General features: G+C 40.0%; 1 protein-coding gene across 4 annotated transcripts; it reads right to left on the bottom strand.

Annotated features, from left to right (window-relative positions):
* Positions 1–42,941: 42,941 nt before the first annotated feature.
* Positions 42,942–60,920, bottom strand: LOC149211807 (putative nucleolar protein 5-1). 4 transcript variants are annotated; one of them, XM_089391585.1, is made up of 11 exons: positions 60,732–60,920; positions 60,131–60,233; positions 59,781–59,975; positions 59,489–59,530; positions 46,668–46,847; positions 46,395–46,559; positions 45,812–46,012; positions 45,391–45,687; positions 44,758–44,958; positions 44,447–44,581; positions 42,942–43,926 (listed from the first exon to the last, which is right to left on the bottom strand). In XM_089391585.1, the coding sequence occupies exons 3-11, from the start codon at positions 59,856–59,858 to the stop codon at positions 43,309–43,311; spliced, it is 1,917 nt and encodes a 638-aa protein (XP_089247711.1). In that variant the 5' UTR covers positions 59,859–59,975; positions 60,131–60,233; positions 60,732–60,920; the 3' UTR covers positions 42,942–43,308. The 4 variants fall into 4 exon arrangements, with proteins under 4 accessions (XP_089247711.1, XP_089247712.1, XP_089247713.1 ...); XM_089391586.1 differs by having other exon boundaries at positions 60,166–60,233; XM_089391587.1 differs by having other exon boundaries at positions 60,183–60,233.
* Positions 60,921–72,089: the final 11,169 nt, after the last annotated feature.

The following is a 72,089-nucleotide window of genomic DNA, read 5'->3' as shown; positions in this document are numbered from 1 at the left end:
TAAGGAACTAATAGTGAGTTAACAGTCAGTTGATGCATTAATGCACTCAATTAGTGCTACTCTAGTTAACTGAAGATTCCATCATCAGAAACTCATGCATGTCTATTCTGAGAAAGACCTAATTGAGATTAATGTTCAAGGACGGTGTACTATCAGTTGCATGTGTTTTCTCATGGAGAAAACTCATGCATGCAGTCAAGGATTCATCCTTGAGGATTGCGCAGTTTTTGAAGGTTTGTTTTCCACTTGGTAATAGGCTAATCATCCACAAGGAACAACGCAAGGAAATATGAGCTTGGAGGGCAAAGAGGAAGGCTAGACAGAAGCCAAGATTTCCTGTCAGCATCTGTGAGGATTGTACTGAGAGCTGGCTAGCTATGAGAGCTAAGGCTTTGTATAATTCCTATGTATTTCCACCATGTATGATAATACAATAGTGTAGGGTTTTTAGCTTAGGCTTTCTCAAAAGTATTTTCATGTGTATTGTGTCATTGATTCTTCTTCTTCTGGTTATATTGTTCAACTCAATCTTTAAGCTTCCGCAAATTGATAGTAGAAGTAGGTTATAATATTCTGCTTTGATTTAGATTGCATTATCGGGTTAACCTATCACAGATTTTCCACATGGTATCAGAACTATGAACAATATACTGAGAAGAGAATTTGAAGTTTGAAGTTCGGGGTTGCAAGTGCAAATCGAATTCATATCATACTTCAAGGTTGGCCAATGGCGTTCTATGGCTTGAGACTCTAGTATGCCTTGGAAGGTAGCTCGAATTACATAGCATGGAAAGATAGAATGGAGGTTGTATTAGAAGACAATGTCTTGAAGGAATTCATTGATCAAGACATCCCAAAGCCAGCTTCAACTAATGCACAAGAGTTGGTTGAGTGGAAGAAGTGTGCAGCGAAGGCGAGACGGATCATCCTTGGGGGAGTTTGAAACCATATTTTCTCGAGTCTCCACGGAAAGAATACTCCATTTTCAATGTGGAAGACATTGAAGGACCTTTACCAGAACGGTAGCGACCACAGGAAATTGGCGCTCAAGGATAAGCTTCGAAGAATCAAGATGGAGAAGGGCGATACTATTTCCACATATCTGAACAAGCTCACCACCTGCAGAGATAAGTTTGGCAGTGTGGGAATAACTATTGGCGATGATGATATGGTGAGCCTCGCTCTCCTTGGCCTTCCAAAGAGTTGGAATAGCTACCAGGACTCTGTGAATGGAAGGGAGTGTTGGACACCTAACCCTCTGTGGGTTAGTGTGGAAGCCGAATAGACAAACGAAGTCCAAGAGACCTTGGGATGTGGAACCCAATGGTCAAACCATGTACTATAAATGTATATGATTTGTTAACAAAAAATGCACTCTCATGTTTTATCTTTCATACTCTTTCTGCCATGTGTGTGTTTAACATGGTATCAGAGCCATGATGTATGGTCTGTGTAGTTTTCTTCCTCACAGTTTATGCCTTAGGCAGAAAAAGAAAAAAATGGCTTGTTGTTATTCCCTGCGCAGCTGGTTTGAGCTGCCTTGAATAGTGTTGCCCTGGTCTTCATTACCTATAACTTTCCTAACTACCTAACGCGCCTGACAACTTGAAACGTCCCAAATTAGCGGTTGTGTTGGTAGGCAATGTATTCCTACCTGCGGCCTGTCAAAGTCTGCGTATATATTTGTACTCTGCATTTCTATTCAATGTTTCTCTACCTCTACATTGTGTTGAGTGCATTGGTTTCTGGATTTGTAACGCTCGTTCTCTATCTATGATTTACTATTCTTACATGAGCGTTTCATCTCTAAGTTGTTCATTTTCGCTTCGGTTAGCCTGAGATCTTCTGTCAAACATGCGCTCTGTGTAACTCCCACCAACACTGTAACTCAATTTGGAAAATGTAGTAAATGGAATCTGATCAAGCATGGTCCATTCAGGCTGAATATCTACAGAACTCTTGAGCACAGCAGCTTCCCTATGTTGCATATTGTTCCTGTTTTGATTGTAAAACTGATCCCGGCACTGACGCTCCTTCTCAGCCTCCCGCTTTTTGGTCTCCCACCTGGGGCCAAACCTGGGCTTTGGAGGGGGTTTCCCATCCACCAAACGAAATGATTCCTCATCTGCCTCGTCAAAAATAAAATTGAAGCCATTACTTTCTTGCCCACTTCTCACATTGGGCCGAACATTATAGTTTCGGGTCCAATATGCAGTTGATTTTCTAGCATAACATGGTCGTCCTGAGGTCCCCATCCATATGGATTGTCTACGACATTTGGGACTTTTAATTGGGGTTGCTTTGTTCCAACCATGTTTTCAGATATCTGTTTATGAGATGAGATAATTATAGGTAAACCAAAGAAGAGGAAGGTAGTGATGGTACTCAACTGACGGGTTGGCCTGCCTGAAGTTGATTCGGACATTGCCCACTCTATTCCTAGAGCGTCGTGTCGTGCTTGTTCTGGTTCATAAGGGAGGTTGAGGGAGGCCACACCGCCATTGTATTCAATCTCGCAACCTCGGGTCTCCATCCCAAGCACCACAAACACAACATTATTGATAATGTTATTGAATGAACGCTTAATTAGTGCACTACCACTGGTTCTTCCTATTTCTGGGAAAACTAGTATTTCTAAGAAATGTTATCCCTCTAGGTTTGGTAGCTAACCTAGAAACAACAGTCAAATCAATTCACTATCTTTCCTATGAGTGATAGATAAGAAAGAGATTATGAAAGACCAACCTGTAACTTTCGCTTGAATCCTCGCTTGATCACCCTCTCCTTTGGCCGATCACATAACTCCTCCCCATACTTAACACGCTTGGAGAGTACCTGCACAGCTAGAGAAACAAAGACCTGTCAAAGCATAATGATCCATTAGAGCATAAACATCATAGAATCAGAAATATGATAAACAAATGAATGCATTTACAGTTAACACAATCAATTGGGAAAAATCTTGAAGAACTTTATAGATAACAAGGAGAATTGCAACCCATAAAAAGTCTGATCCAGCGCCATCCTCCCAGCTCCAAGCCTTCTTCACCTCATGAATCGACAAGAGCACACCAACAATAACACAATGCTCTCACCTCAATACTAAAACTAGCAACACTTCCTTACAACTCAAAATAATTCAGCCTTCTGATCTCTTGGATGAGAGATCCTTTTATAGATGATTGCAGGAGGTTGAGTCATCAATGGGGATAATGAATGCCATTCTATTTTTAGGAATTAGTTCCATGAAAGAGGGGAATAGGAGGTGGTTTCCTAGTTCCCTTAGTCATCCTTGGGTGAATTCAGGAGGGCAAGTGGCATAGGAGAAGTTTCTAGAAGTTTCCATGAGCAACCAACTCTCAAACTCTCCCGAAATTTTGTCCTACCTCGCCCATCACACCTACTAGAGGGCCAAACTGTGATGCATAGCACTTTGACAGTGCAGTACCTGCTATGCATAGCACCCTAACACAGGGCTTTCAGCAATGATTCATTTTAGGCACTTTCTGGATGATTTTTGAGATGGAACTTTTGGGGAATGAGGCATTCAGATGACTTAGTTCCTTTAGGGCATAAAACAACTATTTTAGGGGTTGATGAACCCTAATACATCGACATGTGAGTTGGGGTTGATGTGCCCAAATATGTCTATAACAGTTTCCCCCTAAAGCATGAGGTCATAAATGTTCATGTCGGGTGAAATGCTTTATCATGAGGATCGGAAGTTTCGAACTGGAAGGTGACCTGCATCAATTACAATACAATACATCATGATAATATAATTTTTTCACGATTTTAGCTGAGGGAGGCATCCCTATGCTCAGCTATATAAACTTTCATTACATATATAGACTTGTAATCCATGATTGGATGACTATCTGTGTAAAGCCTTCGTACATTTGATGCTTTTATACTCCTGAATATATCGCAACCCGGATGGATGAAACTAGATCCAGGGTCTTCAAACTCGTTCAATCTTCACTCAATGTACAATTCAAACCATGCAAAAAGATGTTTTGAGGTCGAACATGGAGAGACATCATCTGATTACTAGCCAATGATGTAAGTTGTTAACAGAAGCGAGAGGGACCACCTATAATAAAGATGATCCTCAAGGTACAATAGTACATTTCACGTGGTGTGAATAGATGATTCAATGTCGAACACCACGCAAAATATTTCGGTCGAAGGCCATTGATGTCAACCTGTCGCCGGAAGAGAGAAACTTGCCATTGATGTATGCAAGCTTCAAAGCACTGAAAGGGTGTTTCTAAGTCAACTTCTTGGATAATGATCTAATGTCGACAAGAAGCGACTCATCGTAGGAGGGTCTTGATGTATCCCACATCTACGACACAAAATGAAGCAAATGATTTTGGAGATGAAAACGAACTGACGACACAAGGTTCAGGAATGGCGGTCATGAAAATGAAGGTTTATGGTATTGCAACGGATGAGACTTTAACTGGATGACTTCTTAACTGGATGACTTCTCTTGAACATATCGGCAACACTGAGATGAATTGGTAGCATTAACCCAAAAATATGGATGGTATGATAGACCAATGGTATGATGACCAGTAAACGGAATAACCCAACCCAACTCGATCACGGAGATGAAGTGAAAGTGTCATGTTCAAGAGCGACTTGCTACCATTAGTTTTTCAAGATTTTTCCCCTTTTTCCCCAGTCATTGCTGACCAGTACCTCTTTATTTTTTATCAAGCTTGAGGAGGATAACATATGCTTGTTCTATAATTCGCCCTTCAGGCAAACCCATCGCCATTTGATGTTTTAACAAGTCTAGCGACGGTGAAACTCGATCTCGTCTAGATGGACAAGTTTGTCGCTATTATTTTAACGAGTTTAACGACAAGGATAACTCGGTCCTTTTCATGTTTAGAGAGTTTGAAAAGAGACGAAAAGAAAACTCCAAAAGTTCTTTTTCGTAAAATAATCCCTCAGGTCCGAAAAAGGATAAAATAATACAAGAGGGATGTTGTTTCCAATACTTTAACGAGCTGGAAGAGACAAGCGCTTGACTATCTTTTCTTGTTTAAAGAGTCTGAAAAGAGTTTAAAGAGGACTCTATAGTTTTCTTTTCATTTTTTAAATCAAAGCTCGAAAAGAAAACGAAAAGTTTGCTTGGTGGTCAAAGATGCTCAATTCACCGTTAGCACATCAGATTCTGTTCTCAGTTGTTCAACCTGCTCAAAACTCCATCAAAATGATTAAAAATACATATTTATGGATGAAAAAATGAATAAAATCAATATTTACTTGATGTGCATGAAAAAGTAAACATAAAAACAAGTTTTAACATTTCATTTTCACCATTTCATTTCAAACATTGGATTTTGGAGCTCTGAAGCGGTTTTTTCCCCCAAATTTCACCAGTCGATTGTGAGAGATTTTGTGGATCATTTCATGCGCCGTCAAGACTAGGTAGGAGCTAACCTTATGCTCTTCAATTCTATTCCATTATTTTTCTGATTTAGGAAACTTTTCTCAGTTTTCTAGGCCTCTAGGGTTTAAAATATCGTTTTTGAAGCATCGCACCCTACCCCTATCGAAAAGTGCGATGCACACTGGGCTGCTAATGGGCAACCTGCTATGCATAGCACCTTCCTCAAGGGCTAAGTGCGATGGGTGCAAAACACCAAGTTTGAACAGTTGTTTTTCATCAAATTTTGAACTAATTTTTGCCCAAATTGGATCCTAATTTTCCTATTGATTGTGTTTCAAGTATTCATTGGATCAAAATGGTCATTACATGGTGAGAACGAGAACACGGAGAGTAGGACATGATTGCCTTAAATGACCAAGGCACAGTAAATGCATTAAGGAACTGTGGTTTTCTAAAGTTTTTCCGCTTGTCCAGCATGAGACAACAGATGGATTTGTTGCAGTATCTTGTTCATGCTTGGGATCCTATTGACCAAGTGTTTCAGATCAGGGGTAAAGCTATTCCTATCACCACCGAGGATATTTATTTTCTGATGGGTTTATCGAGGCGGGGTGCCCCACTTTCATTATCAGGACTCGCCCGAGGAGGCGAATCGGTGAGAGATTATATTCGTCAGTTCTGTCGGGAAGGATCCCAACCCAGCAGAGATGGAAAGATTCATATCCGAGATGTTATTGATCAACCTTTGAGGACTATTCTCTTTACCCTTGCTAGATTGGCTGGCAGTGCAGCTTTACATTTAGCAAACAGATCTTACATGCAGTATGCCTTGGAATGCCTGGAACCGAAGGTATTCAACTGGTGTGAGGCGGTACTTCCACTTATGAAAGATCAACTGTCCAAAGTGAAGGCTGGAAGGACCAAAAATTTTGGTTATGGGTCCATTTTGATTTCCTTTGCTTTGGAAAGAATCCCGCTCATGCAACCACAAAACATTTCTTTGGGAGTGCCTGGACCGAGAGAACCACGGATGCAGCAATGGGTAGACCTTATGGCTAGGCATGCTGGCCTATCACAGATCTCATTTTCATCTGCCTTCTTCGAGTGGTTCGACTGTCAGGAGATGGCTTTTGTGGAATATCCATATGTAGGGATGGATTTCCGAGGTGATCCAGATTTAGCATTACTAGTCGGGGAGCAGTGGAGCGCTATCGGTAAATTGTTTTGACCACACTTTTCTTTTTGAATTTTCCAATTTTTTTGATTTGTTATTGTTACCAAGACTAAACGAACTTATATGTATATGCAGATATTGGACCAGTTCGACCTGTGGCACGCCCACAGGAAGCAGATGTTCCAGTGGAGGGAGCTGTCGGGAGGGAAGTCCTTAGAGATTTGGACATAGCAGAGACCTTGGCTCAGTTGCAGGATCATGTGGAGAGCTTAACTCTCGGCATCTCGGATGTCTGGATTGATGAGTTACCCATGAGGCTGCAGCGCCATACCACTGGTGTGCCGAGTCGTTGGACGAGGCTCCTGCGTATGATAGCACAGGCGGTGACCTGTTATCATCAGCAGCACTAGTCTAGGATGTTTTTCTGCATTCATTTTGAGTTTCTGAGGTCAGATGACCAATTTTGTCTTGGACACAAAATATTTGTGAAAAATTATAAACAGCTATCTATTTGACTTTTGGAGTTTTATTGTGGTTAAGTGATGAAATCCTATGCAAATGATGATGTGAAATGCTTTCTTTACATATGTTGCAAATGTCTATTTAACACATAGTTTGCTAGAGAGTCAGTCAATGTGTTTAAATTTCTGGAAATATGTTGATATTGAATGAAATCAAAATGTCTTTCCAAAATTCTAACTCTTAGGAACATGCGATGAATAGCTGGGTTTCGGACAGAATAAACACTAGTAAGTTGTAGAATGACAAGTTGTGAATCTAGCCTAACAATGATTCGGCGTATGCCATGTGAAATGGCATCAGAGAGGAGTTCAATCAACGCGCTATACTCAGCGATGTTGTTTGTCGATTGACCAATACATATCCCTCTGAAACTCACTAACTCGCCGCTTGGAGCGAAGATGGCCCAGGCTGCAGAAGATAAGTTCTGCGTACTACGACTAGCTCCGTCGGCATACCCAACAAATGGTTCTGAAAAGTTTGACATCTGCAACAAATGTGAAGTGGATTACCTAACCAAATTGAAACTCTAAAAGAAAAACTAACACACAAAAATGCAATGAAAGCATATGTACAGTGAGTTTTACTACACTTAATCAAGCATAGTAATGTTTGAGATACAACCTGTTTTGGGGTTGCGACAATGGAATCCCATCATAATCGACTAACTCGTAGGCTCCTTTTGTCAACACATGTTTAACAATATAAGGGCCCATCCATAATGGTTCAAATTTCCCTGCTCCTAATTTGTCAGAATCCTGATCGTAAAGCAAGACCAGGTCACCTTCTGAGAAGACACGAGGCTTAAAATTTTTGTCATATTGTGCCTTGATACGTTTCTTATGTGCTTCGTTAGCCAATGCGGCATCACGACGGGTTTCATCCAGATGGATTAATTCCAAGAAATGAGCTTCTTCTTCAGAAGTTTCGGGTAGCAGGTCAATTGCAAGCTTGAGGGATGAGATTTCACATTGAATTGGTAAGACTGCTTCCAAACCATACACCAATTGGAAAGGCGTAAATGCGATCGCATTTCTCACCGAAGTCCGGTATGGCCACAAAGCTAAGTACAGGATTAAATGCCAATTTCGCTTATGGACTCCAATCATTCTTTGCAGCATGCGCTTAAGGACTTTGTTGATTGCCTCAACTTGTCCATTAGCCTGTGGATAATATGGAGTAGAACTGTCATGAGATAGTGCTAACTTGGTAGTTAACTCGATCATCATATGATTGCGAAAATGCGACCCATGATCTGTGAATATAGCTTGTGGCACACCGAATCTAGAAACGACATGATTGAAAAAAAAAAAGAGCAGTCGTTTCGCCATTGTTGTTCAATGTAGGCATCGCCTCGACCCATTTGGTAAAGTAGTCGACAACGACTATAATATACCCATGCCCCCTAGCCGAGGTGGGGTTACATGTCATGAAATCAATGCCCCATTTTGCAAATGGGCCAACAGCAACGACTGGATGCAGTGGTGCAGGTGGTAATCTGGTTTTACGATCAAAAATCTAACAAGCATGACACTTTCTGACAGCAAGTATGCAATCTTTGAATATAGTTGGCCAGAAGTAACCAGCTCATAAGATTTTTTGTGCAGTTGCGTAACCAGATAAATTCCCCCCACAAGCACCTAAATGACATTCATTCAAAGCTTTTTCGGCCTCCTCATGCTTAAGGAACCTTCGTAAAATCGTATCGACACCATGACGATAAAGTGTATCACCAACGATTAGATAATCTTTGGCTTGGTATCGAGTACGTCATTGTTCAGAGCGAGAGGTGTTAGGCCTAAAAGCTTGGGTCTGGAGATAGATCAGTATATCCCCATACCACAGATCACTTGACGATATTAGAAACAGAGACTCATCCAAGATTGATGCTTCTGATGTTAAATCATTGGAGGATGAGGGAAGGTCGCAAAGTAGCTCTGCAAAGACGAGAGATTTCTTTGATTTGGATTTGATGAATTCCAAATCAAACTCCTGCAAAATGACTATCCATTTAGAATATTTTCCCCCCAGCAATTGACGTGACAAGATGTATGTCATAGGGTTGCAATCTGATACAATGGTAGTTTTGCGAAGGAGAATATAATGTCGAAATCTCTGCACAGCTTGAACGGCTGCTAAAGCTAACTTTTCAACATATGAATATTTACTTTTTGTATCATTAAGATTGTGACTTAAATAATATATAGGATGTTCAATTCCGTTATCTTCTTGCACTAAAACCATACCGATGGTTGTATCTGCAATAGCGAGATACAGGTAAAAGTCTTTTTGATAGTTTGGGGCATACATTAATGATGCTTTTATCAGGGAATCTTTGAGAGCATCAAAGGAAACTTGCGCAACCTGATCCCAATGGAAGGATACCCCTTTCTTCAATAGACGTGTATAACCTTTAGCTAGCTCAGCATAATTTGGAATGAACCTCCTTAGAAAGTTTGCCTTCCCTTGAAGTCTCTGGATCTGTAACAAATTTGAAGGTGGAGGCATGTCAAGAATTGCCTGAACCTTTATTGGATCAAGTCAAATTCCGTCCTTAGAAACCAAAAAGTCAAGCAGTCGACCAGAGCCAACACAAAACACACATTTGTGTGGATTGAGTCTTATTTTGTAGTGTTGGCAACGTAGAAATATGGCTCTCAAATGTTGCAGGTGATCAATCCATTTTCGCGAATGAGCAGGCAAATCGTCAAGATATGGTTGAACTATGTGTTTGATGTCATGGAAGGCATAATTCATTGCCCTCTGAAATGTCGCCCCTACATCCTTCAAACCGAAAAGTAATTTACAATATGCGAATGTGCCCCACGGACATATGAATGCAGTTTTTTATTGGTCTTGTGGGCGGATATTGATTTGATTATAGCCAAAAAATCCATCCATGAATGAAAATATTTCGCATCCGACACATTCATCAATGATCTGGTCAATAAAGGGTGTAGGATAGTTGTCCTTCGGACATGCTTGATTCACATCCCTATAATCGACGCACACTCTAATTGTCCCTTTTCTAATCACTGGAACAATATTTGATACCCAATCAGTAAGAGGTACAAGGTAAATGAAGCCAGCGCACAAAAGTTTTTCAACCTCTACTTTAATGGCAGCGGCTTTCTTTGGATGAACAGGTCGAAGCCGTTGTCATACTGGTTTGACATCAGGATACATTTTGATCTCATGTTCAACAATGCTTGAGTCAATGCCTGGCATTTCCTCATAAGACCATGCAAAGACATCTCTGAATTCGTGAAAAAGAGCACAGTAATTTTCTAGTTCTAATGGAGAACAAGATTTGCCGACATGAATATTTTCTACAACATTGGGTTTGGTCGAAATATTTATGGAGATTGTTTCTTCAATGTTAGACAGATTTCGCTCAGAATCGATTGTATTTACAGAATTCGATAAAAAATCAACAATTGAAGGGTGATTGAGTTCTTTTGAATAATCTTCATTGTCATCTTGAAGGTGGGAACAATGATGATAATCTTCGCACGGCGTCTCTCCTATCATCATTGATTGGATGATTCCTTCGTCTATAGAATGTATACGAGACCAAGGATCAGAAGAGGTGTCATATTCTAAAAACCTATCTACCCAAACAATCGTTGAGTGCGGATTTGGGTTCGCTACACAAGCCCAATAGATTGATTGCTATAACGATTCGATGGGGCTTGGCAGCATCGCCTCGCGATGATCATCACTCTCAAAATAGTTGGAACTCTTCTTAAACTCAGATGATGTAGAAGAGATCATGTTGCAAGTTTCCACTGTTGCCACTTCCGCGGGAGCAGATGGTGACGGCAAGGTAAAAGTTCCCATCAAGGAAGGATCTTTTAAGAGACCTACTCCAACATTTTGAAGGGATTGTGAATTTCCATGTACCAATGGAATGCTTCCAGTAGCTTGTGAACTATTAGCAAAAAAGGCTAGTTGGTCAATGACTGTGATTCCTCCTTTAAAAGGAAATGCAATCATTCGAAAGTATGTGGACACAACCGCAGCCATAGCATATACCCAGGGCCTTCCCAATAAAATATTGTAATCAAGGAGTCCATCAACGACCTCGACTTCAATATCTACTGTTTTTCCCCCTAGTTCTACTTGCAAGCTACTTAAAATCCCGTATGGAGTGTACGTTCTTCCATCGAAAGCTTTTAGTGTTGTTGGTGATCGTGACAAGGGTGGTGAACCAAGAGTTTTCCAGCAACTCATTGACATAATACAGGTAGATGCTCCCTCATCAATAATGGTTTGATGAACATTTTTGTTGAGGGCTTTTACCTGTATAAGGAAAGCTAGTTGTGCTGGTAACTGTGGTGTATATCTTGTATGATTAAAGACCACAAGATTGGAATCCATAGGATTGATCCCACCTATCGCTGATAACAAAGCCTGCTTTTGGGAGGGACAATTTTGTAATACCTCGAGTGTCGACATAGCAGAAGGTGATTGAGCCAGATCCTCCACTATATTATAATTTTGGGTTACTCGAGCACGAGGATTAAATGTCGATTTGTATACAACTCCGTTTGGTGGCTTAATTGTTAATTCAGGAATAATCGGTGGAATAACTTCTAGTGATGTTGTGGTCGAAGTACCAGGTTGATCAGTACCCTAGTTATTCGACGACGAAGGATTCCCATAATATTTATTCCTTGTCGATACCAAAACATATTTTTGCTTATTTGAAATGGATAGCATAAGCACTTGGGATGTGGAAGCATTATCAGTGGCAACCAAATGTGTTTCTGGATTCGGAAACGGATCTATCAGCACCGCTGAGGTATTTGAAGCCTTTAAAAGTTTAGAGACCTCAAATCAATGTGGACAATCTCTTGTGAAATGCTCGTCATTGCATATCAAACATGGATAACGAGGTTTCCTAGCCGCAGTAGGGGTTTCAGATGATTTTTCAGGAGTGGAATTCTCTTGTTTCTTCTTATTATTCTTCCCCTTCTTCTTACCTCCTGGTTGCTTTGGATTTTTTCCTGTCAGATGACACGGCATTAATCTCAAAGGAAAGAGTGTTTTCAGATGAATTTACATTTTTACTGGAAATAGCAAGAGCTTGACCAAATGGTCCTCTCGCCGTTTGTGTGCTCGAGGAACCGATCACGCCGTTGCCGGCATGAGAGTCCCTACTCGATTTTGGAGGTGGTGGAACGATAAAAGCTTGTCTCGGTGTGTCAGGAATCTTGTCATAGAGCGTGCTTGATTGTGTATAAATCAGATCCAAATATTGGGCACGAGCAATGACTTGCTCTTCTGTGACAAATCCTCCTTTCGCCACATCCTCAATGATAGATGGCAATAAGGAATTTATAAACCACCTAGCTAAAAGCTGATCAAGAACATACATCTTTACCATTCGATGATGATGCCGCCACTCATGAATATGATCTGATATGTGAGTGGAGGTAGTTTGTTTAAAGTTGGTAAGGAGTTTTGTTCCAGTTTCGTACCTGATAGGTAACTGAAAATGGGTTAGAAAGGTAGTGGCAAGAATGGTGAAGTTATCGAAAGAAGCTCTAGGTAATTCAATATACCATTTTGCAGTTGGACCATTAAGCGTTCTCTGGAAAAGACAAAGTCTAATCGAATCATCATTCAAGGTGTTGGATGAACACCACAAATGAAAAGTCATTACGTGATTCATTGGATCTTCTCCTGGATTTCCATTGAACTTTGGAATGTCAGATGGCAGTTTATGTGGAATCGCTAGCCACCAAGGGGCGTATGCAATTGGATCATTTGTGAGTCGGTTCAAATCTGGTAGTTCTAGAGTTGATACAAATGGCAACTGTCGATTCAGGTCAGGTTGAGCATACACAGGATAGGATGGAATTGCTTGTGCCATAGGTCTTTGCATACTAGTGTAGGGCATCTGCATCTAGTAATCTTGATAAGGTTGTTGGACATAACCAATATAGGGTGGTTGTTGATAACCAGTTTGGAAACGCGGTTGTCCATAACCTGCAAAGCCTTGTTGCCCGAATCCTTGGTAAGCTTGATATTGACCGAAACCAATTTGAGCTTGTGAATCAAGTCCAAACTGGGGTTGGGATTGCTGGAATTGAGGCTGTTGATATTGCAACAGCCATGGTTGTTGGACCGACTGCTGTTGTCCAGTACTGGAAGATTGACCAAGTTGTGGATTAACTATACTCGTGTGTGCCTGAGTCGTTCCAGATAAAGGAACACTAACCTGAGATTGATGTTGAGCCCTAGAAACAAGCATCTGTGGTATAACAACCTGAGAAACTTGAGCCTTTTACCTTGAAACCTGAGGTTGCGAAGAAGAAGGAACAGTTTGCTTTAGTTGAGATACAACAGGTTGTGCTTCTGATTGCGGCACAGTCGTAACAGCAAGTGTAGTGGGAATATTGGACACAAGTTGGATTGGTTGTGTTGGATATACAACCCTTAGTTGATCTGACAATACTAGTAGCCAACCATTAACTCTAATTCTAGTTTGACCTGAATACTGTGGGAAACTCTCATATGGTTGTCCCCCGGAAAAAGGAGGAAACGGTGAGTAAACATACTGCTCTCCATATGGTGGCAGTCCAGTGTTTAAAGGATATATCGGTCTTTGATAACTGGTTTTCCCAAATTGATACGGATATGCAGGATCAAATTGTTGAGTTTCCATGTGAGAAAAAACAGATGGAGTTCCGGACGAGTAAATGGGAGTTGACCATGGTGCAGAAGCAACCCCTGAGTGGGTTCCAGCTAGTGATTGGTAACCAACTGGAACGGATGATGCACCGTACAAGTGTGACTCAGGTGTACCAGAAAACATCGAAGGAGTAGCAGCAGAAGATTCTGCCGCAGCTACATCAAATGATACAGTCTTGGATGTTGATGGTTGTTTAGACATGGTTAACTTGTCCAAAAGTTGTCCTAACGATTCGACGGGAACTCGCGATGAGGCAGGATTAAAGGAAGAAAACTCAGGAGTAGCAGGATACAAATTAATCCCAGTTCCAAAATGAAACGGGTTGTCAGATGGGGGATCCTCTACTATCTCCTCTATAGCAATCAATCCAGGTGGAAGAGGTTGACTGTCAAGTCCGTAAAAGATTTCAGAAGCCAAAAAAGGTGTAGTTTCTACAGCGACAAATTATGGAGGGGTAACAACTTCTAGATACTAAAATTCAAAGTCCAGATGTTCAAGTAATTGAACTACCGTGTCAAAGGGAGGCTCTTGAACAACTCCTGGTTCAGATGTAACCTCGGGTTGAACTGAAATGGGTTCTGGACCAACTCTAAATGGAGTTGTTTCAGGTTCAAAAGTATTTACCGTTACACTAGGATCAGTTCTAATGTCCTCTGGTAACTGCGGAACTTCCTCTTTAAAGGTGGATGTACCATAAATAATTGGAGTAACTGGAGTCTCTGAAGATGTTGAAACGAATGTTCCAAATAACCCAGATGAACTAGACTCAGTTAAACGAGACCGCTTTGTCCGAATTGGTTTCGCTTCCGGAGGCAAAGATGGTTGACTCGCTAATCTCCTCGAACGACGGGGTTTTGATTGACTTTCTTCCACGATTGTGGATTACTTGATCAACTTAAAAATCAACTAAGGGAAAGTGATGTTATTTCGTGGTCAATTTATTTTAACGACACTTTGGACACAACTTTTCTTTTTCAGTTTTAAAGAGTCAAGAAAAAGCTAAAGATGACTCTAGTTGCCTTCGATTTTTAATGAGCCTGAAAGGACAAGTGCTCAGATGGACCTTTTCTTTTAGAGAGTCAAAAAGGAACGAAAGTGACTACTCAGAATCTAGACAAGGTTTACCAGACCAATCGCAAAACTGCAATACACACCTTGGTGATAAATTAAAGAGAAATTACCAAGGATTTGACGTACGGCAGTCAATCTTCCCGAATGTTGTGTTCAGTGCATTGTGATCGATAAGGCGGCAGACTCGGTTTCCTATGGATAAAGGATTTAAGCCTATTGTGGTCTCCCAATATATACGCGACGGTACGGGGAGCACAAGTCCATGCTAGCACTTGTCGTATCAAAGAGGAGGAATCACCCAACCTTCAATGAAAACGATAGCCACTAGGTTTAACGACGTCGGAACACGTCTCTAGCCTAGACCTCTAAATGTGTTGCGTTAGATTCCAAAGCGTTGTTAAGTTCATTGAGGTTCATTTTAAAGTTGATCTTTCTTAAAAGTTTTCCTTTGATGGTTCACCGCGAAATGTGATCTGAAATTCCTAAAGATGCATCTACAATGATAAGCAATCTTTTCGTTTATTTGACCAATGAAAATCCTAACTACAAGGGATAGAGCATAGAAGCACTTTTAAGCAAACACCAAAGAGCACACACTAATGCAATTTCCCTAAATCATCTTTTTGCACACAAACCAAAATGCTAAAATGAAAATGCATGTATTTGTTTTCAGCTCTCCTTAATGTGAATGATTCAAGAAGGAAAACTAAATGCAGCAATGACTCAAAATGTTTCACACAAAATGACAAATTTCGACAATTTTTCTTCAAAGAGAGAAAGGAAGACTCAAAACGACACTTTCAAGTTTGAAGAAATATATTTTCGACACTTTGAACGAAATCAAATCAAATCAAATGCACCAAAATAGAACGAAATCAAATCAAATCAAATGCACCAAAATAGTTTAATCGATTAGCTATGAAGGAGGTTTGTGCGACACTTCACTTTTTCGACGAAAATTGAAGATTTTACAACACTTTTTCTATCGAAACAACAAATCGATTAACACTACTTTTTGACAATAGATTGTAAATGAAAAACAAACACACAAAAACATTCACCAATCCTAATCTAAATAGAGGTAGTTTTGAGTGACATAAGTTGGCTTCAGTGATGAGATATTGTTCAAATTCAGCAAGCAACCAAACAGGAATGAAAACTAGTCAAAAACCCTCAACTCCTAGATGGGAAAATTGAGTTTCAGTCATCCATCGCAGGTTCTAGTGACAGATAGTGCGATGCATAGCACTTTTCCCTTTCGGGAACTAAGATGCATCTCACTTTACAGTTCAAGACAGTGCGATGGTCCAAGGAGCGATTTCTGAAAGTGTTTTGGCTCAAATTTGCAGCAGTTTTCAATGGATTAAGCTTGATTTTAATGAACAATAATAAGCAAAGTGTGATGGAATGTCCTAAGAGGTTACTAAGCTACCAACAAGGGCATTTTGATGCTTTTTCAAATCAAATGCTCAAAATATAAACTAAACCAGCGATTATCTGAAGAAACATTTATCTACTACGCAATTGTAAAACAAAAGCGGTTTCAAAGCTTCCTGGGTAACTTCAGACTCTGTCTATAGTTTATATAATTCAACATAGAGCAAGCAATAGCAAAAAACAATCATCATTCCCCAGCGGAGTCGCCAATTTGTTTCGGGAAAACTAGTATTTCTAAGAAATGCTAGCCCTCTAGGTTTGGTAACTAACCTAGAAACAACAGTCATAGCAATTCACTATCTTTCTTATGAGTGATAGATAAGAAAGAAATTATGAAAGACCAACCTGTAACTTTCGCTTGAATCCTCGCTTGATCTCCCTCTCCTTTGGCCGATCCCGTAACTCCTCGTACTTAACACGCTTGGAGAGTACCTGCACAGCTAGAGAAACAAAGACCTGTCAAAGCATAATGATCCATCACAGCATAAACATCATAGAATCAGATATATGATAAACAAATGAATGCATTTACAGTTAACACAATCAATTGGGAAAAATCTTGAAGAACTTTATTGATAACAAGGAGAATTACAACCCATAAAAAGTCTGATCCAACGTCATCCTCCCAGCTTCAAGCCTTCTTCACCTCATGAATCGACAAGAACACACCAACAATAACACAATGCTCTCACCTCAATACTAAAACTAGCAGCACTTCCTTACAACTCAAAATAATTCAGCCTTCTGATCTCTTGGATGAGAGATCCTTTTATAGATGATTGCAGGAGGTTGAGTCATCAATGGGGGTAATGAATGCCATTCTATTTTTAGGAATTAGTTCCATGAAAGAGGGGAATAGGATGTGGTTTCCTAGTTCCCTTAGTCATCCTTGGGTGAATACAAGAGGGCAAGTGGCACAGGAGAGAAGTTTCTAGAAGTTTCCATGAGCAACCAACTCTCAAACTCTCCCGGAATTTTGTCCTACCTCGCCCATCGCACCTACTAGAGGGCCAAACTGCGATGCATAGCACTTTGACAATGCAGTACCTACTATGCATAGCATCCTAACACAGGGCTTTCAGCAATGATTCATTTTAGGCACTTTTTGGGTGATTTTTGAGATTGAACTTTTGGGGAATGAGGCATTCAGATGACTTAGTTCCTTTAGGGCATAAAACAACTATTTTAGGGGTTGATGAACCCTAATGCATCGACATGTGAGTTGAGGTTGATGTGCCCAAATACGTCTATAACACTTCCCTCCGAGAGCTCATCCACTGTATGAAAGAAGAGCGGCTCAGTCGCCGACTGCCATCAATGGACATCATCGAATACCCAACTGTTGTACAGGATGGTTTCTAATTTGTCATTCCCTCTTTGGTTCTGAGGGCTTTATTATACATTTGATCGAACATCTGGGTTCCATGGAAAAGCATAAGGGATCCCTCTGCAAAATATTGTGGGAGATGTCATTCTTATTCCTGTGAAATAGATTCATCAAGAACGATGCGCACAAACCCATTTGCGGCATCATTTTCAAAAATTCAATGAACCCTCGATGCTCCAACTATAGGGTAAGCGTCTGCAAAATTGCCTCTTGGGGTTGTCTGGAGAAGAGTCAGACCCAGTATTATCTTTGATCATAAAGAAGCCTTCGTCTTCAGCTTCTCCTTTCTAGTTGAGAACGCACTCGGTAGGCCTCTCCTCCACCGAAGTTGAACATGTTAATTAGTCTGATAGGAGCAAAGGAGATACCACATGCAACGTCCTTGACGGGAGTCACCGTGTAAAGCTCAAACTCGAGCACTTTCAACGTAACAGGTATTACAGCACCTTTTGGAAGTATTACAAGCTCTCATGCTCTATGAGCGTAGATTACAGTATCTCCATTCCAACCATCACCAGCAATTTGTGGGAGGAAGTCAACATCTTGAGCACACACACTACCACTTAAGGTCATCGGAGATGAATCATGAATATGATTCTTTGTTTCTCACGTACTCTGGAGAAATTGCAGCTAGGTCGCTCAATACAAGGCTCTCCACTCGCGCTGGTGCCATAATAATTAGAAACTAAAATTCAGAACATTGCACGCCTCAAGTCCAAGAGACCATCATTTATTAACATTGAAGTCCAAGAGACCATCTATATTAACAGTGAAGTTCGAATCTGCCAAGGTGCATTGAATGTTTATGTGGTGCATTGAATATCAAAGTCCTTTTAATGATATGAAAGTGTTTATGTGGTAGGATGTATTGTGATAAGCAAGACCTTTTACGTATATGTCTCGCTAAGTGTTGAAGAAAATTGCAGACAATTTGTATAACGGTTTGCTCTCTTTATAGAGACATCGCCTCATCGCTGCAGATTTTTTAGAAGACTTATATCCAAGCCACTCTATTAATTTCCATTTTTCTCTAGCTTACAAAAAAAAAGCAGAGCTGCTTCAGTATTCTTTTGTCGTAAGTCAAAATGGATTTAATTTATGATGTATTAGATTTATTAAATAATTTGATACAGTCCAATGACAATGGGATGGTAAACATCAACAAAGACACTCTCTGTGACATTCAGACCTGCCTGCATAATGCACAGAAAAAGATCGATTTTTTGCAGCTTGAATCACAGCTACAGCGAGAAGAGCTACATCAAAATAGACATCATTCTGAACCTGTTTTTGTTCAAAACATTGACACAACCACCCATCAACTGTGAGTCAATAATGTTACAGTTCATTCAGATTTAGTACCCAATAAAGCAGTGGTTGTACATGCAGACACAGAAGTTCAGTCTACACTTTCCAAGCCCGTCATCAAAACTTGGAAAAAGCTTGTCCACAACAAGCACAAAACTGGTCTTGGATATGACAAAGACGTGTCCTTTCACATTCCAGACTACTCAAAGCCCATTCAGTTTCATAGTGTTGGATTCATTCATGACAGTTCACCTCTAGCTGTGGCAGATTTTGTTCCACAGCAACAACAACAAATTGTGAAATTCCAACACTGTGATCGAGTTGGCCATTTGAAAGATCATTGTTTTGATCTTCATCCATGTAAGCACTGTCATAAAACCACCCATTCTTCACACAGATGCTTCAAAAACAAACCTCCTGCAAGAACAAAGATTCATCTTGAATGGATCGCTTCTTGGCAATGGGCATCAACATCCAAGAAGATATTCCAATCACGTGTCAAAACTTGTTCTAGAGTATTGAACAGTCTTGCAGTTGAGTTTTCTCCATCATCTCACCTTGTATTTGACAGGGGGGGGAATGATGGTCATCTACAAGCTTCAAAGCCACATCAAGCAAGCCTGAGCCACAACCTGCCACACTAGTTTCAGAGTTGTAGCCAGAGACAAAGATTCCATTGAGCATGCCTTCAATGGTAATGCCTTTTCAAAGAATCTGGGACACTTCCTCTAGCAGAAGACTTCAGCTTCTTGCCAGTTTCGGAAGAATTCCAGGAATAGAGTTGGGGACACTTCCTCTAACAGAAGACTTCATCTTCTTGCCAGACTTGGAAGAGTTCCAGGAATTGCATTAAGCATTCCAGAGTTGTTGGTCATCCTTAAACCATCACAGGTTGAGACTTCCCTTTTCAGGTTGAAGTTCTCCCTTTTATGTTGAAGGTTTCCCTCTTCAAAACATCAGGAGCATTTCCTCTAGCAGAAAACTTGAGCTTCATGCCAGACTTGGAAGAGTTCCGGGAACTGCACTAAGCGTTTCAGTGTTGGTGATCATCCTTAAACCACCGCCCTTTATACCAACATTTCAGAGAGCACATTCCGCCTAGTGCTGCCATGCATTTTTTGCACATTTTGTATTACAGTTCTCTTCTTGGACTCATACATAACCCTTCGGATTAAGGGGGGGGGATGTTGGACACCTAATCCTCTATGGGTTAGTGTGGAACCCGAATAGACAAAGAAATTCCAAGAGACCTTGGGATGTGGAACCCAATGGTCAAACCATGTACTATAAATGTATATGTTTTGTTAATAAAAAATGCACTCTCATGTTTTATCTTTCATACTCTTTCTGCCATGTGTGTGTTTAACAGGGAGAAACTGTCAGTTTGAGAACGAATGTGGTCGGATCTTATGCAGGAGGAGATCAAGGAGAGCACACGAGATGGTTCTTCATCCAAGAATGATGATGAAGAAAATCTGGCCTTAGCAAGTAAGGCAAGGAAAGGGAAGGGGAAGGCTACCCATTTCAAATCGAATTCTTCTCATGGAGGGAAGAAGGGTGACATGTCTAAAGTAAGATGCTTTAATTGTCACAAGATGGAACATTATGCGACTAATTGCCCATCGAAGCAGTCCAAGAAGGGATCCTTAGAAGGATCAGAAGTTCGAAATGGACTTTACCCTGGTCGCATGCATGGTGTCATCGACGATGGGTTGTCTGGTATCTTGACAGTTGAGCCTCATTCCACATGACCAGTGATAAAAATTTATTCAGTGCCTTGGAGGAGAAAGACCTCTAGATGCGCATAGAGATGGGTGACGACGGAAGGAATAATGTTTCAAGAGTGGGCACGGTTGCTTCTCAGAGGGAGAATGGAGCTCCTCTCATCTTGACAGATGTGTATGTCACTGGACTGAAGAAGAACTTGGTATCGGTTGCGATGTTGGAGAAAGAAGGCTACGATGTTGTCTTCAGTAAAGGAAAGGCATTCCTAAGACACATAGCCACGGGTCAGACCAAGAGGATAAGGAATCGGGTGAAGAATCTCTATAAACTAGAGGTAGATGATTATGCAGCATTGAGTACGAAAGCAGAATTGGTGCAAAGCCAGGACATTGGCGAGTTGTGGCATAGGCGGTTGGGCCATTTTCATCATGGGCCTTTGAAGATAATGCAGCAAATATCTATAGGACTTCCCAAAGGTAAACTTGAGCAAGTTGACACATGCAAAGGTTGTACCTTGGGAAAGTACACCAAGTCTTCCTTTCATGATCGAGACAGTCGAGCAGAGGCTATCTTAGAGAGAGTTCATACTGATTTGTGTGGACCATTCTCGACAGCATTCACAGTGAAACAAAGGTATTATGTGATTTTCATTGATGACTATTCTCGTAAATGCTGGATTTATTTCCTGCAGAAGGACCAAACTTTCACAAAGTATTGTGAGTTTAAAGCTTTGGTCGAAAAAGAGTCGGGGAAGAAGATCAAGGCCTTGAGAAGCGACAACGATGGAGAATATGTCTCTCAAGAGTTTAAGGACTTCTATGCAGCGGAAGGAATTAAACGAGAGTTGACGGCATCTCATAACCCACAGCAGAATGGGGACGAGAGGAAGAACAGAATTATTGTAGGGGCAGCACGGACAATGTTACATGACCAAGGCCTATCACTTCACTTGTGGGTTGAAGCATGCAACACAACGGTCTATTTTCATAATAGAAGCCCGCATCGCATACTTGGGATGAAGACACCAGAGGAAGCTTTCTCTGGTAAGATACCAGATGTGGGTCGCTTCAGGATCTTTGGCTCATCGATATATTGCCATGTGACAAAGGATGCACGAAAGAAGCTTGAGCCGACAGCAGAGTTGGGGATATTTGTGGGGTACAATGATACACCTCACAATTATCAGGTGTACTTGCCTATCAGTCGGAGGACAGTGGTTTGTAGAGATCTCAAGTTTGATGAGAAGAAGGACATGCGAGTTTCCCTTGAGAGGGAGCTCCAACTACAGGTTGTGGAGGAACTGTTGGTTCCTAAGGAGGAGGAGCCTCAGACTGATGCAGAGCAGCCGCATGCAAAGGTTCCAAGAGTGGAGACATCCACTCAAGCAGAGTCTTCCAGAGATGGACGGAAGCGCACAAGAGAAGTTGATAGATTGTTGGAGGATGGGAGAAAGAATGTGGGAGCACCATCTTCTCAGCACAAACAGAGGAGGTCACCTGAGAGGTACACTGGATACATGGCCCTTGTTGTGGAATGTGTTGAAACTGAGACATCTTCCTTTGAGGAAGCAATGTAGTAGCCGATTTTGGTTGATGCTATGGTGGAGGAGTATGATTCCATATTTCGTAACAGTGCTTGGGACGTGGTTCCGAAACCGGAGAACAAGTCAATTGTGAGTTCCCATTGGCTTTACAAGGTAAAGCAAGCTGTTGATGGTAGCGTGGAGAAGCATAAGGCAAGATTTATTGCCCGTGGATTTTCACCGGTCGAGGGGATTGACTGTGATGAGACTTTTTCTCTTGTCGCAAGGTATTCATCTATCAAATCTATGTTGGCACTATCAGCATAGATGGGTTGGAAGATCCATCAGATGGATGTGAATACTACATTCCTCAATGGCCAGATTGAGAAAAAGGTGTACATAGAGAATCTGGAAGGTTTTGAGACCTTCGATCGTGATTCACATGTGTGCCGACTCAAGAGAGCGTTGTACGGGCTAAAGCAAGCACCTCGTGCTTGGTACACCAGGATAGACAACTACTTCACCAGGTTGGGCTTCACAAAGAGTGAAGCAGATGCGAACCTGTACCACATTGTGCTGAAAGGTAAGTTGTTGATCATCGAACTTTATGTTGATGATCTCATATTCACTGGTGATGATCTGTTGATCGTGTCTTGCAAGGAGGACCTTACAAGAGAATTCGAGATGAAAGACATGGGTCTCATGCATTACTTCCTTGGCATGGAAATGTGGCAAAAGGATGGGGAGTTGTTTGTGTCTCAGGGCAAGTATGCCAACGAAATACTCAGGAGATTCCACATAGAGAAATGCAAGCCCATGCAGACTCTTCTCGCAGGTAACTGGAGGAAGGAGGTTGCTACTTCAAGAGAAGTGGTAGAGACTACTGTGTACAGGCAGCTTGTGGGTTCACGAATGTACTTAATGAACACATGACTATATTTGTGCTATGCGGTGAACCAGCTGAGTCAAGCAATGGTTCATCCTACCAAGATGTTTTGGAAGGCGGCAAAGCATGTATTGAGATACCTCATAGGCACATCTCAGTATGGATTATGGTACAGACGGATAGAGGGAGTGAAGCTACAGGGCTTCACTGATGCAGATTGGGCTGGGAGTCCATCAGATCGGAAGAGCACATCAGGAGGGATTTTCAACCTTGGGTCAGCGGCAGTTTCTTGGTACAGCAGGAAACAAAAGTCGATTGCACTCGGCTCGGAAAAGGCAGAATAAATGGCTACAAGTCACGCAGCATGTGAGGCCATCTAGATGTGGAAAATCCTAGTTGGTTTGTTTGATCATAGGGTGGATCCAACTATGATCTATTGTGATAATAAAAGTTGTATCAAACTCTCTGAGAATCCAGTGTTTCATGATAGGTCCAATCACACCAACATCCAGTATCATCATCTCAGAGACTGTGTAGCAAGGAGGATCGTGTTGCTGCAGTATATTTCGACATAGGAGCAAGATGCTAACATTTTGACAAAGACATTGTCAAAGTGTAAATTCGAGTTCCATAGAGACAGGATCGTGGTGGCAGATAATCTCTTTCTTGTTGAGGAGTGTTGAAATATGGCAACAATAATATTTCAATTTAATTTGTCCTTGAATTAAATCGTGAATTAAAATCGAATTTAATTTTAACAGCTACTTTAAATGAACATTTGTTAATTTTAGGTATGTTCTATGCTTAGAGCAATTTATTTCAATTTTTTCAATTAGCTCAATATCTTTTCCAGATTAGCAATCACATCAGCATAATAATAAATTGCAGATAGAACATAAACATAAATCGCAAAAGACAAGAGGACACAAGATGTGGCGCCAGCCAGGGACAAACCCCAATGTGGGGATACCCTTGATCAATTCTTCTTATATGTTCTTCAATAGTTCAGCAGAGAGAGAGATAGTACATATATATCAGAAGTCAACCTTTTGACTTATCTAAATAAAAGCAGAGATCTTCACAAGGAAGATGGCATATGAGGTAGCTTATCTGAACTAAGCTGAAGGAAAATTGCTTCCACTAATCCAAGGTGACTCCATCACCATGATGCACCTCATTGTGATGCACCTTATCTTCTCGCTGCACCTACCTGGGTTGCATCATGATGTACCTCATTGTGCCCATCATGTTGCATCTCATTGTAGCATTTATTATAATTGTGCTGCACCTTATCTTCTTGTTGCACCTACCTATGCTGCATCATGTTGTACCTCACTGTACCCATCACGTGCACTTTATAGCAACATTGTCACATCTTTATATTGGTTCACTATTTAGGGGATTCTCTATTTGCTGCAGCAGATTGCGCAGCCTTCATCATGGACTGGTTAGGCCATCAAGACAGTCCTACCAACCCTCACACATAGGTAGCGACATATCAAATACATACCTGGAACTTGTGCACTCTGTTATAGCATTAGATCACGGGTTAGGGCATCCAAACAGTCATGTTCAGCCCTTCTTCCAGCGACAATAGTCCTCTTAAATCTGCAGCTCATCAACCAGAGAGAACACTCATCATTCCATGCACAAGTTGCTCCACAAACCACCTAGGTTTGTCTTTCTTCAATGTGGATGCCTACTACACTTGCTCAACCCTGTCTAGGAGATCATTCTGCCTACAAACACACTTCATAAACCCTCAACAAGGCTCCCTTTCCTTCGCTACTGCTACAGGAATATGCGGCCTTGTTTTGGAGGGCCTAATACATCTCAGCCTCCAAAACAAGCCTCCCTTCCTACTTGTAACTACCCAAGGAAACTCGACCTGTTCACTTGTGAGGTTTCTTTTATTTCTGCGCAAAATTTCCCATCATGACCTCGGTCACCTCCCTGTAGTAACTCGGCTCCCAAACAGTCTAGGAGTCATAAACTATGCCTTCCTTCACCTTCACTGTGCTCCTCTCTTCTACGGCCAAAACAAAGCTCTTTATGCACCATAGATCTTGTCATAAGTTTGCGGCGAGTGCATATCGTGACAGCGGAATTAGGGCCCTCATAGATCAGCGTTGTAGGTCTCTTCTAGACATGTGTTTAGGGCAGCTTAGGGTCTCTTCTAGACCAGTGTTATAGAAACCTTCACTGCGTTAAAACCTTCTTCACCATGATAGCGTTAAGGGTTAGGGTATCTCCTTTAGCATAGAGCTTCTTTACATTAGGGCAACGTATATTTTTGGTGATGTCTCCTTCCACCAAAACCCAAACGAGTGGAGAGGAGAGATCACAAGAGTGTGTATAAATGACTTTCAAGGCGCCTTTATTTATGCTAAAACGTTGAGCATAAGTGGGGGCAACTTGGTCGCTGGCAGACCTTGACGAATTGTCCCATAACACAAATAAATTCATATTCCCATGAATACTTCTCGGGATCGAATGATCTTTAAATCAATCCTACACCTCTCGATGAAAGAAATCCAAGAAAAATATCAACTGCCATAAATAAGATGACCCACATGGAGTTTGCCCTAGTTGCCAATTTTAACAACATTACTATCATCACTCTTGCATACAACAAAAACCCATCCACTCCCACAGGCCCATAAACCCTGATATTTGCCTTGCCTCCTATACAACCAATACATTAACAACAAAATAATTTGATATATCCATCAGACATCAATCAATCCATTAAACCAACTGGGCGAGGAGAGAAACAAATTATTATGGAAGGAACTCAGTCACAGTCAACAATAACTAGGTGAGCTTGTTCTCGAAACCTAGGCTTTTCTCCATCTTCAGTCTAAACTGCTTGCGCCACGGGAAGAGCTAAAGTCTTTAGGAGAATTGAGAAGCCTGCGCATTGGTGCTTGACGCCAGTGTGAACCTAAAGTGGTCGGTTCTTAGATTGTCTTGTGAGTCTGTAAGTTTGTTTTATCTTGAGACTCAGTCTGCTTGTATGCCAGGTAGCCTATAGATTTGTTACACTTCGGCTAACTCATATCCGCAGATGCAAAGCAGGAGAAAAACTCGACCCAGACCTCTAAACTCTCAAACTCCCAAAAACGAATGAGTCTTACTCCGAAACCCCCAATATTTATAGTGTTCGAAGGGAACAAACATCCATGAATGGTCTATGTACAGACTGATGACTCAAAAGAAAGATTTTGATCAAATCTGATCATATCACCGGAAGCTAGATTCGGGCATGGGAGGACTGTCCCATGTTATCTCGTCCCTTCTCCTTTTACAGATAGCTAGAGGCATGTGGGGACCGAATCATAGAGTACTGACTGAACAATTGGTACTACAAAGTGGAGATTCCAAACTGAGGGAACCCACGAAAGCTTCATGAGAAAAGATATGCAAATCTCTTTTATTGTACAAATTACAAAATGGATATTACTAGATCAAGGGAGTCCACGAAAGCTTGTCCAACACCATCGTCAGTTGGAAAGACAACACTTAATCCATTGTATAATATTCTATTTGTGGATGTGTGTAACGCTGATACCTGAACCTTTCAACCAGGGAATTGTTAAAGTACTGCACTCTTATTTCTTTCTCTGATTCCCACATTTGCGAACTGTTTCTGTCAGGGGGTTCCAAAAAGTTGATGGGCTGGAAAGGATTTGATGAGATATCAACCTGGTGGTGGAAATCTTCATAATTGGTACTGGAAGATATCGTCCTTGCCTTGTAGTGGTTTGTGACAAACCATCTGATGTGACCACAGCGTCGGATTCCTTGCAAGAAAGAAAAACCACTTATGTTAGCAATATCTTCGACAGTCTTGTACACTATACCATTCATATGGGACCTTGGTTCACTAAAACCGGGAATTTTAAGCATGTGTAGTGTATACGGCTTAATGACCAAGGCTGAGAGTCCATATATTTGCCACCATTCGACGAACCAATCTGGTGTGGGGTCTTCTCGTTCTAAGGCTTCTGTTGTCATTCCTTCAAATAGAAATGAGGACTGTATAGAATAGAATAAGTTGGCTGAACAGTTTTGGAGGTTCATAGTTGTAAAGAAGGATTCTTTTTCTCTGTCGGGGTTATAATTTTCCCGATGAAGATGGTTATCAAACCTCCGAAGTGTGATGTGGCAACTTGTCATTCTGTCATCATCCTCATCATCTCTTTCAAGAGTATAGAGTATACTGCCAATGTGTTCCAAATACTCTAAAGCTTCCACTGATTCTTGATTCATTTCATCTTGCATTGTCTCTGTCCATAGATAGGGAATATCTTCTCGGTGTTTGATCTCTTTGATTGGATACCAATCTACATCATGGATAAGTACTGGAATTTCAAGCTCATAGCTTACCCATCCATTTGGTGTTTCAATTTCAACAGTACTTTCTCTCCTCCTGAGATAATTGCAATATAGACTTAATATTGAATGTTCAGATAGGGATTCCCTACTCAACATGTCTGCAAAACTATTCTTCTCTCCTTTAACAAATTCAATGTCAAAATTATACTGATTGAGTTGCATAATCCATCTTACCATAGCAGCATCTTCAAAGTCACATTTGTGGATAACAAAATTTAATGCTTGGCAATCTGTTCTAACAGTGAACTTGGTGTAGATGACGAAATCTCTGAATTTTGCTATTCCCAAACAACCTGCTCTAAGCTCTTTTTTCAAGCTGGACCAATTCAGTTGATTCTTGGCCCAAAGTCCAGATGCATACTGGCAGACTTCAGTCTCATTTTTGTTGCTGGGGTTCTTTTGACACAAAACTGCCCCCCATCCTTCATGGCTAGCATCTGTCATTATGATCTTCTCCCATTCTTCTCTAATAGGGGAGAGTGGCTGGATGCTTCTGACCTTTTCTTTTATTGTCTTGACTGCCTGAGTGCAGTCATTATTCCATGGAATTGGATCCTTTTGAAGCCTTTTATTTAACAACCTTCTTTCTTGTGCACTTCCAACTTCAACCTTATTTAACAACCTTCTTTCTTATAATTCAAACTTCCCAAAAATCTCTGCAACTGAGTTTTATCTTTAATTTCATCAGGGAAGTGATCAAAAAAATTTAGACTTCTTTGGATTACAGTATAAGATCCATATTGTATGTTGTAACCCAAGAAATCTATGGAACAACTTCATTTTGGATTCTGATAATACTATGCCCATTTCTTTGACTCTGCGCAGAAAGATTTTCAGATGTTTGATATGGTCAGCAATATTATCAGAATGAATTAATAAATCATCAATGTACTTTTTCAGGAATTCCTCCATTCCTTCAAAAGTCTCGTCCATTATTCTCTGAAAGGCTGAAGGGGCGTTGATTAGACCGAATGGCATGATATTCCATTCATAATGTCCTTCAGGCACAGAGAATGTTGTTTTCCATTTATCTTCTTCTTTGATTCCTACTTGCCAGAAACCAGACTTCAAATCAAATTTGGAAAATATTTTGGACTTGGATATCTGGGCAAGTATGGAAGATGGCTTAGGCAGAGGATAGGCGTCATAATCCAGAATACTATTAAGAGGTTTGTAGTTAACAACCAACCTTGGCTTACCTCTGGCTATCTCAGCATGTTTATTGACATAAAAGGCAAAACATGCTATAGGGCTCTTACTTTTTCTGATGAGTCCCTTCTTTAGGAGATCTTTGATTTCTATTTTACACATCTTCATCTGATCTTCGTTCATTGCCACTGCTTTAGATCTCCTCAGTTTTCCGCTGAAATCCTTCTTAAGAGGAAGTTCCACTTCCTGCTTTTTGATATGCCAGAAGGCATTTGGGTCGTCTGAACAACATTCTTTGAATTTAGCAGTGAGGTCTGCTATTTCAGAGGCATATTTTCCATTGTCCAAGTGTTCTTTTGTCTTCAAGATTTCCTTCTTTACTTCCATTTTTGCCAAAAGGTTCTCCAATCTTTCAATTCTCTTTATTCTATTGGGTGAATTGGAATTTATGAATGGAAAGAAAATTTCTTTATTTCCTAAATTAAAAAAATAACCATACCTCTGGCTACTTTCATCTAGCTTAGCTCCATGCTTCTTAAAATTCTGGAAAAAGGGAGTTCCGAGATACATAGCACAATCTATACCTGGAACTACTGGACAAACTAGATGTACTCCAATATTTTCAGTTAGGAAAACATCTATCTTTGCTTCATGTTTAGTGGCAATTTCACCACTTGCAGTAATGACTCTGGGGCAGGCAGTCGATCTTCGTAGATGCATACTCACTACTGTATTGCTGACGATATTTAATCTTGAGCCAGTGTCCAACAATACTTTCCAATACTCAAACTGTCCACCAACCTTTACTTTCATTTTGACACAATACATTACATCTCGGCTCATGGTATTGCATCCAAAATCTGTTCTATCTTTCTCTCCTTCTTCCTCTTCTGGACTACTTTGCTGGTGGATTTTTGTGATGACCGATTCTGAATGGAAAGTCTAGTTTTCTGTTTTCCCTGAAAGTTCAGGACCTTGTGAAGTCGAGGCAGAAGCCCATTGAGCATTCAACAATCTCACATTTAATTCTTCATGTTTTTCTATGCACAATCTTCTATTTTCTTTTATTGTTCTTCTCAGTTCCTTTATTGCCTGATGAACTGCAGGCAATGTTTGCCACAGATCTTCACCAAAATCTTCATTCCTGAACTGCCGAGTCAGAGCTTCAACTGAGAATAAGGTGGCAGGAGGCACATACCCTTTATTAGGAGACTTCTTTGATTCAGCAGGTCCTTGCTTCAAATGTTCTGTTAATAGGGATTTGTACATATTCTTTATCTGAGGCTCAGTAGCATTCATCATTTGTGCAAATATATTCCCGCTGGTCTCATCATAGTCAGAGTTCATCATTCTGACTGCATTACATTTACAGACATCAAGGTCACTGCAATCACAATCCCTACATTATGTGCAATGAGGGTCCCTGCAATATTCATTTTCAGAAGTATCTTCAGAATCAACAAAATTTAAATCATGTTCTGATTCTGAATCAAAAGATATTAGTTCATCACAACTACTTGGTAAATCAAAGAAATTTGTTTTTCCTTTTTTATTTCTATACTGGACTTTCTTCTTTGATTTGTCTTCCTTCTTGTTTGGACAATTTGGAGCTGTGTGGCCTTTCTTGTTACAATTGTAACAAATGATTTCTTTGTTTTTAGAAAACATCTTTGTATGCTTGTAAGGTTTAGCTTTGTGATGTTTTCTTTTTGGTTCTTCTTGGGAAAACTGAGAATTCTTTTTGAAATGCCTTTTCTTTCTGCGTTTATGCCCCTCAAAATTGCAAGCTTTGCCAAGGTGCCATTGCTTACAGAGTTGTTGATAGCCATGCGGCTTCTTAGGATTAGTAGCTGCTCTAGCAATCTTCATTTGTGAGCATAATTCAACAATGATGGCTTTAACAGCCTGCCTGATTATACCAAATTTGTAATCACCAACCTTCCCTGGTAATTTATTAACAATAGCAGAAGAGACCCACTAGGGAAGAGATGCTACAAAAATTTCCTTCCATTTTGGCTCAAGGATGAGATCTGGAGTCAGGGTGTGTAGCCTGTGGAGGAACTCATTGAAGTATTCTTCAAAATGTTGCATATTATGCAGTTTCATGGCAAGCAAAGTAATTGTTGTAATATCATTGGTTATTTGGGGGAAACCAATGAAGTTAACTGTAATGCCATAGAGGAGACTTCCTATCATATTACTGACAGGCATATGGGTGACGGGATCCATGTGGGTAGATCCGTTTTCATTAAGGACAACAATTTGTTCCCAAGATGTCAAAAGATTTGGGTGTTTGAGGGTTTCTGCTTTTAGCCAAGAATCCAAAGTGCCCTCAAATCCTCCAATAATCCTCCTTGTGGCATTAATGGGACCTATATCATCTGCAAGATAGGTCCTATAACAAACAAGCATGGAATGCAGAACAGACATAATTTCAGCTTCAGTGCAATTATCTATATTCCATGAATATGTAGCATTAGCAGACCAATCCTTATGATATTCAGAGTTCATAAGATCTCTGCGATCAGGAGCAGGATTCCATGTATCCCATCGGGATCTGGAAGAGGTAGCATTTACCTGATCTTCATTATCATCAGACTGTTCTTGGTCTGAGATGGAGAAATTATTGATACAAGCTTCAAGGTCTTCAATTTCTGGCTCAATATCAATCTTATGAATACTTGTATATCTTCCTTGTCTTTTTCATCTTTAGAAGATGAACCAAAAACAAAATCAGAGGAATCTTTACTAGTTTCTTCAGGTTCTTTAGACTTTGAGATTACTTGACTAGGACTGAAGAAACTGGGAATGGCAAATAAAGAGTAGGGATGAGTAGAAGTAGGGGGTGGAAAGGTTATGGAACTGGGCGTTCTTGTGAGGCTTTCCACAGGAGTAATAGAATAAGGAACAGAAGTCTTGGGTTCGGAAAACAAGGTTGCAGACTTGTATGCTTCTACCCGGGGCTTCTTTTTCAGAGATTCTACTCCTTTAGATACTTCCCATACCTGTTTCTTAACAATATCCAGTGAAGTGCTGATTTTGTCTATTTCTTTTCCATGAGCAGAGGCAGCCTCATGGATCTTCCTTTCTGTTTGTAAAGACAATCTATCAAGACTCTGAGCAAGAGCCTTATCATTTTCTGCTAGAGTGGTTACACTGCTATTCAAACAAACTGTGTTATAATCTTGCTTTCGCAAAATACTTTCAAGCATAATCTTCATTTCAGAATTAGCAGTTTCAATACTCTCAAATTTAGTTCTGACAAATTTTTCAAGACTGGACAGAGCTAGATTAGTCCAGTTGGTAGCAGCAATTGAATCTCTTGCTGCTAATGTAGGATCATCAGAATGTGATGGAAGTAACTTGTACAATTTTCCATCTTGTCCTCTTATCACAAAATTTTTCCAAGGGGGAAATTCTGTATCTGTCTCCAAGAGATTACCATCAAGGAGTTCCCACTTGTGTTTATTTGGAGTCCCAGTCCGCATCATATTTACATGGCGTTGGGAACAAATCTTTCTTAGTAATTTCTCACCTTCTGTTTGGACAGCAATCAGAGACCTGGGAACATTTGGCTTATTCATCATACTCTAAATTTTTGGTTGGAAAACATGAGCTTTCAAAGGTGGAGGAATTACTACTGGATTTTCTTTTAATTTTTCTTCTATAAATTTTTATGGATCCTTGATTCTCTTTTGCTTGGCTTGGTTTCTGAATTGCTTCATCAAAGATTGTTCTACTATATTTGCAAAAGGATAATTCCATTCATAGAATGATATCCATTGGTTTTTTCCCTTCATCCACTCTTTCCATTTCTCAACATTCTGTCTACTGAAGGCAGGGCGATCATCTCTTGGAAGAAATCTCACTTCTTTGAGGTACAAATGTTCCTTTTCATGTGTAAACATATCCCAATTGAACATTTTCTTTTTCCATTGATCTTTTGGATCATATGGACTAATACCTTTAGAGATTTTCAAAAAAACAATTATCTCTGAATCAGAAGGAATTTCTACATGCTTTGGAATTTTGTCAATAGGATTCCTTCTATATTCAGGAATAGGTGAAGAGTCAACATAGCCTAAACCACAAGTAGAAGAACCAGAGACTGTATGTACAAGCAGTTCTTCTTGCGGATTAAAAAACACAACTTTTTTGTAACTTTCTTCAGAGGAGTCAGACGGAGGAGTAAATCTGATCATGTTGATTCTATGACGGTCTGATGACTCACCATGTGGTGTTGGTGGTTCTGAAGAAAATTGGCAGAATGTTTTAGAGCAGTGTGGATGGTCACAGACTAAACTGAAAGGCTGAGAAGGGCATGGCTGTGAAAATAATCTTCTGATAGAATCATACATTGCTTGGTCAATTACAAACTGCCGAGGAGCTTGGGCTTGGGCAAGATGTAACTGGTTGATTGTTGTAGGGACTGAAGTTACTGTGGAGGAGGATCCACCACATTGAACTGTGCTTACTCTGGGGAATCTGGTGATAACTTTACCATCTGTTTCAGTAATGATAGACTGGGCAGCAGCGACAGATTTTTTTGTAGATTTTCCCCAGTTGTAACCCAATCATCTGGGGGACATAGATCTTTTCTAGACACATAAACAGGGGCCACCGGATTATAGGAAGAGTCATAATGTACAAGGGTAACTCTTCCGGAAACTTTTCCAGGAGAATACAAAACGGCAGGTATAGTAGTGTTATAGGAGAGTGGCTGGATGCTTTTGACCTTTCCTGTGAAGAGCATTCAGACCGACTCTTACCATCCCGAGATGGGCATACTGGTATCCTGATTTCAAAGCAGCTTGGATATGTTTTTGTTCTAACAGAGGAATAGTCATCATGACATTAAGGCTTAACTCTGTTTTGACTGATTTCTCTTTTAGTTTCATTTGACACAGCTCGGAAATTAAAAGGACCAAGATTTTTATATACATCAGTAGGTGAAACAGAAGGAAGTTTCCAATCTACGGTAGGACTATCTTCTTCTTCATTTATGCAAGCTTCATTGCCAGAACTTTCTTCATTATGACATACATCATACATTCATAATCTTAATTCGTGTTCATTTTGCATTGCATCAAAATATTTTGAACCAAACTTTCCCATTGACTCAGAACCACTGGAAGCATCCATTATTGATGTAGAAAAGAAAAATACCCGTTCAAAGACTTGCAGAATGATACCAAAGAAGAATTGTGACTTTCTTCTGTAGGAGAAATTGCGGTTTCTTCGCGTACCAAGGTACGAATTCTCGTCCAACGTCCTCAACACCCTCCAACGCCAACTCCGGCAACAACAACACCAAGCATATAAGTGATAATCATCAAAGGAGACTCGCTTTGGAGTTGATATACACATTCTAAAACATATTGCTTGCAGGACATCAAATTATAAATTGTAAGTCAGCAAGTAATAGAAAAGCACAAAAGCAAAATCAGAAGTATCAAAGGCCCAGGAGCCTGCAATCTATTTTTGTGAAGACAAGAATCCATACTCGCATCCAAAATAACATATTATCTCCATGGGATAATAAGGCGATTAACTATAACCTGAAAAACACATGATCAGACACCTAGAACCTCCACCGAGAAGCAAGGATAAAGACTCCCCACCATCCCCACACCCATTCATCATCCCCTTTGCAACAGAAAAATGCATACTAGTTATAACTTGTAAGTCATGAGCAAAACTAGCACATTTTCCCAGTAAATCGGGTTGTTCCTTTGACGTAATTCTGTGTTCTGTTATGTACTTAAGCGTTTGCAGCATTTCATATAGATTAATTTCCAAAAAAAGGATGCACGAGTACAAGCAACTTCTCTACAAAATATCTACACTTACAAAAACTCCATCTAGCGGTTTGAGGTACTGAAAGATCAAAGCCCTTCAGAGAACCATCTTTGTTTTCCCACACACAAAAAACCAATTACAAAATCGGTATTTTTGCATTATCGTACCAAACTAACATATATATATATATGTGCCGAAATATGTTAAACGTCGCAGCATTTTCAACATATAATGAATTTCAAACAGACCCTACTAAAATTTACACCAAACAGCATTTTCAATATATAATGAATTTCAAACAGAGCCTACTAAAATTTACACCAAAATATAGACAGCTAAGATAAATATCTGGATGTTATGACCTTGTGGCAAACTCGATAAACCATCTCTCTCTAAGATGGACCTGGAAAACACTTACAAGCAAAACCATTATGTATTCAGAACAAATACTCGTCATCAACAAATTCTGAAGTGCAAATGACCAAAATACATTTGAAAGCTAAAAACAAAGGGCACAATTCAGATAGAAAGGTCTATTAACTGCACTATTAAGGTCATAACTGGTACAAGAATCGTTGCATGTTCCAGTAATCTTGTAAGAGTTATCTAAGTTGAGCTAGAATCCTTGAATAGCAAAATTCATCAAGCACACGTTGATTCAATTTGACAGGCATGTGCAGCTCTCCATGCTCAAGCGGAACAAAAGAGGACCTAGAAAAAAATGAAGATATAGTTTGGCATACTATCCCTACGCTATTCCACGAATAGAACTGATCAATATAATGCCATCTCAGGATCAACAAATAGGAAGGACGATCTTTTCAAACAGATTCCACTGCATTATACTCAAAGAAAACAAGAACTTGTTTCTGAATGCTCCCCTAAATCCAACTTCGATAGAACGACTTCAGAAAAGATGGTCAGAGAACAGTATCACGGCGGAACATATTGAGAATAAATTTATAACGAAAAGATGGCACGACAGAAGGGTCTCCAAATTCTACGATTACATACCATTTTTTGGCCGTAGAAGAAACCCCTGCGCTTGCAAACGTTCTATTTAGAAGTAAAAACATCAGGCAAGAAACATGCGACAGTTTATAACGTAATCATACCCTCCAATGACATAGATTCGCTCTTCAGCGATTTCTTTAGAATTAATCAAAGATTAAAGAAATTGCGAATTTTATAACGTAATCATACCCTCCACTGACATAGATTCGCTCTTCAGAGATTTCTTTAAAATTAATCAAAGATTAAAGAAATTGTGCCATACAAGAACCAAAAACTCTTATCACACACCTGCAATAATGAATAAACAAGTGTTTCAAGAGTGTACTTCTCGTCTTGGTCTCCACTTAAACGAAGGGTTCGATGATTTGGCAAGTCCCAGAAGAAGCCAAAACTCATACAGCATATTTAATGTGCTCCTCTGTTGATAACCACCAGGACTAAATATACATTCTAATCTTTGACATAATAATGCATAATGCAACTTCTGTGGTCATTGAACACATTTTTTTCCATTCCACAGATCACAACGTGCTCAAAGCCTTTTGCATTGCTTTTCAAATGCTTTACAAGTTTTGGCATGTAAATAGCCCAATTTTACCGGTCTCCTGCCGGAAATCCTCTGAAGTTTTCTACATACCTTGCGAAACACTTCAAGGATTGGTATTAAAAGTCCCAATTTTTTTCTCACAGCATGCAAAACTAGAAAACCTTTTATGAATCATATATAAAATTTTCTTGCATTACTAGCCAAATTGCAAATTTCTGTGCAGGCATTCCTGAACCCCCATTAAATCATCTCATTTTCGTAACAGGCTACCAGTCAAGGAGCTCCTTCAAACCCTTGTGTGTTCCACGTAAACGAAGGGTTCAGCGATCATACAGCATATACAATGTGCTCCTCTGTTGATAACCACCAGGACTAAATTTACATTCTGTGGTCATGGAACACATTGTTTTTTTCTATGTTGCACAAGTTTCCAGTACGCAGGCACTTCCGATACGCGAGATACGCGAGAACGAGTATCTGGCACGGCTAGATGTATTGCCCAAATTTACAGGAAACATCATGTTGGGAGCCGCAATAATATAATATATTACAATTTAATATATATTAAAAATATAAATAAAATAATTTATTTATTTCCATCCAAAACTTCCAATCAAATTCCATCTTGCAAAGAAACATGTAAAAGATTGAACCTTCAAATATTGCCAAAAAAAAATCAAAATATTAATCCATCAACAATTTCTCAATCAAACAAAGAAACATGCAGAACTCCCAAACCGAAAAAAGGTTGTTATTACTCTATTATTAAGTGATTTCATGCAAAGCTATATGTTAAGTCATTGGTTCAATTCTTCGCCCTTGATGTAACCTCACCAATATTATATATATTACATCTAATTATAATAGAGATAAGAAAAAATAAAATATATATTAATAGTAATTAAAAAAATAAAATGATAAGAGTTTAAATCCAATGTTATTATAAAAGAGTTTGTATAATAAAATTATAAATTTCCAAGTTAATATATATTTTATACTTCAATAAATATGAAAATTAAATTAAAAAATGGTTTTTAATAATATTTATATTTCATAATTTCAACTATTTATTTTCTTTAGTATTCCATCTTTTGTCTATTCAACTCAGGCTATAATGATGGTTTTGCCAGTGGCCAACAATCTTCCTAAATTCTTTTATATCCATCCGCCATCCACGTATATGAGGAGAATGAATAGCTTTCCAATGACAAAGATCAGGATTGGCCAGACGCCTCATCTTCATTTGGATAGAAGGGCTTTCGATAAACAGTTGTTTCTCTTAGTTCCAGAGCCATATCCAAATATAAACCCAGCGGCATACCCTTCCCTTTGCACAGTTCCATCAGTTTAAGCAGCACCCAAGCTGGCAACGTCAAATACACCTAAGTTTGCACTTATTCATTGCAGTGAAGCTCCCAAAACGTCAAAATCGGTTGCAGTGAAGCTCCCGAAAAGCTCCAAAGTACCCGTTGAAGCTCCCGGCGATTTTGGAGCATTTCCAATCAGCTCCCAAGCTCCCAGGAACGTGGGAGCTTCGGGTACGTGCTCTCCAATGCCTGGGAGTGGTACCCGTGTAACTATGGTTTTTTTCCATTCCACAGATCACAACGTGCTCAAAGCCTTTTGCATTGCTTTTCAAATGCTTTACAAGTTTTGGCATATAAATAGCCCAATTTTACAGGTCTTCTCCAGGCAACCCTCTGAAGTTTTCTACATACCTTGTGAAACACTTTAAGGATTGGTGTCAAAAGATCCAAAAAAAAAATCTCACAGCATGTAAAACTAGACAACCTTTACGAAATCATACATAAAATTGTATTGCATCACTATCCAAATTGCAAATTTCTGTGCAGGCATTCCTGAACCCCCATTAAATCAGAGCTCATTTTGGTAACAGGCTACCAGTCAAGGAGCTCCTTCAAACCCCTGTGTGTTCCACTTAAACGAAGGGTTCCATGATCATACAGCATATACAATGTGCTCCTCTGTTGATAACCACAAGGACTAAATTTACATTCTAATCTTTGACATAATAATGCACAATAAAACTTCTGTGGTCATGGAACACATTGTTTTTTTCCATTCCACAGATCACAACGTGCTCAAAGCCTTTTGCATTGCTTTTCAAATGCTTTACAAGTTTTGGCATATAAATAGACCAATTTTACAGGTCTTCTCCAGGCAATCCTCTGAAGTTTTCTACATACCTTGTGAAACACTTCAAGGATTGGTATTAAAAGATCCAAAAAAATTTCTCACAGCATGTAAAACCGGACAACCTTTACAAAATCATATATAAAATTTTCTTGCATCACTAGCCAAATTGCAAATTTATGTGCAGGCATTCCTGAAACCCATTAAATCAGCTCATTTTGGTAACAGGCTACCAGTCCAGGATCTCCTTCAAACCCTTGTGTGTTCCAACTTCCAGCAAACCAGAACAGTGCTAGCCTTCAAAATCATGAAAAATATGAAGCATAGTTTTGGCGGAAAATTTGAATTGCTTCCAACTTCACTACTGAAACACGAGATGGAACAGTGGAAGAACCAGACAGAGCTCAATCACGCCACAAAAACTTGCAGACAGCATCCATATGCCCAAGAGAAACGAGATGGAACAGTGGAAGAACCAGAGATGGAGCTCAAACATGCCGCAAAAACTTGCAAACATCCATGTGTCCAAGACAATACACAGCAGTTGACAAGAGCTGGAATATTATGTTGTGGCCCCCAACAGTGAAAATGTATGATGTGGGCCATGAATTGTTCAAGAATGCCCCCTCCAAGCTTAATGGTAAGACGTTTCAGAGAAAAACAGAATTGCTTAACATTAAAGTAGAAATTATATGGCAAATGAAACGTTAAGCAATTTGAAAGTAGAATTTCTCCATATAAAGTCCAATGAGATTTGAACCGCTCTCAAACGTTTTCATATTATGGAGTTTGATGTGATTGGAACCACTCTCAAACATCTTGAAACAATTACTGGCAATGTTAAAAATTTAAATAAGATAAAGGAGAATGTCAACTTTTACATAAAAGAATAGAGAAATCTAGATATAGGAGAATGTCAACTTTTATTATTATAATAAATCACCAAGTTTACAAACTCATCAAAGCTCTATCCCCTCTCTTTGTTCTGTCTTAAAGGGTTGTCGAACAAAAAATCAGGTTGGGAAACATTTCCCCATGCATTTCCCCAAGTTTCGCCAGAACAAAGGATGTGTGGAAACATTTCCCCAGGCACCCCTTACCCCAGAGTATGGTTAACATGGGAAACACTGCCCCTGCCCTGGGGGACATGTCTCCATGGAACACTGGTTATTTTCTCTAAATCTAGAAAATGTACCAAGCAAAATATCAAACCAAACTTGCACTAGTACATTCAATATATGTACATTGGATTATGAAAACATTGGGCTTAATGTGCAGAATATGTCATGAAACAAGATTTTTCAGCCATAAGCAAATCAGGAAAGAAATAAAAGAAATATCCTGTTGTTAGGGAGGACGCATATAGGGATGAATTTGAAAAAAGTGAATTATCTAGCTGGGTGGGCCCACATAATAAAGAGAACATCCCACCCACAGAATCGACCCTCTCCCAAGACAGCATGAGAAAATATGAAACAGGGATCTCACAATGGATCACCGCAAAAAAATTGCGAAGACTTCTGCAGCAAAAGCACCTACACTTGAGGAGCCCATTCCAATCACTTGGATCCCAAAGAAGATATTGGGTTCCCCATTCTACACGAAGAGAAACCAGAGACAACAATTAATTATTCAGCATTGTTCAACTTTCTTGATGTACCTCCTGAAAAATACTCTGGGAGCTAAGTCAACAGATTCGTCCTAAACCCCCTGCGAATCCCGAATCCGGCGAATCCAACACAATTCGGTCCGGATTCGTGTCCAAATCACAGGACACGTCATGTCCGAGGGCATGTCGCGATTTTAGGACACGTGTCCGGTTTCCAAGACTCGCTAAGCTCAGCGCAGGAATGAAAAGGGCGTGTTTGTTCTTTAGATTTGTGCTGTTGGCAAGTGATTTGTGCTGTTGGCAAGTGATTTGTGCTGTTGGAGCAAGGAGTAAAGAATTTTGGCAACTTCATGATGAAAATGAAGATTAAGGAGAATGTCACTTTTATTTAAATTTTTAACATTACCATGAAATGACTCGGGATGTTTGAGAGTGGTTCCGGTCTCATTGGATTTCATATGGAGAAAGTAGAATTTTAGATTTCATTCAAAATCCAGCAGACTTGCCAGTTTTTCAGGATTTTAGGATTGGGGGATTGCAATGTTTCCATTGAATTTTGTCATGTATTAGGGTATGGAACTCGTATTTAATCAAGAGCACCAAACCAAGAGCTTCTGAATATGTCGCTCCCGCTCCCAAGTAACATTGTTCCTGATGATATGGGTCTGGACACCACTGTTGAGTCGGCATTGGCCAACATGGATCTCAATGATCCAGTGCTAGAGCCTGTTAGATTTGATGACAGGGGTCAACCTCCATACCAACAGATGCAGAGGCGACTATGGATACAGCGGAGTAGGAGGATGTAGAGGAGAGCAGTGGGGACCATGATGATGGGGACAGTGATGCTGATTCTGATGCTGATTGATGCCTTGAGGCTTGTATACCTGTAGTTGTTTTATATTTTCTATTTCTATTTGCCATTGGCATTGCACCAACACTACCTATGTAACACATTTTGATTTGATGACTTAATGAGAAAATTATAGTTGTCAGTGTGTTTATCCTACTATCTTGTAGTTGTAAGTTGTCTTTCAGTTATGAATTATGAATCATTATTTAAATTTTTAATAGATTTATCATTTATGTGACCATTATTTGAATTTTGTACGTACTATGCATGCTAATAGCTATAGATGAAGATCTATGTTTGAAATCAATAAATTTGTATCATTAATTAAAATTTGTGTAAGAAATATGAAAATATCTAATTTTTAATATATATGTATATTATATATATATAAAATAAAATAATATATAACGTGTCCTGTTCTGGGGGGTCAGCGTGTCCGAATCTGACACCACAAATCTCGAATCCTACGTGTCCCGGATCATTATTTTAAAAAACAGTCGTTTCGATACCGAAACGGCCGAGTTGATCCGAGCCGACACCCTCAGCCATGACTCGGCCTTTGAAACGGTACGTTTGGCCGAGTCATTCGAGTCATGGCTGACTCGGCCAAGTCACAAAAAGCCGGCCCATAACACGTTAAACAGCAATTTAATATTTTTTTAATGGATTTTCAAGGTGATTTCTGATTGGTTTGGACTCTAAGGTGTTATAGGAATTTGCTAAATGTCATTTGGGGTCTATTCCCCCTCGCAAACCCTATTTAACACACTCAAATGCTCTCTACTATTGATATGCTATTCAAATTTCATGGTAATGTTAAATTCTTAAAGTAAAAGTGACATTCTCCTTAATCTTCATTTTCATCATTTTACTTAAATTTTTAACATTACCATGAAATGACTCGGGATGTTTGAGAGTGGTTTCGGCCTCATTGGATTTCATATGGAGAAAGTAGAATTTTAGATTTCATTCAAAATCCAGCAGACTTATCAGTTTTTCAAGATTTCAGGATTGGAGGATTGCAATGTTTCCATTGAATTTTGTCATGTATTAGGGTATGGAACTCTTATTTAATCAAGAGCACCAATCCCTCTATGTACCTTGATGTTAGTGACATTGGCTGTCGAACTCCTACGGGATTCGCTCCCAAACCAGGAGCTTCTGAAAATGTCGCTCCCGCTCCCATTTTCGCTCCTGCTCCCAACACAAAGAAGAGAAACCGTTTGGATCAAAAACGGTTAAATGATCTAGTTTATGTCCAATACAACCTCCGGCTCTGACGAAACCATTTATTGAACAAAAGACCTGGTTCAGATCCCATTGTGTTGGAAGACATTGATCCAACATGAGATTGGGTAGTGGAGAGTCATCCAGCAGAGTTTGATCTTGATGAGGATCTTGATTTAGATTTAGATATCGAGACATCAATTGAACTTGAACATGTTGTTCAGTTGAATGCAGATCCCAATCCACCATCCTCAGTCTCACAGCCAGCGAGGACTCCAGTTGTAGGTGTGTTTGGAAACATGAACGAAAATCTCTAAAATTATGTTTAAAATCTTTAAAATTATGTTTTTTATAAAAAAATAAATATTTAATGTATTTTTTACAACGACCGAGTCACTGAAATCGAGCCGGCCGAGTCATTACCGTTTCGGAGTCGGAGTCGGAGTCGATCCTCGGCCGAGTCGAAGTCGGAGTCGGAGTCTTAAAACATTGTCCCGAATCCCCGTGTCAGGTGACTTAGTCAGGGAGCCAGAATTTACTAAGAGAATCGGCTGAATTACTCATCTTCCCCCTCTAACCTACATATACAGTTGGGATGATAGTGATTGTAAGTCAACTCCATTGATAGATATATGCTTCTTTTTTCCCAACATAAAAGACAAAAATCATAAAACTGCAGCAACTTCCAAGAATGATAATTAGTAAAACTCTACAACTCCTATTTAGCTCTATAGCAAGACTGTATTTTTCATGCAATGGCTGCTATGAGTTTAGATATGATCCACTAGGTACAAACCATATTGGTCCCTACACTAGTATTTTTGTTATTAGAGCTTCTGTTATGGCCCTGATGCTTGCTTGATGCATTCAAATTTTCATACCTGAATTCATTCTATAACTGAGAAAGAAGCACAAAAAATCTAAATCATTTCAGGGAACACTTGTAACATTTGGTTCAAGATTTGATGTCAGCAACTGAAAACTCTAGTTAATATACATGAAAATATTTTTTCATGCTCCCAATTATGCATAGATTAATTATTAAACACACAAGGTTCAAAACCTATTTGTCAAAATTGAATATGCTCAAAAGGATGAAAAATACAATATTCAATTGCTCCTTTCCTGATGCAATTGTCTCAGTAGTTCAGAAGGATATCTATTTCTCACAAAACTCCAACAGTATGGAAATTGCTGGACCTGCTGCTCATAAAATAGAAATAGGCAGCAGACACAGCTTGCCACGGACGTGCTGCTCACAAAATAGAAATAGGTAGCAGACACACCTTGCCACCCGAACTTGTTTACAAGTTCCACCTACAGCAATATTACTGGCCATATTTTCTCAACTGATGACTTAAACAGGATACAATGACTTACTGGTGGCAACCTCAAAAACTACTGAGGTAATTTTGTGATCCATTAAGTGGATGTCTTGCTCTTGTCTTTCTTCTTCTTCTTCTTTGGTGTTTCTTCAGTTAACATTGCTGTGTCTTCCTCCTGCGCCTCATCACCTTTGTGATCACCCTTTTTCTTTTTCTTCTTCTTCCCAGATTCTCTTGCCTCTTGTTTCTGAGACACGTGGCTCGGTTCTTCCTCTTCACCCTGTTCTTCCTCTCTCTCTTCCCTCTTCTTTTTCTTCTTCTTCTTATCAGATTCTCCTACTGTTTCCTGTTTCTGGAATGCTGGCTTTGTTTCTTCCCCTTGACCCTCATCTTCAGTTCTCTCTTGCCTTTTCTTCTTTTTCTTCTTCTTCTCAGGTTCTCCTATTGCCTCCTCTTCCTCTTGGCCCTTGTCTTCCTGTATCTCTTCCCTTTTCTCTTTCTTTTTCTCTTTCTTTTTCTTTTTCTTTTCAGGCTCTCCTGCTGTTACTTCTGTGTGTACAGCTTCAGCTTGTTCCGTATCCTCATGCTTTCTTTTCTTAGTAGTCTTCTGTTCTTCAGCATGTTGTTCAAGGCTTGCATCTGCTGCCGCTGGCTTTATTTTCTTCTCCGGTGTCTTTCCCTGACCAATAGTTGAATCTGCCATTGGATTATATGCCTGCATTAATGGCATCAATTGTTGTGAGTAATTGTTTTAGTATTTGAAGATAACAGTTGACTTTCATAGAATCTGTTTTAATTGATAGTCCTCAACACTAAAATAAATAAATTCAGTTGTCCAAACAAATGGACGTGGATTTGCACCAAGTTCATGCCACATAAAAGGACATCATTTTCAAATTACAACAAAGGGGAAATATTGTTCACTACAAACAAATGCCAAATCTAATCTAAAACGCTAATGTAAAAGGTGTGATGTGCCTTGCAGTAATCACGGCATGTCATATGCATTAGTAAGACAAGGGACAAGCCCATATAGTCTGAAGGACAGAAAAAATAAATAATAAACGTGAAAGATACAAAATATGATAATATGTGGTGTACGGCAAAAGAAACACAACTATCATAATGGACACAAACCTACATAATTATTTATGAAATTAAATATGTATTAGGTACATTCCAACCGGTAACCAGCTTTGAAAGTTCAAATAACCCTTCAGAATGATATTACATACCCTTGCAGTTGTCAAAAGGCCATGTGCATCCTTCTTTCTGTCTTTATCATAAGACTCTATCTTTGGCTTGCCCTTTGCAGATCCACCAAGTCGTCCCAAGACTCTCCCTTCCAGCTGCCTTAATCTGGCCTCAATCTAATCAAGATTCAAAGAGAATCATTTTCAGTTCCATAGCGTGTGCTAGAATAACTACATGAATATGTTGAGAAAGCACTTCAAGGATGTACTGTAATGTAAAACGTATTGCAAATGTCCTGGAGCAACAAATAGTTGTTGCAGAAATGTTTCAGGTCTTCAGGTAAACAACCTACCTTTGCTCGACTTTCAATTCCCACAGAAGCATCCTGACTTTCTCCTAAAGCATCAATACGAATTGAAAGGGCAGACTTTGCTGCTAGAGATCTTGAAATTTTTCCTTTCAATTTTGGTGCAGCTTGTCCTATTAATGAAGCATGGAATATAAGCCCATATTTTGGTGTCTCATGTTTGGTTTTCAAAGCTCTGAATAAAGCCTGTGCACAAACAAACTCAGTCATCGTAAAACACATAGGCCACAACAGAAAATACAATCACAATAGATGTAAGAAAATAAAATTGCCTGTATCTGCAAAGAAACATCATTTAAATTTTCTGCACAAAAAGAAACTGAGAATAGTAAAAACAAATCTACTTTTAAACAAAAGAATGGAAATATTAATGGGGATACGCCACCATAGTAATAATGCTTGCAACGTCATAGCTATAGATAACTACCACAAGCCAAAGACAGACCAGAAGGCATGACACCAAAACCGCCTGCAATGTTAGTACCAGAATGGCGGAAGATGCTAGCACATCAACCTGGGGACTTGCACCCCAAAGCCATATTCTGGATTGGCAAAGCTTTTGGTGAGGTAATGCCTTATAACCATCTTTATCTCACAAGAGATAACTAAGGACAGTACCTTTTCAGCCCCCAGGATTTGAACTGTACTTGCAGGTTGTTTTGCAAGATTCAACAAGCTCCCTGCATGAGCAATAAGGCGAGCACCAACAAGTTCCCCCACTAGAACAGTCAGATTAGGAGCAATAGCATTCATTCGGCTCCGTAAATAATCGAATAGCTGTGCTCTATACTCTGATAGAGATATAACTTGGGTACAAAGAGCTTTAATGTTTAGCATGTCATGGTCACTGACTTCAGTCCCCATGGATATCACTGCTGCCTCTTTTAACTCTGATTCAACTTCCTCTGGAAGTATCTGAAAAGAATATCAGAAAAATGAAGATAATCCCAGTAAAAAAAATATTGATGCAATAGTAATATTATACGCTTAACATGTTTCTATAAATAAACTCAAATACCATTAATTATTAAAAAGGTACCTCTGAGAAATCTAGATCAGCAGCATTTGTGCGACTACCCATAAGCTTTACTACTTTAGCATACTGTATATTATCCTGGACAATTTTTGACAGTTCTGGAAAATGCCATCCATACCACTCTCGTACCCTCATCGCATACGTATTAAGCTCTTTGTCGAGATCATCAAGTAAACCAATTGCCTGAATGATCATTGTATCCACCTGGAAGGTAGGATATAATAATTTGAAATGGCAGTTAGTATGTGCAGATCAACAAGCACCTCATGTTACAACATCATTTGAGTGCAAGAACTTCATCAAAAGAAGGATGTATGGAAAAATACTAAGGGTTTAAGAACAAAAATATCAAGTACAAAACTACTGTAGTAAATAATTCAATTTGTTGTAAATTCCAATGAGAATATCTATATATGAAATCAAACTTATTAAATATTAAAACATAACTAACAGAGCTGGTCATAACTTGTACATATCAAAGGAAGTTAAAACTAGGTATATGTATTTCAGCAGGCATATAGAAAGCACATGAAAGTTGAAAGTTGAAATATATCTGGGTCAACTCGGAGTAGAACAGAACAGTTACCTTATCAGGACTAAATTTTAGCTTAAATCTTGAAAGGCTGTGGGAGAGACCCAAGCTCATAGGAGCTAAATCTTGAACTCCAAGACCAGTTATCAGTTCACTCAACTGAGTTCGCAGACCTCGCATTAACTCCATAACAGCATTGTTGTGTACACATTCAATTTTCTGCAACAACATAGAAAACAATTATCATCCAGGGATATGACAACCAGCATTATATAATTTATTGCACAATTGTGATAAAAATTTGATTTAGAACAAAATGCATTATACCAATTTCTCCTTTATTGCATTCCCGAGCTTTGAATCAGCTACTGCTAATGTTTCCCCCTCGCACTGGTCACGGAGAAACTTGCGTAACCCCTTGCTGGGTTTGCTATCAACAATTAATGTAGCGGCACTCAAAGCTTCCGCTGTATTTTCAAATTTGCTAAAAGCTTTCAGCTTGACAACCTGCACAAAATGGAAATTTCAAGGATCTAAACATAAATTTGCATGATGGCCAAAAGCTACTTAATTGAATTTCAGTTTATCACAAAACATTCCTCGAGATATATAATTATTTTAACTTCCATGGGAACATTCAGCGGAAAAAGTGTCTGTATTGATTTGCTGAATCTAGGCATAAATAGTTTATGTATGTTGTTTTGCTGATCCTGGACGTAAGTAGTTTAGGTACATTGTTTTGCTGACACTCAACATAAATAATTTATGTGTATTGCTTTGCTGAGTCTGGCCATAAAAAGCTTATTCTGTACAAATTTTGCCTTAGCTCACACCTATTCATGTTACCAGTGTGACATTTAACCAGTGTTGCCGATTTAATATCGTGGCCACCTGCCCGTAGCTCTTATAAGTCACTTAGGTTCCGCGGGGGGGGGTGAGAAAGGCTAATGGCTACAAAGAATCTAAATAATAGCAACAGTAGAAGAAAACTTAAATGACAATATCCATCAATACAATGTAAGATTAGAAAAAATAGAGGCAATGTAAGATTAGAAAAAATAGAGGGAGACTATCAAGTCTGCAAATGTACACTGTAGGCAAGCGAACCAGGAGTCATGCATGTAAGTCTAATACCCCAATAGAACAAGAATAGAGAGTGCCCCATAGCTCTTCTAAGTCATTTTGGTTCCGGGGGGGTGTGATAAAGGCAAATGGCTAAAACGAAGCTAAATAATAGCAACAGTAGAAGCAAAACTAAATGACAATATCTATCAATGATTCAATACAATGTAAGAGTAGAAAAAATAAGGGAGATTATCAAGTCTGCAAATGTACACTGTAGGCAAGCGAACCATGAGTCCTGTAAGTCTAATACCCCAAATAGAACGAGAATAGAGAGTGCAGCAGAATACAAAGCAAATTCAAATAACAAAAAATATGCATTATTCAACATAAAAACCAATAGATTTAGAAAATGTATAATAACATGATTACCATGTGATATAAGTAAGAGCTTGGGGAAGCCCCAAGGGTTAGCTCAACTGGTCGAGTCCCCATTGTTAAGTATCTCGCTGATTGGGAGGTCACAGGGTCAATTCTCCTCGATGACCTTGGGGTTAGGCCCTGCTAGTCTGGCCCACAGGCTTTAAAAGATCCTCTTCGGGGTTGATCTGCCCAGATTTTCCTATGGGAAAAAAAAAGCAAGCGCTTGGGGAAGCAAACTGGCTTCAAGTGATGAGCTGCACACTCCTAACAAAATACAAGAAACATTGGGTTATTGTGCTATCCAATAGCAAGGGGGAATACCTTCTGCAACAAGATATGAGAGATAACGCTCCAACGATGATCAATTTTGGGAGAAAATCCTTCATTTGCAGTACAAGACCCAGATCCTAGACCATGGCCAGTCCACCTATACACAACATTATAACAGTCATATGATAGAAATGTAGGAGTTAAACAACTGGTCAACCACATGAATGACGTTAATAACTGACTAATATTCAGTTGTATCGCTAAAATAACCCCTAAGATATATACATGCCCTGTGTTCTACTAGAAGCACAACAAATCCTCATTCCTTATGGCTTTCAGCCTTGAAGCATTACAGGAGATCAAATTATAGGTTTTCTAGATTCTCCTCAACAATTCCCATGCTTGATTATCTACCCACATTATACATAATCAATATTTGTGTTGACTGTCACAAGAGATGAGCTGGGCAGTGAAAGAGGGAAGAAGCTATTTCCCCCACCAGGGTTTGAATCCTCAAAAAATTGACATCTCTGCCACTCGCAGGCCAGCAGACTCCCATGAGAGGGTATTGATTAGTGGAAGCCATCACAACCATTAACTCAGGCCAGATAGTTACACGCTCCTATAAAACTGCATGGAAATGCCCACCTCTTCATAGGCGGTTAGTGCTCAGGTCTGGCACATACTTGTCGTTGTGACTCCATGTATGTTCATGGTTCAGGCACTCGAATGCTCCTGATAAAGAAAATGTCAATATGACTTTGAACTTTATCTCGTCTTCCATCTTTTAACTTATCTTCAAACTTTGATCTTCCTTTGAATGGCTTACTGTTTCTGTTTCCTTACATACTAGTGTTTCATAGATTCCCTTTTCAACAAGATTATCTTCCACAATCTTTTTTCCAGTCTTCTATTTGGATTAAATCTTATCAAGCTTGCCTTTATTTTCTTTTTACCTTCTTCAATCTTTGTTTTTCCTTGCGAGAGTTAACTTTATGTGAATGTAAGCTTCCCCAACTTTCCTATAAATCATTTCTCCAATTCTCTTGGTCGTCTCTTTTTTGGTGACTTCCAAAGCTGCTTCATCATGATACCCTTTCCTTTCTTTTCATACACTCCCAGCTTCTTACAAATATTTAATTAAGGTGGATCAAATAGATAATATCATCTTTTTTTCCTCCAAGCAAAGCTCGCAGCAAAACTTCAGGGCACTTCCCTGAACTCACAGATAGCAATGACCTGGTGGTGCTGATAATAGTGAGTCACAAAACAGAGGCCACCAGTCCATGGAATCAACCATGAGATCTCCTGCATGAAGCTCAAAGCACTTAACCACTCAAGCTGCACCACCGGACTATAATATCATCTTTATCTACAAGTTCTTTCTCAATTTTATCTCTAACTACAACTTATTTAAGTTTAGCCCTTATTTGTTTCACTCTTTTCTTGTATGCTCTACGACAGGATTTCTTCTTTTTCTTCATTCTCTTCTTTCCTAAGATATTCCTCAACTTTTGTTTCTTTGACCATCTCTTTGAAGATACTTGAAATTTTTCCCTGATGATATTCCATTTTATGGCAAAATTTAGGTTACACCATCATTCTCATTCATCTGCTCCATCTTCATATCCTAGATTTTTGGTATTTTCATATGTTCTTCAAAAGAAACCACTTTGTTCCAAGTTATTAATCCGAATTTCTTTTATCTTGAACACAATGTTCTTCACAAATCATGAGATTGTAGTCTGAAATATCAAAGACCAACTTTGACTAACTGCAATTAACTCAAAGGGGTGGCAGGAGGGGGAGGGGTACTGTATAGCCGCAAGGAGGACTAAATGTTCAGGTGCTCATGGGGTCTTGGTCATATGACAAATAATCAAGTAAATAAGATAAGATAATTTTATTGATGTCCAACAAATGACCATAAATAGGTCAATGGGACTAAAGGATACAACCAATACAAGTGCAAACACAACTCCTAGAAAATGCTAAAGCTAAATCTAGGTGTAAAATGAAGCAAAAAAAAGATACAGTAATAGGACAGCCTCATAAACATGTATACAACCAGATCATGTAGAAGGCTATGTGAAGAAGTCCAAGGCTGGAGGTTGATGATGTCAAGAATGCCTAAGTGCGATAGTCGACAGCGAGCAGGGCAACAATAGTGCCAACTCACTATTGAAGTCCCCTAGATCTAACAAGTCTGGCTGCATGATCCTTGGGGGTGGATATAGGAGCAAGGGATACTTCTAACATCCAAGTCAAAGGAAAGAAGCTCTAGATAAGTCTCTGATTGCTCCGCTAGGGCTAAGGAGGAACCCATTGAGGGGGTGGGGGGTGTCCTGTTCGAGAACCATTTAGTACAATACCCTCAGACGCTCTAGGTGTGAGTGAACTAATTATTGTTCGGGACCTCCATAACGGTCTTTGTCCTCGCAAAGCAAGTGGTGGGCTTAGGAAAGACCCAAGGTATCACTACTCTACTATCTGAAATACCTTGGAACCCAGCTCGTTGCTTATGGCTTGGACCAACGAAATCGACCTAAAAGTATGATGTGATCGCTTGAGTCCCCGAATGAGGTGAGATATGTAGAATCTACGATGTGTCAAAATCTCCCTCATGAAGAGTGCTAAGCATCTCTAGTTAGGACCCGAGAAGAAAGTAGAGAGGGATCCTCCAGACACTATATATAGGCAATGATATCATCCTCTGATCTCATAGTATATAGGGCGCATCTCTAGTTAGGACCCCAGAAGAAAGTAGAGAGGGATCCTCCAGACACTATATATAGGCAATGATATCATCCTCTAATCTCATAGTATACAGGGCAACGAAAAAAAGGTGCATCTCGGCCTTTGGTTCTTATAGGTGGCACAACTAGTAGACCCTATCAGATCATGGTACCTGGTGATTCCTCTCCACCAAAAGTTGATGGGACATAAATTGACACTACCACAGTGGGATCTTAAGTGAGTGAATCTAGTTCCTGTAAGTATAAGGGGGGCAGACAATGAGGTCATCCTACAGCTCCAAAAAATGATCTAGCTAGAAGGACATCTTTGAACCAAGGCTCACCAAGGGGGATGTCCACATGACCTAAGTGTATAATCTATAGATATATTTGATGGCTTGATTTAGTTTCTATTGAATCGATAAGAGATGTGTTGGTCTGTCAATGGAGAAAATATATGTAGGAAGGCATTTGGGGGGGTGGTCATCGACTGAAGGAGCCGAGATACCTTTGCGAACCATCCACAGAACAATCTAACTGAGTATCTGAAGCAATGACCGTTCTAGAGCAAAGGGCAAGATAGGGGTATCTCTATCCCAATAGCAAAGTCTCTGTCAATGTTACTTGGGAGCGGGAGCGGAAGCGGGGAGCAGGAGCGGAAGCGGGAGCGACCATTTTCAGAAGCTCCCGGTTTGGGAGCGAATCCCGGAGCGATTTTTTAAAAATATATATATTTTTTATATTTTTTAATTTTTGATACATATATGTCAACAAAAACATGTAGAATGATGAATTAGATATAAAAAACATAAAAAAGCATAGATTGAACCATATAACAACAATCATCTAGAAGTTATAATCTTCATCAACCACGTCCGCAAGTTAGTAACATAGTAACATACAACATATTGAGTCTCATGATTCATCAATCTTAAAGTTTCAAGCTTTCAAAATTCAATATATAACATTTATCATCATTGATCACCAAAGTTGTACTTGTAAGCTAAGTGTAACCATTACAACAAATAATATCTAACATGAAATGAAATGTTATAAAATGAAATGAAATGAAACAACTTTCAACTTTCATGAAGCATCATATTCATAATTCATTACTAATGAGTTATAATTGCCAACTTCAAACTTAAATTGTCATATATTGTTTAAAAAAATATCATAATAAATATGAAAGAGTCAATAGTTATAAAAGCTACTAGAAACTAGAAAAGAGAAGTAAATCTATTATCTATTTCTTATGCTTGGGCCTCTTGCCACCACGAGAAATGTCTAATTTTTTAGTCTTGTTGCAAAATCAGGATCTTTGTCATTAATATCACCCTCCAAGCATTAATATCCAAAGGTATCTTTGTCATTACCTTTGTATCTGTATAGGGATCTTTGTCATTAATATCACCCTCTAAGCATTAACATAAGATAGAAAAAGCATAGCATGTCAAGTCAAGATTTTGTTTGAGTGATGCGTACATTTTTAGAAGGGTCATGATAGCGGAGTTCGACAACCAATGTCACTAACATCGAGGTACATAGAGGGATTGGTACTCTTGATTAAATATGAGTTCCATACCCTAATACATGACAAAATTCAATGGAAACATTGCAATCCCCCAATCCTGAAATCATGAAAAACTGATAAGTCTGCTGGATTTTGAATGAAATCTAAAATTCCACTTTCTCCATATGAAATCCAATGAGGACGAAACCACTCTCAAACATCCTGAGTCATTTCATGGTAATGTTAAAAATTTAAGTAAAAGGATGAAAATGAAAATTAAAGAAAATGTCACTTTTACTTTAAGAATTTAACATTACCATGAATAGCATATCAATACTAGGGCCTAGACTTGATCATTAAGTTGCCCCACTCAAAAACTATTTGTTTCTTTCAAAAAAAATTGCATTTCGAACATTACTACAAAAAAAAAATGCAAAAAAGGCAAAACGCTCCCGAAAAGGCAGAGAGCGAATTTTTTTTTAGGGAGCGCGCTCCCAAAATCGCTCCCTTTTCGGGAGCGTGCTCCCGACCCGCTCCCGCCCGGAGCGCGGATCAGGAGCGGGAGCGAGGGGGGGGGGGGGGGGGGGGGGGGGGCTCCCCCGCAACACTGGTCTCTGTAAGACCTGACTTGATGGATGAAAGAGACCAAAGTGAAAAAGAACCTCAAGGGGATATGGGTGGACCTCCAACTTTGCCTAAATAATGGACTGCGGAACTATGCGTTTGCAGTGGATAATATGTCTGAGAAGCAAGGTCTAAACTCTCTCCATTATTGGATGGTGTTGTCATTGACATCAACCCATGGAGTTGACTATGTTTGACTTTGACCAAAAACACTAGTCATTGATGTCAAATGGTTAATGAATGATTCTTGGTAATTGTCGAATTACATCAAGATGGCAGCTATATTGTTGGATGGTTGACAACCCTATTCATAGGGTTTGGGTTACCTGGACAGAGGATGTGCCCTGACTTTGTCGAGGGTTTTTGGTAGGTCAAATCATAGAGTTTGGGTCGAAGATCCATGTCATTAGATTCTCCTCGAAATATGCTTCTGTTGATATGTGGTACACCCTGAGAGGCCTCCTGGTTTGCAAGATATTCACATTTAAGGTCAGAGAACCCCATGAAATTAACCATTGGTTAAAGTTATTAATTATTTATCATAAGGATGATAGGATAAATATTATAAATAATTCAACGTTCACTTAGAAAACCTTTTTCCAAATCTAGAGCCTAATTTATTCATTTAAGGCCAACGGCCCTCTTGTCTTAGGAAACAAGACATTCATTATTAAATTGTTTTAAATTAGTGAAGGCCTTTTTGGAGCCTTTGTTTTATCCTTTAACGATCACCTATGAAGCCCTTTCCTCAACTCTCTTAAGGCTATATAATAAAAATAAAAATAAAAGAAGAAAAGACCACATAAGGCTCACGGCCTTCCTTACTTTGTACACAAGGCATAAATTACTTAATTTAAAATTCTTTAAGTCTTCAATGTCTATTTCATGGAGTCCTTCCTAACTCTCCAACGCTCACATTATACAACCTCTCCTAAGCCTATAAAAAGGAGTACTTACCTCCTCTCATATCCATGTACTACAACGAATGATCTTGTGAACATCTCTCTAAATTTTCTCGACCACCCTGAGGCAAACTTTCTGAGGCAGGATCAACGAATTCTTTTTAAGAAAAGGCTCGGTCTTCTAAGGTAAAGTGTCTATCCTTCTTGGTATAAAATTTTACTTGATCTTCCTTCAAACAACGAATTTGATTAAGACTTGTTAGGGCTTTATGATCTGTTCCTTTATGTTTTTCGACCCTCTCTATTAGGGCTTGTCTAGGGCAGAAGTTTAGACTTGGTTTGGTCTTGTCTTGATACATTTGTTTGGCCCTTCTTCCACTATTCAGTTATTTACTAAAGCCTTGATGGAGACCTAGATTAGAGCATCGTTTTATCCTATTGATGGTTGGTTTAGGACCTTGCTAGGACAATGAATTACTTAGGTCTGGTTAGGTCAACCTACAACAGTGCTATTTGATTTGTGGCACATTCTTCAAAACAATGAAATCCTTTAGGGCTCGGCTACTCCAATTCAGGACAGCGACATTCATGGCTTTTGGGCAGCTTGTTAGGTCGTCATTCTTATGTTCTTGACCCTCTAGGGGTTAGTCACGGCTCTGTCCTTTTTGTTTGGCAATAAAATCTGGTAACTCGTCTTGTAGTTCAAGAGTTCTAAGGCAAGCGAAATTCATTTGAAGTTTATCATTACTTTTGTGCATATGTTCTCCTCTACATTCTCTTTTTGTTTGTGGTTGGGCTTGGCCCAAAGGCTAAAGTTATACAACCTAATAATATGACTGTGAGAAGGATAGTGTGAACACTTGAAGACCATGACTTTAGATGAGACAGTAACACATAACTCCTTCACTTGATGTGAAGTGATATCTGACACTTGGTGACATTCCTAGTGTAATATTAAACAATGAACTAATGTGTTTCAATAAAATGTAAATGAATCAACTTGACAGTGATAGCAACCAACAGTGGAATGACCTAACAGTGATTAGGATAATTACATATTCATTGTAACATACAACAGTGACTTGAATTTAGTGATCCCTGCAATCTCATTGTGTATAAGTTGAAGAACCAAAGGCAATAACCCAATCATTAACTTTGAATTTTATTTTGTAAATCAAATTTGTGGACAACAGTGCACACATACATTGAACCTATCTACCCTACGATGATATGACCTTGACATTTGATGATACTTAACTGAGATATCACATTTTACTGAGTGTGATACACTAACATATTGACACGTTATATTGATCTTGACATCGATACATTCATTATGTAGCAGTACATGTACTGAGCCTCCATTGACATTCACATTACATATAGACCATGCAGTAAGACAGACCTTTGGCTTTTAGACTTACAAGTGTTTTGGGCATTGACATATTGACCTCAAGTTAGTATCAACATTAGTACCAAGAATCTCTTAAGATTGCAGCAGCAATACAGTGATAGTAATATGTCCTATTGACTTGATATAATGACACATAGTGAGTTAACACTTAGATATTAATGTGATGTCCTAACTTTGACTTAACCTATCATGACTATGTAGTATGCCTAGGACTACTATGTATAACTTGTTATAAGATTAATAGACCGGGTTGAAGACAAGTGAAATGATAGTTGGCCTTATTACAGTACTTCTAAGGATAACGGTGTCTTGAATGATCATTGACATAATGTCTTGTCATACAAAGTCATATAACCTATTACATGGGCATGCCTTGATGAAGAATTGACACTTAGATTATAATGTGTAGTGCATTGATGTACTTTCGATATCAGCAACAACACATGTTGTATCCATTGGCATGATGGCATCTATGTAACAATACTACAGTTGGTTTGTGGCAACATTATTCAACAGTCATATACGTGACTGCAGTTTGTGAAGTTATATAAATGGCTCCAGGGTATTGACTATCTTTGCAACAATGATTACACATGTGTTGGTATTCCTCCTTGGGTCGAGCTTGAGATCATTGGTTACAAGTCATAGAGATGACCTGAGGCACCTTGGTTTGTGCCATCATTTGATAGCAGTTCCAAATGTCTACAGCATTATGAGCGGTTTGGAACAGTGAAGTGCAAGTGTGATATGTTGATTGCATCATGGGCATATGGTGCTTATCCTTACATGAGCAGTGGGGTACCGTGACCGTTACAAGTTGATTTGTTTGGTATATCTTAGATAGTGATTAGTTGGATAGCATTGCATTGCAGTGATCAAATTGAGTAGGGTGGTGTAATTTGAGCAGGATTGTAAAGTGCAATCAACAATGCAGCTACAGGACTTGACAGGATATTTATATTGAGCATAGCATCATTCTCTTATCTACTATCTTCTCATATCGATTTAGAGCAAAGGGGGATTCAGTTTGAAAATTGTGAAATGCAATCTACCGACTCTTCTGGGTGATTGGAGTCCCCTTCAGGTTCTGGCTAGAGAACACTTCAAGGGCAAGTTGTGGCTTGCACAGGACATTTTGGTGTCCATTCAGTTGCAGTTGATAAACTAACATGGCAGCGAAGCATCCTTTCCGACAGTAATCGGTAAACAAAGTGTTGGCGCATTCATCAAGTTGTGGCTTGATCTACAAGGCGTTGGGACGTCCTTCTGGTTGCAACAAGATATTAGGGTTTAGTAGCGTCCTACAAGTTGTGGCCTATGAATTAGGGGGTTGACGCATCCCTCAATTGTAGCTGAAATCTTGATGTAATTAATATTTCTTTTAAAGAGAGAAGAAGACAATTACTAGAGAAGCTTCTGTGGTTTTTGACTCGAAGGGGGTTTTCCACCTTAAAATCTTTGTATGTATTGTTTTATCTTCCTGCATTGTTGTACGGTGTTATCTATTGTTGATTATTGTTTATAATTATTGAAGAACATTAATAATAACTAAAGAATAACTAATGCTCTGAAAAGGATTAAAAAGTGCTTGGTAAGAAATATTGATTCACCTCCCCTCTCAATATTTCCAACATCCATGGTAGCCCAATCTGATTGTAGTAAACTAGGTAACCAAATCTCAAAACCATAGAGAACTATGGGTCTGATAATGGTCTCCACGAGGTGGAGCTTGGACGAGATGTCTTGAAACTATACTTGGAAGCATTGTCACTCGATGAGCACTAGGAATTTGTAGCCTTTACTGGAGTTTGGAGTGCTTGCCGCATACCAAATCTAGGCCATGTGCATTGTGAACTGTACCCCCAAGTAGGTCTAAGATGTGGTGATCTCAATCTTTGCCCCACGACAGTAGAAGTGAAGGTCTACAACAACATTCTTCAAGGCATTGAAGATCAAAACCTTGGTTTTAACCAGATTGACCTTAAGTTGTCAAAGATCACATAAATTCGTGAATGCATCAATCTATCCCTGTAATCCCTCAAAAGTAGAGGCCAAGAAGACCAAATCATTAGCAAAGAGGATTAAGGAGATCAAAACATGGTGCAATGGGCAACCATCACCCTCTTGTATGTGCTCATGGAGGAAAGACTTAATCTCATCAATATAAATCCCAATGAGAGTCGAAGAGAGGGAACACCTTTGCTTCACTCCAATAGTACTCTGAAATGAAGTCTAAAATACCATGAGCCATCTTAAGATGCCCCAACATTGACTCATGGTACTCTTGTTAGCCAAAGAACATCAAGTGGACAAACTTACAATTATGGGAATTCTCTCTTGATCCCAAAGGAAAAATATATGGAAATCATCATGAAAAGAATCAAGAAAATTGCAGAATATATTCCATCCAAAGCTTACTTCCATGTCCCTAAGAGACTTCAACAGAGAAGCAAACAAGAATGCTAACAAGGGGTGTAAATTGAAGATAGATGAATTAAACATTAATGGCCAAATCAGGCTTGCTATAATTCCCTAATGGTGGATTAATTCCCTAATGGTGGATGATTCCCTAGTAGCATTATGCGTTGTTAAATATTTGTTATGTTGAGGCGGTTTTGTAAGAGTCACCTACAAAGCCCCTCTCTTTTTGTTGCTCAGATATATTCTCCTCAAGAAAATCATGTATTCCCAAAAAAAAATTGTAATTAACTGAAGTTTGCATCAAAACTTGCAACTTTACCCATAGAAGATTAAGATCATCCCCTTGCCAACAATGTTGGCCTCACATAACTTATATCTTCAGAGCAGCAGTTATGCACAATTAAATACAAGAATTTTTTAACAATTATTGTCCAAAAGCAAGGTTACATCAAATTTATACCAAAACCTGTGAGGTATTTCCATGTGAAATCCCATACTCTTTTCTTCCCAACGGATTTGGTCGCATCAAATTTGGATCTTCTGAAGACAAACATCCATTTTTCACATTTAGAACCGATTCAGATGCCAAACTTGTAGACTTTACCTCCTCCAAAATTCAAATATACTCAAACCCATTTGAAATTTTGCAATATATGATCTTCGGATCTGTTCATTCCAACAGCTCTAGTCCCAATAAGTTTGGGCCTGTATATCAAATGTTACGGATGTAGAAACTAAAGGCACTCTTTGGAAGCTTCAGCATATTTTTAAGTTGTAACCCAAATATTCATTTTCTTGCCACTGACGACTTAGTGTGTTTGCAACCAGTTATTATGGCAAGCAAACTAAAAAATAAAAACAACTAAAAAAACAATAGATCTAAATGCTCCAGACAACCATATTGTGCAGTACATTTTGATGATAAAATGTATAGTTCTTAAAAATATATTTTACATTTGTGCCCACTTCCTGTTAACATGAAACAATAAAGAGATTAAAAACACCTTCCAATGTGACTTGACAACAGCAGTTCAGGCAAAGCTGACTAGATGGAGCCTCAAACTTGTGGTTCTAGTTCTACAAATTACACATGAAAAGCAAGTCGATAATTGCATTCTGTTTATAAATTACACCCCAACTCTGAAAGTCCAAGTTATTTGTTTCTTTAATAATATTAAGAGCAATAAAAGGTGAAAGAAGAAAAATGGCAATGACCAACAAGCATGCTGCACATTGTTAAAAAGGTCCAACGGGTAAAAAGGGCAAGATCTAGTTAGCAGCCAACTGTCAAAAGCAACAATATGAATAACTCGAAGAAACGACAAAAGAGATCAGTTACATCTGTTAGCAGGTAATTGACCTTCAACATATTTCCAACCAATTCCAACCACTAGTGTTTTACACAAATCTTGCTATTTTATTGTTCACCTCTTGACCCAATTTTGAACTCCTTTCCCTGCTTGAACAGTTTGAACAGAGACAACCTGCCAAACAATGATTGTTCTGCCTTTCAAGTTTCGACTAATCTGTCCAGCTGACTATGAGAGAAAGATGAGACATGCTAATTAAATTTCTTGAAAAAGCCTTAGGATACTGGAAGGCTTCCAGAAGGAAGCAAAGAGCCATGTTATAAATATCATAGTTTAATTAGAAGCTCCCGTAAGCATCATGTTAATTTTTTATCGAATTAGTACAATATTACATATATTTTTAAGATCACAAATGGTAGCAAGAATAAACATTTGAAAATTTAAAAGAAAAATTTAATGGTAAAGAAAACTAACCTTCCTGGCAGTTTCTGATGTCTGAAATTCCTTCCACAAGTCCTGGATCAATAGAGCACATTAGTATTAGATTGTAACCCGGAAAATAGCAACGATAAGAGAGCCTGGAAAGGCCTCAGAAGTTGGAAAGATCAATTTTAACGAAAATGCCCTCATTTAACTAAATCAAAGACATGTAAGAATATAAAACAACTCTGCAACACTCGTTTTTTATTTCATTAGATCGATTACGTGTTTCAGAACATTGTAAATTTTCATGAACTCAAAAATAAAACATTCAAATGAGGATTACCTCCACTTTATCGAGCTTTCCTTCATCCAGTACTTTGAATAGTGCAAACCCCGCAGGGGTTTCGAATAGGACCAACATCTTTACAATCCCTCTGAATTGCACCCAGTTTTTTGGTGAAAAACCTCCTCACAACAAGGTTCTCAGGTACTTGTTCACGGACCTGCTGTGTAGCACTTAGTTTGTGACTTCACTAATCTAAACCAAGACAAAAACACAAGAGTCACTAAACGCAATACAAAAATGACTGAGATCGATAGAACAATCATGCAAAGTAAGGACTAGAACGCTAAGAATTAAGGAAACACAGAAGATTATTTTAATAGTTAAAGTAAGCATTTTTATTAAATTACTTGAACAAATAAAAAATGGTAGTTTTAGAACCAACAGTTCCCAGTTCCCTACTGAAGCTGGCCGTCGCAAATTAGCCCAATGCACACAAGAAAGCAAATGACCCTGAAACACAAGCAGTCGATAACATAGCCGACGGTAGAAGAAAGAAAAACCAGAACTAAGGAGTTTCAGCCTAGATGTGTTCGTTTAATAACCCCAAGAAGATGACTGTAAACACTAAACCCTAAACCCAAACAATGATACTTAACACTGAAAGGAACGTGCGAAAATCTCATGCAACTAAGCTGGTTGAGCTGAAGCTCAAAATTTCGATAGATGGTAAGTATAATCTATTAAGCGAAAGGCAGCATTTGCTAAGGCATGGTCACAAATGCATCTCAAATAGACAAAACTTCAGCTTGGCGGCCAAGGGGAGGGGAGGAGAGGGTGAATAATAGGGATAAAAGTAAAATAAACAGATTGTATCCGATTCACTGCAAGGGAAACCACAAGCTGAACCCCATCCCCCCGCCTCAACACCTTGGACCCAAAAAAAAAATGATGATCGAAACTAATGCAGGGACAGACTCTGATTATTAGCTTATCATGGAGATAACGTACCTGCACAGAAGCTTGCTAGCTGCGTAACCTAGAGTTTTTTTCATCCAATGGCTAATTCTAAAGGCCGAGCGTTGCGAAGACCACGTGGTTTTGAGTCGTTGAACGCATTATAAATTCCCCATCCTTGCAGACAAAACCCTAAACCCTAATGCTATGCGCAATCGCGCCTGCGAAAAGAGGAAGGTGCGTTTGTTGAATGGGGTTTTATTGTAATTATTACCCTAATCCAACATTAGTGTGTTTTGAAGTTAGTACAACATTGGTGAATGTTTACTAAATCTGAATTTTCATATGGGATGATATTATTTATTTATTTTTGGGTGGAGTATATTAGTATTTTGTTTAAATATTATATAGATGGTAATTTTTTCCATAGTAGGTTAGTATTGGAATAAAAATAGGTTCGTAAGTGATACATTCAAATTTTTTTATTGAATGATAGGCGACAATGGGGAGTTATGAAACACTATTTTGATGTGAGTTGGGAGCACTTTAGTATCTCTAGGGCAGAATAGAGTCTAATTTGTCATTGATAATGGGAGATTTTAATGGGTATATTGATAATGGGAGATTTTAATGGGTATATAATGTTGTAGTTGGAGGGATGGATATGTTTCTAGGTTTGATCTTCGAAAGGATTCTTAAAGTTTTTAGTTTATAATTGGAATTTGTTTCAAAAATTAGTTAGTGGAGAGAGTGTTTTATTTGTTTTGTCAGGTTCTCATTGTGGGTTTGCAATGATGTGGTTCTTTGTGGAATCCCAAGGTTGATCTCATGAAGTTCAAGATACAACATAATGAACAAATTGCCTTTACCTCCACACCTTTAACCTCTGGCTGTAAGTTAGAGGAAAATTGGATAAACATGAGGAAAAACATCAAACTCCTTTATCTTCAAGTTGACGAATTGAGATCTCTAGTCAATAGTTTGGTCTCCAATATGAAAGATTTAGTTAGTTTAAGTAGCTCTAATGTCAAGTGTCCAGAATTGAATGATCTAATGGATCTCGAGAAAGATGTTGTAATAAAGGATTATATCTTGAAGTCAGTTATATGTACTACAAGTTGTGTTTAATTTTGGGGCTTGTTGCCACTCAAACGGGCAGGGGGCATAAGAGGGATTCCTAAAGGGCAACGATGGAGGCGTAGCCCACTATCACCACAGCTAAGATTTCCTGCTCTTTACGGACTTTCACCGATGGGAGGAGACCCGGTATATAAAAGGTCACTTGTGAAGGATGAATCAACCAATGGATATAAAGTGACCCTTATAATACTTTCCCTTTAAGGGCTTTTAAGAATAGAGCTTTCTTGCTTATCAAGCAAGGTACGAAGATTTCTAAGAGAAGGAGCTGAGTACTTAAGGGTTAGGCTTAGGGTAATATGCCTTATGAAGGAGTTTCCCAATCCTAAAATCCTTATTGAACTTGACTTCCCAAATGGTTCTTGAAGATTTGACTTTTCAAAGGTGCGGGACCACACGAGGCCAAGTGAACCCAGCCTAGGGTAAGGGGCAAGAATTTAGCAACCAATGATGTTCTTAACCTAGACAAGAAGGGGGGAAGGATCAAAGCAATAATTTTCACTTAAAGGTGTCAAATTGATCCTATGAGGCACTAGCCTTGGGGATGTTAGGGCAAAGTTTGATCTCGGAGTTAGGTCTTGGGTTATCTCACAACTCCACTGTCGGAATGGCTTCAAAATTGGAGGAAGCCTTGAGGACACACCAGCGCAGGAGAGGCTAGTAGATTGAACTTTTTGGAGGGCTACTTTGTCAAAAAAGTGATTCCCTAGGTGACCCAACTTGGCTAGACCTAGAAGAAGGTGAAAAAGAGTTAATTTTTTAGTGACCACCTCTTGGTAGATCAGTGCCCTAGTATTGGGAGAATGGAGTATATGATAAATATGAATGAGGATCTTCTTTCTTGGTCAAGGAGGCCTTAAGACTATTTCGCTTTGTTGAAAATGGCAACAATAAATGCTAAAAATAGCATTGTTATAAATAGCAGTTCGAGTACCAGTGTTGGACATAGCAACAAGGAATGAAAAATGGAAGTGCTAAAAATAGCATTGCTATAAATAGCATTTCGGGATAGATTCCAATTTTAGTTAGTCCCTGAACTAAAATTGAGAATTAAAATTCGAATTTGATCTTAGCAGTTGTTTGTAAATAATTAATTAATTCATCTTGAGTTAATTAGTTGGAGATAACCAAACATGAAGTCTATGTGAGGACATGCAACAGTTATCCCATTAATTGAGGAATTTATCCCTTAGTTAAAGAGATAAGGATGAGCTGTAATTTGAGTTGTAATTGGTTAGCTCAGTTAACTGAGTTAAGTCCAGTTAGATTAGTTCAAATAGTTTGTTGAACTAATTGTGAGTTCACTTAGTTAATGCTTGCATGCATGAAACTGTTGCTCTCCAGATAACTGAATATTCTCTCATAAATAACTCATGCATGTCAATTCAGTCAGAGACCCAGTTGAGATCAGAGGAAGGGACAGTGTACTATTAGTTGGAGGATTTTTCCTATATAGGAAACTCATCCATGCATAAGGAATTATCTCCTTCAGGATTGTGCAGTTATTTCAAAGTTTAGTGAGTTGTGCGAGAGGTGAATTCACACAGGTGGTAGCATTGGACCCTAAGGAAAACAGCACAAGGAAATAGGAGGCTTGGAGGGCAGAGGAGAAGGTTTGTGAGAAGCCTTTGACTGTCTATGAGCAGCGGAGGGATTGTACCGAGAGCTGGATAGCTTGTGATACGGACTTAAACATGAACGCAACAAATTACAGAGATAACCATAAACATAGATATGCAGCGGAAATAATACTTCATTTCATTAATGTAAAATATTGATATATGCTTACAAACAGTAATGGAAATAAACCAGCTAGGGCGATGGTAGCTTATCTCTGAGAAGAGATGTGGTGGCTACATGCCTCTGAACTGTGTTACAATGAGGCTCGAAGGCCTATTTATTGTTGAAAAACAATGGAAAACCCTTAACATTCCAAAACGTAACCCTAGAAGATGAAACGCCAAATTGTGGGCCTCGTTTGGGTAAATTGGTACATCAACTTCCCGGGGTCGTAACTTTGGCATACAATCTTCGTTTGACACGTACAATAGCTCGTTAGAAAGATCTATCCGAGCACTACCACTTTGGGAAGGGAAACATCAATTCATGGACCCATGTCGCCCCCAGATTTCCCAAAAAACGTCGTTTAGGGCCTCAAAACGGCTCCGGAAGTTCAAGACCCGAAAAACTGCTAAAAATAGTAAGTTGTGCTACAATTAAGGAAACTGAAAATGCTGAGAGAAACAATGGTGGGGGTCCAGGTGGACCTGGCAGGTGGCCACCAATATCCACCTGGATCATTCCTCCCCCCTTAGGAAGCAATGGTCCCCATTGCGTTGAGTTCCTCCATGAGATGAGGAAACTTTTGCTGAACTTGGTCCCTGGTGAGCCACTTGCGCTGGTGAAGGAGTTGGCCTGCTTTGACAACTCGATACAGTTGGATATTTTGTTGGCGAGTGTTCTTGATCTGTGTGTCCATGATCCGATCAGTTGCAGCTTGTTCCATGCAATCTGGATTTAATTTTGTGGGTGTGAGTTGTTCTGCAATGTCGGATGTGTCTAGCAATGGTGGAAAGTATGGCCGAAGGCGGTCCACATTGAACACTGGGTGTAGGCCAAGGAATGGGGGAATGTTGAGCTCAAATGCATTGTCTCCCACAGCCTTAGTAATGGTGTAAGGACCATATCGGAGTGGTCTCAGTTTCCAATAGGCTCCAGTAAGGCGTTCCTTTTGCAAATGCAACCAGACTTTTCCGCCCACCTGAAACTTGTGTGGCACCCGATGTTGATCATGTCGCTGCTTGTACTTGGCATTTGATTTCTCCAGAATGTCATGGACCTGCTGGCGAATATGTTGGATGTGCTCAATGAAGCTGGTTGCCTTATCTGTTTCGAACTGGACATGAGCCGAATCTGTGTGAGTAGCTGCAAGTGGCATGGCCACATCAATGGGGCATAGTGGCTGGAATCCCAAACCCACCTAAAAAGGGCTGTGGCCAGTCAAGCTGTGAAGAGCTCGGTTGTAGCTGTGCTGAACATAGGGGAGGCTCTCGTCCCATGTGCGTGGATGCTTTGAGTTGTACATGCGCAGAATGTGCACAATCATCCTATTGACAACCTCTGTCTGGCCATCAGTTTGAGGATGGAAGGTTGTGGACTTAGTGAGTTTGGTGTCTAGCATTGACCAGAGACTGGACCAAAATGTACTGAGGAACCGACTGTCCCGATCTGAGATGATAGACTGTGGGATCCCAAAGTGCACCCACACTCGTTCAAAGAAGAGTTTAGCAGTGGCTTCTGCTGTGATATTCTTCTTGCAGGCCGCCATAATGGCCATCTTCGAGAACCTGTCAACGACCACAAAAACACAATCATTTCCATGCTTAGTGGAAGGAAGCCCTGACATGTAATCCATGGAGATGGATTCCCAAGGTCGACTAGGGGTAGGCAACGGGGCATAGAGGCCTTGCTTCTTGATGGTCGGTTTGGCAATGGCACAGGCAGTACATGATCTGATGTACTTCCCAACATCCTGTCGAAGATTCGGCCAATAGAAATACTTTTGCAGTACTGCCACCATTTTCTCGACCCCGAAATGCCCAGCAACCCGACTGTAGTGTGCTTCCCAAATCATCTTGGCACGCTCGCTTGAAGGAACACAAAGGTGACCCAGGTGGCATAACAGGGCATCCTGGAGGTGAAAATTTGGAACATGCCAGCCCCCCAAGAGTGTCTGGTATGTGTGGCTGAATTCTGGGTCGCTTTTGTAGAGAAGTGGCCAATCAGAAGTCTCGTGCCTGCAAGAGTTGAGCACGGTGGTTAACGCCATGATCGGTTGTCAGCTGAGGCAATCTGCAACATTATTGGTGCTGCCCTTCTTATACTTGATATTCAAATGGAACTGTTGCACGTATGTAGACCACTTCTGATGGCGATCATTCTGCAATTTCCCTTGGGTCCGTATGAACTGCAGGGGTCGGTGGTCTGTGTGGATGACCGTTTCCTTCCCCAAAATGTAATGCTTCCATTGTCGGCAGGCCTGCACAATGGAATACATCTCTTTATCATAAGTGGGATACTTCCGGACTGTGTCTGAAAGTGTTTCACTGTGATATGCCATTGGATGCCCGTGTTGAGTAAGGACTGCCCCAATAGCATAGTCAGAGGCATCTGTCTTGACCTCAAATGGTTGTTGTAAATTTGGTAACGCGAGCACTGGTGCCATGCAGAGGCGATCTTTCAACTCTATGAATGCCTTCTGTTGAGATTCAGACCAAAATAATTTTGCTTTCGCTCCTCCCTTGGTGACTTGACTCAAGGGCCAAGTGATATGAGAAAACCCCAACATGAACTTGCGGTAGAAGTTGGCAAGACCTAGAAAGCTGCGGAGCTCTGTCAGAGTGGTTGGAGATGGCCAATCCCGAATGACTTGGATCTTGGCTGGATCCACATGCACCCCCTGTTCATCAATAATGTATCCCAGATACTGAACCTGGGTCATGCCAAAAGTGCATTTCTCCAAATTGGCACAGAGCTTGTGTTGCCGTAGTGTTTGGAGAACCTGTCGGATGTGGTGGAGGTGCTCTTCCCAACTCTGGCTGAAGATCATCATCCAAGTATACCACTACAAATGAGTTGGTGAATGGCCGCAAGATGTCATCCATTAGCCTCATGAAGGTTGCAGGAGCATTCTTCAATCCGAAAGGCATAACCAACCATTTGAAAAGGCCCTCCTTGGCTTTGAAGGCAACCTTCCACACATTAGAGGGTTCGATTGGTACCTGGTGATATCCTGACTTCAGATCGATCTTGCTGAAATATTTCGCCCCCTTTAGTTGGTCCAGGAGGTCATCAATCCGCGGGATCGGGTACCTATTACGGACAGTGATCTTGTTCAGCGCCCGATAGTCAATACAGAGTCTCCAAGTCCCATCCTTCTTCTGTACCAACATGATCGGGCTCCCACAAGGTGATGAACTCGGACGGATGTGACCTTTCTGCAGGAGCTCCTGAATCTCCCTCTTGATTTCATCGTTCTCCAAAACGGAGCGCCGATAATTTGGTCCATTGGGTAGCGGCGCACCTGGGGTCAGATCGATGAAGTGCTTGACTTGACAGTGCAGAGGAACCCCTGCGGGGGAGGTGAAGATGTCCTCGTACTCCTCCATGACCTTGTCCATCTGTAGTTGTCGTGCGGAGGGGCCCTGTCTAGAAGCCGTGGCCAACGTCTTCTTCTTTCCTTGAGGGCGTATCTTCAGGAAAACAAATTTCCCGGTTTTGGAAATGAGCTTACTGCATTGTTTTGCAGTAATCAAAGAGATGGCGGTAGGCGGTGCTACCTCTGGTATCATGTACAACTTATTTCCCAATGTAATAATAACGGCACGGGGCATTGATTCATACACAGCATGTTGCTTCCACAAGTATGGTTGTCCTAATAATACATCACAAACTTCAAGGGGAGCAATGTCACACAATACCTCATCCGTGAAGGGCTTGATGTTGTATGGAAGGCGACACTACTAGCTCACGCGAAGATCACGTCCTTGGTGAAGCCACCTGATGGTGTACGGTTGTGGATGTGTTGTGGTCGGTAAGCCCAACCGCTTCACGACCTCTACCGAAATGAGGTTCTTTTGGATCCCACTATCGACAATGAACTATAGCGGGGAGCCCTTTACCCACATCTGGGAGTGGAAGAGACGCTCCTCCTCCTCTGGATCTTCGGGTTCATTTTTCTGGATCTTGGCGGTAGCAACAGTGGCGTTGGGATCCGCATCAATGATCTGCTTCCCTTTGTCATTCCCCTTGTCAGGTTCTGACTCAGAGTCGGAACATGCATCTGATTCTGAAACCTTTAGCTCAGCCACCAATGACTGCTTGGCCCAACACTCACTTGTGTTGTGAGTGGAGCTCTTATGGAACTCACACCAATTTCCTGTGTCCTTTTTCGGCTTCGCGGCGCTGTTCTTGGCTTGCAGCTTTGGCAGGTTGCCTTGGGCTGCCCTGCCTTGGCTTTGTCCTTGGTTATGTCGTTTTGGGGCACCTTTCCCTTGCTTCGGATTCGCAGATCCAAAGTCTCGCTTCTTTTGTTTAAACTTCTGCTCGACCTTCACGGCATATCGGTATGTTGTGCCGAGCGAGGAGATGTTCAAGAATTCTATTTCTTCCTGGATGTACCTGTGTAGGCAGCTGCGGTATTTGAGTATCAAATGTTGCTCCGAATCCTTGATACCCAACTTTGTGTGAAGGGTATGGAAAAGATTGGTGAACTACAGCACGTCTTGGTCCCTTCCCTGCCGCAGCATGGTCCACTTTATGTATTCATCCTCATAGCTTCCGACAGGGTAGTATTGTTCCTTGATGGCATCCTGAAATGAATTCCAGGTGGGTGCGGCTGAAAATAGTGAGCTGGTATTTTCGTCCTTCTGCTCACAGTAGGTTTCCCACCAATCCTTGACGTGGGGGGCTGCTTTGAGAAGAGCGAAAACAATCTTTTCCCGACTCGAAAATTCATGAACAGAAAAATAACCCTCTAGCGGATTTAACCATTTATCTACGACATCTGCATCTATCTGACCCTCGAATATGGGGATTTCAAAATTAACTTGTACCTTAAAGGGCGTGGCATTTCCAGAGTAGCTGCTGGAAGCCGATGCGTCGCTTCTGGGTAGCCTCTGAAGGATTTGGGCAAAGCGGTCCATCATCGCGCTCCGTTGTCGCTCGAGGGCTTCTTCGAGCAAGATTTTGATAGGATCTCCTACCCCCTCGTCTTTCTTCTCATCCGCCATGGGAGGCCGTCGGGATTTGCGAGGCTGGTCTTGCAAAGGTTCGACCAGTTCAAGCCCTAACTCCTTATATCCTGACCTCATTGGGGACATGCAAAGAAAAACAGAGAAAAAGCAGACCGCTTTGATACCACTGATCCGGACTTAAACAGGAACGCAACAAATTACAGAGATAACCATAAACATAGATATGCAGCGGAAATAATACTTCATTTCATTAATGTAAAATACTGATATATGCTTACAAACAGTAATGGAAATAAACCAGCTAGGGCAATGGGAGTTTATCTCTGAGAAGAGATGTGGTGGCTATATGCCTCTGAACTGTGTTACAATGAGGCTCGAAGGCCTATTTATTGTTGACAAACAATGGAAAACCCTTAACATTCCAAAACCTAACCCTAGAAGATGAAACGCCAAACTGTGGGCCCCGTTTGGGTAAATTGGTACATCAACTTCTCGGGGTCATAACTTTGGCATACAATCTTCGTTTGACGCGTACAATAGCTCATTAGAAAGATCTATCTGAGCACTACCACTTTGGGAAGTGAAACATCAGTCCATGGACCCATGTTGCCCCTAGATTTCCCAAAAAACATCGTTTAGGGCCTCAAAACGACTCCGGAAGTTCAGGACCCGAAAAAACTGCTAAAAATAGTAAGTTGTGCTACAATTAAGGAAACTGAAAATGCTGAGAGAAACAATGGTGGGGGTCCAGGTGGACTTGGCAGGTGGCCACCAATATCCACTTGGATCGGCTTGTGAGCTAAAGCTTTGTGTAATCCAGACATATTTCCACTTGTATGATAATACAGAGATCAAGGTTTTTAGCTGAGGCTTTCCCGAGAGTATTATTCTGTGTTTCATGTGATTGATTTCTCATTCTCAGTTATATGTGTTCTATTTGATCTTGCTCATATTCGATTAAGCTTCCGCAAGTTTGTTGTAGAAGTAGATCTTGTATTTTGCTTTAGTATATTGCATAATCTGTTGATCTACAGTGGGAATTTCTACATGGTATCAGAGCAAAGGTGATCAAAGGAGAGAACAGTATACAAGAAGGGAGAAGTTCAAAGTTTGAGGTTCCTGAATATAGAAATCGAGTTCTTATCACATCTCAATTTCACCAATGGTGTTCAACGGTTTAAGACTCGAGTATGCCCTTGATGGCAGCTCAAATTATATAGCCTGGAAGGATCGCATGGAAGCAGTATTAGAGGATAATAGTCTAAAGGACTTCATTGATCAAGAAGTCCCCAAGCCAGCAACAGCTAATGCTACTGAATTGGCGAAATGGAAGAAATGTGTGGCTAGAGCAAGGAGAATCCTTCTGGAGGGAGTTCGAGACCACATAGTCTCGAGTCTCCATGGGAAGGAGACACCGTTTTCGATGTGGAAAACATTGAAAGATATATATCAGAATAGTAGCGATCAGAGGAAGCTGGTGCTGAAAGACAAGCTTCGGAAAATCAAGTGTGAAAAGGGCGGCACGATCTCTACCTTTCTGAACAAGCTCACCACATGCAGGGATGAGCTTGGAAGTGTAGGGATCATGACAGCCGATGACGACATGGTGAGTCTAGCTCTCCTCGGTCTTCCTAAGAGCTAGCATAGCTACCAAGACTCAGTAAACAGAAGAGAGAAACTGCCAGATTGGGAACGACTTTGGTCGAATCTGATGCAGGAGGAGATACGGAGAAGCACCAGAGATGGATCTTCTTCATCCAAGGAGGATGAAGAAAATTGTGCCTTAGCGAGTAAGGCAAAGAAAGGGAAGGAGAAGGATTCTCATCCCAAATCCAGTTCTTTCCATGGTGGGAAGAAGTTTGACAAATCGAAAGTGTGATGCTTTCATTGTCATGAGGTGGACCATTTGGCTACAAATTGTCCACTGAAGAAATCCAAGATGGGATCCAAGGAAGGATCTGAAGGTGAGGCATTGAATTCACAGTTCAAGTTGGATTTCACCCTCTTCGCATGCATGGTTTCATCCATGGTGGGATGTGGTTGGTTTCTTGACAGTGGAGCTTCTTTCCACATGACCAGTGACAAGAGTTTGTTTAGTACCTTGGAGGAGAAAGATCTCCAGATACTCATAGCGATTGGTAATGATTAAAAGTATAGTGTCTCAGGTGTAGGCACGGTTGTTTTTCAGAGGGAGCATGGAGCTTGCATTACCTTGACCGATGTCAAGTATGTACCAGGACTGAAGAAAAATTTGGTGTCGATCGCAATGCTGGAAGACAAAGGCTATGATGTAGTCTTCAGTAAGGGCAAGGTTTTCCTTCGATACATCACCACTAGACAGGTGAAGCAGATCGGTTCATGAGTCAAGAACCTGTATGCTCTTGAGGTTCAAGATGCATGCAAAGCCTTAAGGAGCAGACAATTGATGGGGACTTGGTGGTTGATATGGAGAGTACATTATCTCTCAACATGCAACGCCATAAGAAGTTTCAGACAATTTTGGAGGAGCCACAATTGGTGAAGCAGCTTCAGGAGGTTGTGGAGCAGCCACAAATGGAGAAGCCGAGAGGAGACCGAGTGGAGGCATCCACTCATGCAGAGACCTCTAGTAGCGGGAAATTTCGAGCCAGGTGGGCAGAGGGATCACATGCATCCATACCTCCAGGTCAGAGGTGGGGCGATGTGGAGTGATAGTCCCAAGAAGGCTGGAATAGGGGCAAGATCATTGAGGTACCCAACCTCTTTGATTGGACCTTGCTACGGGAGCCTCGACGAGGAGTAGCAGGATTGGCTGAGTGGGTAGAGACAGATGCGGATGGAGCGGCAAAGAGAGCTACAGTGCAGGAATCCCAAGACAGTGCAGAGCTAGCAGGCTGCAACAATGTGAGAGGCACAGGAGTGTTGCACTAGTGCAGGATGGCACAGAGAGGTGTGCAATGGTGCGAGATGCATGGAGTGTTGTAGCAACTTAGAGGTCAGAGAGGGAGCACTTGTCAGCGGCAGAGGGAGCTTCAGCATTAGAGGGTGTTTCTAGCCCAAGTGAGAGGTCAGTTGGGAGATTTTTTTGTTTATAGAGTTGTTTGAGCAATAACACTTGGGAGAAGTGTTGCATGCAAAACATTCCAAAGGTTCAGGGTTGGGTTCGAGTTGAATGTCTTTCTTGTTGAGAGGGAGTGTTGAAAATGGCAACAAGAAATGCTAAAAATAGCAGTTCGGGTACTAGTGTTGGACATAGCAACAAGGAATGAAAAATGGAAGTGCTAAAAATAGCATTGTTATAAATAACATTTCAGGATAGATTCCAATTTTAGTTAGTCCCTGAACTAAAATTAAGAATTAAGATTCGAATTTGATCTTAGCAGCTGTTTGTAAAATAATTAATTAATTCATCTTGAGTTAATTAGTTGGAGAAAATCAAACATGGAGTCTATGTGAAGACATGCAACAGTTATCCCATTAATTGAGGAATTTGTCCCTTAGTTAAAGAGATAAGGATGAGTTTTAATTTGAGTTGTAATTA

The sequence above is a fragment of the Pinus tabuliformis genome, chromosome 1_1 (assembly GCF_031772625.1).
Source record: "Pinus tabuliformis cultivar Carrire ecotype Pingquan chromosome 1_1, CPIR1, whole genome shotgun sequence".
Lineage (NCBI taxonomy): Eukaryota > Viridiplantae > Streptophyta > Pinopsida > Pinales > Pinaceae > Pinus > Pinus tabuliformis.
The sequence above is the reverse complement of the archived record's forward strand: the minus strand, read 5'-3'. Positions and strand labels throughout refer to the sequence as shown.

Bases quoted from the DNA above. Each gene is read 5' to 3' on its own strand.
- LOC149211807 (XM_089391585.1), bottom strand. From the start codon at position 59,858: ATGTTGGTCCTATTCGAAACCCCTGCGGGGTTTGCACTATTCAAAGTA. The intron at 59,531-59,780 runs GTAATCCTCATT...CTATTGATCCAG, and splicing joins GAAAGCTCGATAAAGTGGAG to GACTTGTGGAAGGAATTTCA. The intron at 43,927-44,446 runs GTATGTAATATC...CCATTAATGCAG, and splicing joins GCCTTTTGACAACTGCAAGG to GCATATAATCCAATGGCAGA.